At 42.5% G+C, this 72,089-nt stretch overlaps 1 long non-coding RNA gene across 1 annotated transcript; it reads left to right on the forward strand.

The window, feature by feature from the left end:
* Nucleotides 1-2,676: 2,676 nt before the first annotated feature.
* Nucleotides 2,677-39,406, forward strand: LOC141134532 (uncharacterized). Its single transcript, XR_012243190.1, has 3 exons — nucleotides 2,677-3,320; nucleotides 9,723-9,789; nucleotides 39,232-39,406. It is a non-coding gene; the product is annotated as an uncharacterized lncRNA (long non-coding RNA).
* Nucleotides 39,407-72,089: the final 32,683 nt, after the last annotated feature.

Consider the following 72,089-nt stretch of genomic DNA (forward strand, 5'->3'; position numbering starts at 1 on the left):
AAAAACAATTTTAGAAGATTCGGTCTGGGCATTTTGATTACAAATAAAAAAAGCAGGTCCACTCTTTGTTTAATATCTGTTTATTGAAGAAAAATGGTAACAAACAGAAAATATATAATGACAAAGCATAATGTCTGTAACAGTTATGAATACAGAAAAAAATATTACTCAAAGACCATCAGGGCTGGTAAATTTGTGAAAGTAAGACATAACAATGCGTGATATCCTGGGCCTGGGTAATAATGGGAAATACACTTAAAACAATCATTGAGGTAAGTAGGATAGAGGTTTTAAAAAGGGAAATGTAGAGGGGGAAGGGGAAAAAGAGATGGAAGTGAGGAAGAGGAAAAAGGATAGGAGGAGGAAGAAAGGGGATGGAATGCTGGTGTCAGGTGGCGTGAGGAAGAGACAACAGCTAAATCAAAGGTCAAAGATCACAGAGACAACATCTTAAAACTGTTGAGTTAGGATTCATCAGTAGGGAGGTCTGCTGAAGGTAGGAGCATGATATTTTTATAACGGGAGGTAGTTTTGAACTCGAACCAGTGAGCCCATATTTTGTTGTGCCATTTAATGTTGCCTTTGGCAATGAGAATGCGTTCTTTAGGTAGACAAACTTCCTCTACCTTTTGTAGCCATTGCCTCATTGAGGGAGTAATTGGCTGACCCCACAGATCTGGGATGAGAGCTTTTGCAGTATTCAAAAGATGAGTGATGAGAGGGCATTTATATAAGCCAACTGGTTCAAGGGTACCGTGTAGGAGTATTGTCCAAGGATCATAGGAAAGGGAAATGCTAGTTATTTAGTTTATGAGGTTGAGAACTTCTGACCAAAAAGTCCAGATTAATGGGCAATTCCACCAGATATGGGCATGTGAAGCAGGATTCCCACAATTCCTGGGGTATAATGCCATCTGGTTAAAAGTTTGTAGTTGTTTTCCGCCATTTTGGATGAGATAGAGGAGGTATGGGAGAGAAGCAGGGTTTTGTCCTTTTGTTTATCTGAAAGGTGAGATTGAAGATCCTTTTCCCATTTAGCAAGGTAAGGTCTACTCTTTGACTTCTAAGTGATGTGGACTTAAAAAGAGGAATTTTTGAATGTTCCTTGATCTAGCAGGTATCTATACACTTGTGACCCACTGAAATTTATTTCAGTACAGTGTCAGTTCAGCTGGATTAATTTATGAAACAGGGCTCATTATAGTCTCCATTAAATATGTCTTTTAATGTATAATATAGAATACAAGTATCACCACACAATGTATCCAACTCTGGTGTGAAGTAAGTGAAAGGCTTCAGCTCAAATCCCCACCCATCAGTCACATGCCTCTGACATATTTCACCCATGTTGGGTTTAATTGTAGAGGTTACCTGTCTGTGGGTGAGGTGAAACATACCAGAGGGCTGTGACCTATGGCTGGGCATTTAAACTAAAGCCTGTCTTTTGCTTTCTTCACACTGGAATTGAATGCAGTGTGCAGCGATACCTGTATGCTGAAAACAGATAACAGCGTTACTACCTCCCCAACTGAACATCCACAGCTGTTCAGGTATGGATTGCAGTCCGCTGAAGAACTAAAGAAAGGAAGATCGTCAGCATCACAGTCAAATGCAGCAGAACATCAACTTTATTAAGAAATCAATATATATGCAGCACAAACCGTTAACGCGTTTCCATCATATCATGAGTAAGGCTTTTATGGCGGAAACACGTTGTCTGTTTGAGCTGCATACATCGAAATCTTAATAAAGTTGATATACTGCTGCATTTGACCTTTCTTTGGTACCTGTATGCCATAAAATATCTTGGAGCAAGTACCTGAATACAGAGTATAAACCTGGGAGACTGATACTGCGAGTGGTGAGTGACGAGTTTGAGTGCTGCCAATCTGTTGTCTTTTTGTAATATTTGAAATAAATAAGCTATTGTTCAAATGTTCACCAGTGGGTAATGTATTTTTTTTTTCATTTTTGTTCCAGTCTGCAGCTACATACTGAGATTGCAAGAACATTACACAGTTTGCACACCACAGAGGCTGAACTGATAGTGTACTCTTATGAAATCACACACAAACACATGCTATTACACTGCAAGAGAATATGGAGTTGGCTACCTGGAATCTTTGAAAAATTGATGGAGTACTAAATAAATTGTGGACATAGATTGTTCAAATCTCTGATGGTTCAGCAGCGACCAGCCAAGATTTGAAGTATGGGCAGGCTAATGTACCCAAGTTGATCGAAAGATCAACTTGGGTCTAACCAGCCTGTCAGTTTTGATATGTGATTAATACTAGCAGCTATTATGTCCCGCTGGAAGAACACACTAAAAAATGAAGAGTACAAAATCTGGTGCAGTGCTGCATAGAAAACAAATCAGCTGAAGTTAGAATCTGATTGGCTACCATGCATGGCTGGACCAGATTCTGAGTACAACCATCTGTGTTAGGGATATGCCCATCAATACTGACTGTATTGATGGTGATCTTCATCTATGGTTGGCTTGAGGATCACACGAACTGCATAAATTGCATATACACAAGTAGCGTATATACTTACGTTTTTCTTTGTGAACTGTGGGTATGAAACTGTCCCAGTCTGCATACAGAGTTTTGCAAATCTCATCTCAGCCTCTGTTCTTCCGGGTATTGTTCTTACATTCAGGAACCTGGCAGTCCCATATACATATTGCTTGGCACAGACTAGTCAAATCAGCTCCTCACTGTCGATTCCACTGTTCCAACGTCTGGGGGCCATGATGATAGATGTGTACAGATGGGCACACGGACATCAGACAGGAAACAGGAAGTAAGGAGGGGAGGAGCAAGAGGGGAAAAAATCTGCACAAAAAGCAATAGCGCACATCTGAACAGAAGACGCAATTTCAGTGCGGTTTCCATTGATGTTTATGGAGAGGAAATTTGCAACGCAACGCAGTAAACATGCACAGGACCCTTTTGGTTGCCAGATCGCATTTGCATAGCAATCGCAATGCATAGATGTGAACGACCGTTATTGAATGGGGTTTTGGATGACATGTGATTATAGGCTTTTTATAACGCATCAAATGCACAACAGACTTGCATCAGTGTGAACCGAGACTTAATGGACTTGGTCTTTTGGAGTTAGTGCCAGAAGCATGCAACTTTACCTCGTCTAGCTTGCTTGCATAAAATACTGATTACAAGTCTCCATTGACATCCCCTTTGTAAACTAAGCTGAGTTCAGTGCAACCTGTGGAACACATTATAAATATATAGCACTGATTGCGGTTTGACTTGTCACTCTGAAGGTGATAATCAATTTGCTTATGGTACATGGTAAGTACTTGGTGAAGCTTCTTGTGGATTGTTGTATTATTGTAGATCACTTGTAGTATATGAATTGGATAATCCCTATTAATCCTTTTACCCGCAGCCTGCTATATAGGAACATAGTGTAGTTGTAAATGGAGTATTAAAGGTTAATCCATGTAATCAGTGTATACTATATCCGTATAAAGAGTTTGCTGAGTATGCAATACTTGCCAATAATCCATCTCAAATATGAAGAGAATCTTTGGAAGCATTTACTTTTGTGCACTAAAGTTAACCATTGAAATCTTGCCTACCTTGGTGTGTTCAAGAACGTTTAAATCTGTATGCATTTGACTAATGCAATGTACAAGGTCTTAATTTTTGTTATAAAATAAAATTAGGATATTTAATGCACTATTTTATAAAACTGAGTTTTCTGTAATCTAATTCTATTTTGTTATGCTTTTATGTTCTCCCTTAACTGTGTGTTACCCTAAAAAAAAGGGGTCCTGTTCCTTTAAAGCATGTTATACAGCACAGTGCTTGTGCTGTGTAATTTGGCCACTTGTCTCACCTGAAATACCTGGCTGATCCTGCCAGCCCCCCCCCCCCGTAAACTGACCATGACATTTATCATGGCTGCTGAGCCCTGACACAGTGGTCAGATTACATGCCTCCATCATCAGCAGCTCTCCTCTGTCCTCCTGTCCCCCCCTCCCTGCCTCCCGCCTACTGCTGAAATTACTTTTAAATTTTCATACAATCCTCTGTGTTTGGTAATGTTACAGTAGGTGCGACAGTGTGTGTGCTTTTTAAAAATTGCCGTTCTATATCTTATTTCAGAGCACTGCTCACGTGACAGCCCACCTCTCTCCTACTCTCCTTCTCTCCTCCCCACCTCCTGACTTACGTCAGCGGGGAATTTTTGGCCCCTCCCGCTGTACAGTAGCTGTCAGATCGAGAGAGGAGAAAGGTGGCCGGTCACATAAGCGCCAAGTGGCACTAGGAAATAAGGAATAGAATGGCATTTTTTTTCAAATTCTTTATTTATATAAAAGAAAAAAACATAGTCATCACAACACATAGCAGCCAAAACAGACATAGATATAAGCTATTATAACATCGTCTGAGGTTGAGTAGCTTGATAGTAGATTAGTGTGACAGTTCTAGCAGTCAGGTAAGTTTCTCCCTTCAACAGATGAGGTGGTAATCATATACATTTCGTTCGCATCATGGGAGTGGACATTTCAGTTCTGTGTAGGGGAGAGCTATATTGTAAAGACGTACAATCACCCATAAGGGTGTCAATGTGGGTAATAATGAAACAGGGGGGGAAGAGGAGAGAAAGGAGGGAAGAGAAAAACAAAAAGGAGGGGGTGTCAGGGTGATGGAACACACAGTTGCAGCAGTGCAAATGATGGGAGGACTTTAATCCTCAGAGCAATTCTCCGGGAGGGACTTCCCTTCGTCCGAATATATGAACATGTTCCAGTGTGTCCACGTCTTCGAATATCGTTCCCTTTTATTTTGGGCAGTAAGTACCAGATCTTCCAGGGAATTGACGCTCTTAACCCTATTAAGCCACATGGCAATGGAAGGAGGATTGGGGTCTTTCCAACACAAAGCAACGCAGGCTTTGGCGGCGTTAGTCAAGTGTTGGAGGATTGATTTTTTTGTATTTCCAAATTGGCATTTTTGAGCAGTGGAGCAGGAAGAAGGCAGGATCCCTTGGAATGGGGAAGTCCATAAATTGCTGGGAAATCCTCTGTACCTCTGACCAATATTGTTGGAGCCTCGAACAGGACCAGAAGATATGAAGGCGGGTTCCCCTCTCTTCCCCACACCTCCAGCAACGCTCCGAAGCTCTGGGAAAGCACTTACTCAAAGTTGACGGGGTAAGGTACCAGCGCATCAGTATTTTATAGTTGGATTCCTGTGTATGCGTGCAGATAGATGACTTCAGGGAAAGGTAGATGATGTTTTGGCATTGTGTAGCTGTGAAGGTCCTATCAAAGTCTCTTTCCCATTTGCTGAGGCTCGGCAGGATAATGTCATCCAGGAGGGAAATGATCAGAGCATACATCTTTAATAGGGTGCGGGGGAGGGGGCGAATGGCATTTTTTTTTTTTATAAAGCACACAGACTGGGGGCACCTAACATTATCAAACACAGAGGATTGTATGAAAAGAACACAGTGGCTTAACAAACACCTTAAAGTAGTAGTAAGGTCATTGTTATAAAACTCGCTGGCAGGCAGGGTTTTTTTTATAACAGAAGAGACTTCTAGGGTCTCTTCTGTCATAAACCTCCCCCCTGCCTGTCAGCAATTAATGTGATCTGAGCCGCACATGTGCAGCTCAGACCACATTTATGGCGCGCTCTGTGTGCCGCTGCGATGTGATTCCCACAGGAGTGACATCCCTCTGGCATAGCCAATCAAGCACCTGAAGATTGCAAACCCGGAAGAAAGACTGGGCGAAGATGGGAGCTGCTGGGGACAAGGGAGAGTGGTGAAAGCGTAGTGCTGTAGAGTTGCATTTGTAGGCAAGTCTGTCATAATGCACTATTATAAAATAAAAACACAGAACACCTGGAGCGCTGTGAGTCTAGGGGCCAAGTAGAGTGCTCTGATAAGGAGTAATCAGATAAGTGGATCAGACCCAGTGCAGCCAGCACAGCATGGAAAGAGATGCGACAGTCAAAGAAAAAACACAAAATGCAGCGCTCTGAAAGAATGATCAAATAAATTCCAACATAGTACTGTATGCAAAAACAATGCTATTTATTCCATAAAGATAAAAAATGGTTGAGCAGTCAAAGTTTAAAGTAAATGCTAGTGAACGTTACCAGTGACCTCAGAGTGTATAAGGGGGAAACAATCATCGGCGAGGCTTACCTGGAGATGAGTTGACCATCAATCACCATGCAAGGAAATGGAGGGGAGAAAATTCAGTTCCCAGAGGGGGAGCATACTGGCTGCTGTCAAAACCTGCCAGCTCCAGGTGGATGCCACGGCTGGATGGTGGTCAGCAGGATGGATAGAAAGGTAACCTGTGTGATGTAAATGGCCCCAGAGGGAACAACCAAGCCAAGCAGGGTCGATATTCCCAGCACGCCTATTCATCACTGCTGTACTGGCGATGAAGGGGAAAGGTGTCCTGAAGTCAGTTGTGTAAGCGTTCACTGTTGCCATGACTTACATGTTTTGCACACATGCGTTTGTCAAAGTCCCGCTTTCTGTTGCCGTGACTTACATGTTTCACGCGCATGCGCTTTGCCAAAAGACTTTGACAAAGTGCATGCATGCGAAACATCTAAGTCATGGCAACAGAACAGTGGACACTTACACTACTGACTTCAGGACACCTTTCCCCTTCATCTCTGGCACAGCAGTGACATCACAGAGATTGCCTTTCTATCCATCCTGCTGACCACCATCCAGCCGTGGTATCCACCTGGAGCTGGCAGTTTTTGCCAGCAGCCAGTACACTCCCCCTCTGGGAACTGAATTTTCTTCATTTCCTTGGATGGTGATTTATGTTCAAACCATCTCCAGGTAAGCCTCCCGGATGTTTGTTTTCCCCTTATCCACTTTTAGGTCACTGGTAATGTTCACTAACATTTATTTTAAACTTTGACTGTTCAAACATTTTTTAACTTTATGGAATAAATAGCATTGTTTATGCATACACTATTATGTTGGAATTTATTTAATCATTCTGTCAGAGCGCTGCATTTTGTGTTTTTTATAATGTACTAGTATGCAGTGCATACAAGTACATTATGGCTTAAACCTGCTGGGTACCCATTTGTTAAAAAAAATATAGACTTAAAAAATACTGTAGCCCATATTTACACAAAATATAACAATCAATGGTACTATTCACAAGCAGTCATAAACCATTATATCAATAAATAATCCCAATAATGCCAAAAAAGTTAGTAATATGCCCATCAGGATGATCTGGAGCTTGTTAACAGCATTCTCCAGTTTTCCACTCGGTATACTTTACCAGAAAGCGTGTCTCCGTTTTCTTCTGTCCTATGGCTGCTGACACTGAGAAGCAATGTATATGTTCTCACAATATCAGCATTATCTAGTTTGCAATGTGTCAGGGAACCATGTGCCCAATATTCCTGGTCCACCAATTTTATTCTTTCCATATGGTCCCTGATATCTCGTATGCATCATATGCTCACTTGCATCGATCATTATATGCTCATCTATTTCCTGGCTTTTAGTGCTGCCTAAATATGCATGGCATCTAGTTTTTAAAAAAAACCCCACTGTCCAATTACCTTCACCCCCTACTTCTTGAAGGGGGAGAGGAATTTAGATTGAATTATTGTTTTCTCCTATATTTATGTTAATCGACCTTTCGAATTGGGACATTTGGGTGTATGTCTATCTTTGTATTTTGTAACTTTGTACTCTGGATATCTGGTATTAAGCGTATATATATATATATATATATATATATATATATATATATATAAGAAGGTTGTTGGATCAATTCAAGGGACAGATTGTCATATCCACATCCCTGAAAATTTAGTTAAAAAAAAATTAGAGAGAGCATCACTCCCCCATGAGGTGATGGGACAATGGATGATAATAAAATATTAATTTATTACAAAGTATACACAATATACAAATTTAATCAATGGTAGCATTAGGCCATATAGAAAGCTGACCAAAATTTATACTCAGTCTATAACTTTAGAGATGCTTGTATGTACAGTAAGCCGACGTGTTTCATAGACTTCTTGTCTGCTTCTTCTGGGCAGCTCAACATGCATCTAGATCAATATTGAAGTTACAAAAAGATAACATTAGTATCAATTACATTGTGCTCACCAAACTCTATGACATTAATTCTGTACTGACTGCATCATCAAAATAGAGTGAACGGACCCTCATCCGGTAATTAAACAGTGATGTCAGAGTCACTGCAACAGTCTGGTGGGCATCGGATCGTAAACCCCCCTCCTATCCAGACCAATTTTCAGCTTTCAGCGCTGACGCACTTTGAATGACAATTGCGCGGTCATACAACACTGTACCCAAATGAAATTTTTATCATTTTTTCACCACAAATAGAGCTTTCTTTTGGTGGTATTTGATCACCTCTGCAGTTTTTACTTTTTGTTAAAAAAATGTAAAAAACTGAATTATATTATATAATATATATAATATTATATATTATATAAAATATTTTTTTATATTGTGTTATAAAAAATTTAAAACAGGTAATTTTTCTCCCTCATTGATGTACGCTGATGAGGCTGTCAGCGTGAGTAGAAAAAAAAAAGATTACCGATCTTTTGTTTACATCATGTGATCAGCTGTCATTGGCTGACAGCTGATCACATGGTAAGGGGCCGGGACCGGCCCCTTACTTGGATCGGTGATCACCCGAGTCTCAGTGAATCGGTGATCACAGCGCAGCTCGGCCTCCCGGGAATTCATTCGGCCATAGCGCGGATGTGAAGTGGTTAAACCAATGATTATCTAAAGGATCAAACATATATATTGTTTTAACTAAATTTTCAGGGATGTGGATATGATAATCTGTCCCTAGAATTGATTCAACAACCTTCTTATATATATATATATATATATATATATATATATATATATATATATATATATATATATATATATTCTCATTGGGGTGGAAAGCCGTTTTCTCTCTGTTGGATCACATCTAGTATGAGGATACTATATGTTTAGTATATATATCTAATTGTCATGTTTTACTTATGATTATTTTCTTTCTTGATTTATATTTTTTGGATTTATTTGTTGTTGCAAGATATTTTAGTGATTGGCAATGTCACAGTTTTAGGGCCCTAATTGGGAAACTTTCTGGATTCTATGCAGAAAACTTGTACTCCACAACAGAGGTAGGACTTGATGTATTTTTCTTTAAACTTAAAAAATGAATGGAGAAAAAAATTTAACCTTGGGTGGCATGTGCAATTTTTTTGAGAGCGGGAGTGAATCCATTGGGTCTACGAGTACAAATCTTTTGATGTGATTGATGCCACTTTTCGTGAAAAATGGAAAAGAAATTTGACACAATGTTCTGCAACAATGATGGAACTATTGAATGACAAACATAGGCTAGATTTGGCAGATCTAGACAGGGACATTGAGACATTACGTTCCAGTCAGTTTGTTCAAAATCCTGACTGCAAAAAGAAAGAACAAATGGTAAAACATTGGAAAAATACAATAAAAATGTAGTGGTGAAAAAGGACTAAAAATTCTACAAGGATAAACTTGCTTTCTCAGGGGGCTATGCATACAGATGGCAGAAAGGGTCTATTAGTATGAGGTAAACCTTTTAGACAGAACCCTAATAAAGAAACACCAATGTATAGATCCGATTCTGACCTGTTTCCTCCTCTGTTTCTTCCCAGAGATCACACCATACAGCACACAAAGGAAATACTGTAAAGGGACGTGCATGGAAAGGTGGTAATGTTGGTGGGTATGACACATAAGGTGGCACTAATAAGAAGTGTATTGTTTCACCTCAGGCACCCCCTCCAGGACCAAAACATAGGGGAAATATTGGGACACCAGTAGCTACACATGGTGAATCGGTGACGGGCACAACCCTGATGTCGATATTTGGGGATGAGAATAATGTTAATCCAAATACATATAAAGAACAAGGAGCAACCCCAAAAGCCAATCAAACAAAACAAATTACTAGCATTACTAGCTCATAATTGGCACTTCCTCGCATTGTTTCTAAATACATATCAGACCAACAGGAGATCTCGTTCTGTAAAAGATAGTTTGGTGCATAGCCACTACTCATCCCCAGAAGTGCTGGAGGGAGCAGTGGGAGGTAAGGGGACCTATAGATGTGGTGGCTGTGACCAATGCTCCTGGATTAGGGAGGGTGATGGCTGCCCACTACCTAGAGGCAGTTACCTCAAATCCAGGACATATGCTGATTGTCGCACCATAGGGGTGGTTTGGCTATGTGTATTTGTGGCGCTTTTTACATCAGAAAGACTCAATGGATCTCGATGTGGGCCTACTATATACTCCAATTTGCAAGCACGTAGGTCTTAACCATAGCTATGAGCCCTCAGTTGTTTCATTTTTTGTCCTAGAAGTAATTCCCCCTCAAGAATGGGGAGGGGACTTTGACAAAAAGATCCTACAACAGGAGGCCAAGTGGATATATAATCAGAGAGCTACTAGCCCCCCAGGAATGAATACAGCACTTTCTTTTAAACCATTCCTGTAGAGATGCATTAACATCTATTTGCTAGGATGTGTTTATACCCTTGCCGGAATTTCAGACTAAGTCACATGGGACTCTCATGTTTAAAAATCACTATTACTGTAACTTCCACAAACCTACTACTATTATTATTTTTTGTTTTGTTTTTAGTGTTTGTGATTTCGTTGTGTGAGATATATGTTTTTAATACTACTAATAATTCTGTTATTTGCTCGTTGCGACTGTTTTGCGTCATCGGGAGTGGGCTGGCCCTCGTCTGGTATGGTTAGTTAATGTGGCGTTTGAGTGCCCCTTGTGGACGAGGAGGATCCCTTCTCCTCTGCAGCCTTCTGCCTATATCATCTTGGCAGATGGGTGGCACTTTGTGCATAGCTCTCTGACTGCAGTCTATGACGCAGCTGATGGCTTGGCGCATGCGCTCTATACAGGGGCACCCGCGCCGGAAGTGACGTCGATGAGCTGTATCCGGTTCAGTCATTTCCGGCAGGATCATGTCCTATAAAAGCGGAAGTGACAGTCAGAGGCAGTGGGCAGAGGCAGTGGGACACTGACGGCGAGGCATGGATCCGAGATTGAGAAATACTTGGACGTTGTTCATCATATTATATTATATTATGCAGCATATCTCTGTAATACCAAGGTAACTAGCATTGAACCGTAACCACTCCTTATAATCACGCTTAGATAGTTATGATATTGGCCCTAACCACTCCTTATAATCACGCTTAGGCATTTAATATATTATGATGTATAATGAAATAATTTATTGTGCAAACCACAACTTGCAGGTCATTCATCAAAATTGTTATACAAATACAGAACTCTGGTTACAGACATATCTCAGAATATTCCATCTGAGTTTAGTACAATATATTTAAAATACAAAGTTAATCATGAATGTGGATGTGCAGAACAAAATATTCTTACTCTCGTGTAGAATCCATAGGTGTTGTGATGCTCTACTGAGGGACTTTGCAGCTGCTTCTGCATCATGCTTCTAGCGTCCTTTATTGGAGCTCAAAATTTCACACAAAACTATAGTATATACTGCTTGATATGACCAGCCTCCTGATGCAATAAAGAGAAAAAAACGTAACAACTCGTTTATTCATATGCTGTCAAAATAATCAATGGACTATGAGGTTGATTTACCAATGGCTCAAAGACTGTACACTTTGCAAGAGAATATGCACTTTCCAATGGAATTTAAGCTTAGCTTAGTGAATGCGGTGAAAATTCACTTTGCAAAGAATACCCAATCACGTGCAAGGAAAAGTAAAAAAAAACAAAAAAAAAACAGCATTTTTGATAGCACGTGATTGGATGTTGGAAGTCCGAACCAGACCAGAATCAGAATCATTTATTATCATTTTACAATAAAACATTATAAATCAAAATGCAGATGCAGCCTCCTCATATAAAAGACATCACATATCTCACATGGACATTATCTTCAAAAAAACAACACACACATTGCATGATAAATATATACTGCATATTTAATTGAAACCCTAAAAAGCCTCTAGCTTTCAACAAATGTACAAAGTCCAAAGAGCTTAAAGTGAATGTAAATTCTCATTTAAAAAAAAAAATAATAACAAACATAGCTACATAGTAGGTGAGGTTGAAAAAAAGACACAAATCCATCAAGTCCAACCTAAGTGTGTGATTATATGTCAGTATTACATTGTATATCCCTGTATGTTGCGGTCGTTCCGCTGCTTATCTAATAGGTTTTTTAAACTATCGATACCCCCCGCGCTTAAACCACCGCCTGTGGAAGGGAATTCCACATCCTTGCTGCTCTTATGCCGCATACACACGATCGGACATTCCGACAACAAAATCCTGTATTTATTTCCGACGGATGTTGGCTCAATCTTGTCTTGCATACACACGGTCACACAAATGTTCTTGGAAATTCCGAACGTCAAGAACGCGGTGACGTACAACACGTACGTTGAGCCGAGAAAAACGAAGTTCAATAACCAGTGTGGCTCTTCTGCTTGATTCCGAGCATGCATGGAATGTTGTGCGTCGGAATTGTGTACACACAATCGGAATTTCCGACAACGGATTTTGTTGTCGGAAAATTTGAGAACCAGCTCCCAAATTTTTGTTGTCGGAATTTTCCTACACACGGTCGGAATTTCCGACAACAACCTCCCATCGAACATTTGTTGTCGGAAATTCCGATCGTGTGTATGCAGCATTACAGTAAAGAACCCTCTACGCAGTTTAAGGTTAAACCTCTTTTCTTCCAATTTTAATGAGTGGCCACGTGTCTTATTAAACTCCCTTCCGCAAAAAAGTTGTATCCCTATTGTGGGGTCACCAGTATGATATTTGTAAATTGAAATCATATCCCCTCTCAAACGTCTCTTCTCCAGAGAGAATAAGTTCAGTGCTCGCAACCTTTCTTTATAACTAATATCCTCCAGACCCTTTGTTATACTTACCTCCTCTGTGCAGTTGGTTTTGTACAGAGCAGTCCGGATCCTCCTCTTCTCGGGTCCTTCTTTGCTGCTCCTGGCCCCTCCCTCCTATCGAGTGCCCCCTCAGCCAGCAGCTTTCTATGGGGGTACCCGAGCCGAGCTCCGTGTATCCACTCAGACATGGAGCCCTGACCCGGACCGCCCCCTCTCTCCCCTGATTGGTTGACTTTTATTGACAACGCTGCTGTGTCTCAGCCAATCAGGAGGAGTGTCCCAGATGGCTTAGACATTCGTAAACATTGCTGGAGAGAGAAGGGGCTCAGGTAAGTAATTAAGAAGTGCTGGGGTGGCTGTTACACACATGTGTTTTTTTATCGTATTGCATAGAATGCATTAGGATAAAAAAAAACCTTTTACCTTTACAACCACTTTAACCACTTCAATACAGGGCACTTTCACCCCCTTCCTACCCAGGCCAATTTTCAGCGCTGTCGCATTTTGAATGACAATTGTGCGGTCATGCAACACTGTACCCAAACAACATTTTTATCATTTTTTTCCCACAAACAGAGCTTTCTTTTGGTGGGATTTGATCACCACTGTTTTTTTTATTTTTTGCTAAACAAATAAAAAAAGACTGAAAATTTTGAAAAAAAAAGTTTTTCTTAATTTCTATTATAAAATGTTGTGAATAAGTAAGTTTTCTCCTTCACTGACAAGCACTGATGAGGCTGCACTGATGGGCACTAATATGCAGCACTAAAGGGCACTGATAGGCGGCACTGATGGGCACTGATAGATGGCAACGTGAAGGAAGATGATCAACATTAGAACCAAGCAATTAACATTTGCAGGAGAATGACTTGGTAACATTAAAGATAAAAACATAAACTATATCAACTAATATAAAAAATCATATCCATCATCTTCAATTTATATTCATTTGGCAGCCTCCATTTCTACAACAAACTTTTTAAACCCGCACTGAATAAATTTGATTAGTATAAATCAGTATAGATCAGCTCATAGTATAAAAAACACAATAAAAACAAAACAAATTATGTTGTTTGAAATGCTATAAATAGTGACTGCCTGGCACTTTACCTAAAACAATTTAACCGAATGACTAAATTCCCAGAGCACACAATCGAAATGCAAAAAATTAAAATAATCAATGTATGCTTCCTTCAAGGACTTCCTGTCTGACAATACATAGGCAAAGAAACAAATCATTAAAAAATGGTGCCATTTATTTTTAATAGCTTGATTAGATGGAAGAACATGGCCTTTAAAAATCTAAACAATTTTTAAAAAGCACAAAATGATTGACTGCTTATTCCAATTTGATGCAAACACATTTTCCTTTTACTTATTATTGCCCAGTGTGCAGCTTATTTATAAAATGAGCAGGAGCAAAGAAAAGTTAACTGGGTCACCTTACAGGCACCGTTTAGTGCATTTTTTTTGCATTCAATCCTGCAGAGCAGTATAGCACAGGTGAAATGGACAGGCTTCTATCCCCAGGTGCGCACAGTCTTACAGACCTTCTGTTATGGGGCTAGAGAAAGTAAACAATGGACTACAAGGGCAGCCAGTAACATCACTGTTTTAATGTGGGCATGATCTGTAATGTCGCGTACACACGGTCGGACTTTTCAGCTACAAAAGTCCGACAGCCTGTCCGACAGACTTTCGACGGACTTTCGACGGACTTGCGGCGGACTTTCTAACGAACAGACTTGCCTACACACGATCACACAAAAGTCCGTCGAATTCTTACGTGATGACGTACACCAGACTAAAATAAGGAAGTTGATAGCCAGTAGCCAATAGCTGCCCTAGCATGGGTTTTGTCCGTCAGACTAGCATACAGACGAGCGGATTTTTCGACCGGACTCGAGTCCGTCGGAAAGATTTGAAGCATGTTTCAAATCTAAAGTCCGTCGGATTTGAGGCTGAAAAAGTCCGTTGAAAGCCCGGAGAAGCCCACACACGATCGGATTACCAGCCAGCTTTAGTCCGTCAGCGTCCGTTGGACTTTTGTAGAAGAAAAGTCCGACCGTGTGTACGCGGCATAAGTCCTTCTGACCCAGTGGCAGAAGGCACTTGTAGTCTTTTTATTTCTAGATCCCTGTGAATGAATGACAAGGCTGTAGGGACAGAGCCATGCACAGCTGTGCTAGATTAAAAAAAACGTGACACTGCAGAGAAAACACCCCACAATTCAGGTAATTTGGTTGGGTGGTTTTAGGGTGGGGGGTTGGGAATGCAACTTTGTTTCCTGGTACAACCTAAATAAGGGTGTAACATGAAAGATGGTTGTAAAAGTGGGGTATATCTGTAAACGATCAATTAGATACTTATTATAATTTCTAAACTGTACATAACATCTTGGTTTTTTTTTTTGGTTATATGATTACTTTCTTTAGCATCTTCTGCATCATTTTTAAGAGTTATCATAAAGCGTTACACAGCAGACAGCAACATTGTCAGTCTGGGGGGAGAGTCATGTTAAATGTATGAGCAGTTTTAGATCCACTATAAAATTTAAGCCAAATGTCAGCTCACACTTTATAATCAGTTACAGCAAACAGTACTTATTTTCCTTTTGGGATAAAAGTTTTGCATTAATCAATAAAAGCAGATCATTTAAATGACCTCTGCCAGTGTTAAAGCAGCGTTCCACCCAAAAGTGTAACTTCCGCTGATTTGTCTCCTCCCCGTCCGGTGCCACATTTGGCACTTTTGGGGGGGGAGCCGATACCCGTCTTTGACAGGTATCCTGTTCCCACTTCCGGGAGTCCGGGCCGCGGCCCATGACGTTACCACTCAGCTCCCTCCTCCTCCCCCTGCCGGTGGGCCAGTAGGAGAGAGGAGCGGAGCCTCACTCATGCGCAGTAGGGTTCTCGGCGTGAAGCCGTAAGGCTGGGTTCCCTTACCCGCAATGGAGGTGGCATGCACCCGACAGCTGATTGAAACATCAGCTGCGGTGCCGACATCATTGGACTCCAGGACAGGTAAGCGTGCTATTAATAAAAGCCAGCAGTTGCAGTATGTGTAGCTGCTGGCTTTTATTGTTGTGGTCTGTCTCATCCATGTAAACTGATGCATTCTGCTGGAGAGATGGAGAGCTTGTACCTATGAAAAACAACAGACCTACTGAATGGTTCACCAGATAAGAATAGAAGAAAGGAAGCCAAAAAAGGAAACAAATGAAGCCGTCACATCTAAGAATTAGTAAGCTGCATGTTAATAAATGTTTACTTTTGGGTTTAATACTGCTTTAAAATATTATTTTACCAAAATTCTATATATTACTATGAAACACTTCCTGTCCCAACCCATGTTTGTGCTACTGTAGTGCACCCCCTAAGGAGCTGCAAGTAAAATGGGATCACCCACCCTGCACAGCCAGGCACACCAAATCTTCACAGGCATGCTTGAGTCAGAGAACAGTCTATTAATTTGTTTTTTCCTTTTTTTACAGGGTAATCATTTGGATAGGGATGGAAAGTTTTGGGATACCCATTTAACTTCAACAATAAACTTCAGGGACAACTCTTTCTTTATACAGTCACTATATACAGGTGATACTCGAAAAATTAGAATATCGTGCAAAAGTTCATTTATTTCACTAATGCAACTTAAAAGGTAAAACTAATATATGAGATAGACTCATTATATGCAAGGCAAGATAGTTCAAGCCATTATTTGTCATAATTGTGATGATTATGGCTTACAGCTCATGAAAACCCCAAATCCACAATCTTAGAAAATTATAATATTACATGCAATTAATAAAACAAGGATTGTACATAGAACAATATCGGACCTCTGAAAAGTATAAGCATGCATATGTACTCAGTACGTGGTTTGGGCCCCTTTTGCAGCAGTTACCGCCTCAATGCGGCGTGGCATGGAAGCTATCAGCCTGTGGCACTGCTGAGGTGTTATGGAAGACCAGGATGCTTCAATAGCGGCCATCAGCACTTCTGCATTGTTCGGCCTCATGTCTCTCATCTTTTTCTTGGCAATGCCCCATAGAGTCTCTATGGGGTTCAGGTCAGGCGAGTTTGCTGGCCAATCAAGCACAGTAATCCCACGGTCACTGAACCAGGTTTTAGTGCTTTTGGCAGTGTGGGCAGGTGCCAAGTCCTGCTGGAAAATGAAGTCAGCATTCCCATAGAGCTCATCTGCGGAAGGAAGCATGAAGTGCTCCAAAATCTCCTGGTAGACAACTGCGTTGACCCTGGACTTAATGAAGCACAGTGGACCAACACCAGCAGATGACTTGGCTCCCCAAAGCAACACAGACTGTGGAAACTTCACACTGGACTTCAAGCATCTTGCAGTGTGTGCCTCTCCATTCTTCCTCCATACTCTGGGTCCTTGGTTTCCAAAGAGGACCTTGGACCACTGAGCAACAGACCAGGTCTGTTTTTCTTTAGCCCAGGTAAGACGCTTCTGATGTTGTATGTTGTTTGTTGGCTCGACAAGAGAAATACGACATTTGAAGCCCATGTCCAGAATCCGTGTGTGGTAGCTCTTGATGCACTGACTCCAGCCTCAGTCCACTCCTTTTGAAAGTCCCCAACACTTTTGAATGGCCTTTTCCTGACAATCCTCTCCATCCCTGCTGCTTGTGCACCTATTTCTTCCACACTTTTCCCTTCCACATAACTTTCTATTAATGTGCTTTGATACAGCACTTTGGGAACATCCAACTTCTTTTGCAATTACCTTTTGAGGCTTTCCCTCCTTATTGAGGGTGTCAATGATGGTTTTCTGCACAACTGTCAGGTCAGCAGTCTTTCCCATAATTGTGATTCCTACTGAACCAGACTGAGACCATTTAAAGGCTCAGGAACCCTTTGCAGGTGTTATGGCTTAATTAGCTGATTAGAGTGGGACACTTTGAGCCTAGAATATTGCACATTTTCACAATATTCTAATTTTCTGAGATTGTGGATTTGGGGTTTCCATGAGCTATAAGCCATAATCATCACAATTATGACAAATCACGGCTTGAACTATCTTGCTTTGCATGTAATGAGTCTATCTCATATATATTAGTTTCACCTTTTAAGTTGCACTAGTGCAATAAATGAACTTTTGCACGATATTCTAATTTTTCGAGTATCACCTGTACAGCTCTATGTACAGCTCCACTTTTGCCTCCAGCACTCACTTGCTTGCAGAACCCAGCTGGAACACTGTGAAGATCTGACAGTCACTCAGTCAGATTAACCACTTCAGCCCAGGAAGAATTTACCCCCTTCCTGACCAGAGCGCTTTTTGCGATTTGGCACTGCATCGATTTAACTGACAATTGCGTGGTCGTGCGACGTTGCACCCAAACAAAATTGATGTCCTTTTTTTCCCACAAATAGAGCTTTCTTTTGGTGATATTTGGTCGCCTCTGCAGTTTTTATTTTTTGCGCTATAAACAAAAAAAGAGCGACAATTTTGAAAAAAACACAATATTTTGAACTTTTTGCTATAATAAATAGACCCATTTTAATTTAAAAAAAAGCTAATTTTTTTCTCAGTTTAGGCCAATATGTATTCTTCGACATATTTTTGGTAAAAAAAATTGCAATAAGCGTATATTGATTGGTTTGTGCAAAAGTTATAGCGTCTAGGCTGGCTCGCGCAGGGGAGTCAGCCTATAACTGTGGCAGCTAGTCGGGAAGCGGTTAAAGCAATGGCCCATTACAGGCAGGAACCAGAGGCCCTTTGGTTGTGTAGCAGTTTGAGTGTCCAGCTTGCATCACTCCTGTGGCTACTGATCCCAGCACCACCTCTTCAGGCACTGCCAAGCCGCCTGGCTGTAGCTGTCCTTTTCACTAGCCCTCCAGGCTAACGTTTCCCCACAGTCCTCCGGACTGACACTAACCAGCCCACCTGAATGACTCTCAGGAGATCTCCCAGCTGTGCTGACCTTCTCCTGCTGTCCTCTCTCCTTGCTGCCGTGCCTTCAGGAAGGGCTTCCTCCATGTGTGCACAGCCAGGCACACCAAATTTCCACAGCACATTTGAGTCAGGAAACAGTCCAACAAATTTGTTTTTTTTTGTTTATTAAGGGTATTCAACTTGGATAGGCATAGGGGTACTATGGGATGCCCACTTGACTTTTCAGAAAAAGCAACTCTTCAGAGACACAACTATATACAGTTCATATATACACTTCTCTTCTGTATCCAGCACAAAACTTGCTTGCAGAACACTCAGGCCCAGCTAGGACACGTTTCTGGGGATCTGACAAGGCACTCAGCCAGATCCAGTAGAAGTCCTTTACAAGCAGGGATCATGGGCCCCTTTAGTGTGTAGAAACATCCCAGTGTCCAGGTGCCCTCCTGTGGTTACTGATCCCAGCACCACCTCTTCAGGCACTGCCAGCCCACATGTCTGCAGCTGCCCCTTTCACTATCCCTCCTGGCTATTCCTCCACAGTCCTCCCAGACTGACTCTACAACCATCTCAGACTTCACTCCTCATTCCTCTTAGGCTGCCACTCAGTCCTCCCCAACTGTCTCACTCACCAGCCACCCAGCTGTCTTCTCCTTGCAGATCTCCCAAACATGCTCGCTGGCTCCTGCTGTCTTCACACCTGCCACTGGACTGGACTCCTCCTTGTGTTGTCAGAGGATCCCTCCTGCATTTGAGCTCCCAGGCCCGAGGACACCCCCCCAGACTAGGGGGCTACCCTCAAGGGCCTACCGACAGTCTGCTCAGCACTCCATCTCCAGCTTACACCTGAACTCAACTGCCCCTGCTAGCCTGACCCTGAGTATTTAAGAGGTCCCTCCCCCTGCCAGCCCATTTGGCTGGGGATTGGTTGGGGCCCTCATAGATACTGCAGGCAGCTCCTCCTAACCTCTTTCCTTTTCTTCTGGACATTTCTCCAGAGTTCCAGCAAGTAGGGGGAGGTAACAGAGGTGCTGCCTGATGAGTCATTCCAGCCTCCCTGAGTCACTCACCCTGACCCAGATTTAAAACACACAGGCTTGGCTTCCAGCCAAGCCAAGCCAAGCCAAGCAATTTACCTACACTACACAAAAAACCTATGTACAACCTAGCACTCTACACTAGAGGGTGCTACATGTGTTTTGGCATAATCCTTCCAACTCCCAAGCCCGGCCCGAAGCCACCCCCCCAGACTAGGGGGTACCCTCAGGGGCCACTGACAGCCTCCTAAGCATTTCATCTCCATCTTCCACCCAACTGCCCCTGCTGGCATGGCCCATGTCTATTTATGAGTTAAGCTCTCCCCCCTGCCAGACCAATGCTGGGGATTGACCGAGGCCTCATAAATATGTATGGCAGCCCCTCTTTACTCCCACCCTCCAGCTCTGGAAGTTTCTACAAACTTTCAGACCAGGGGAAAGTGCCAGAGAGAGCTGCCAGATGAGTCATCCAGCCCCTGAGTTACTGAACCCTGACCCAGATTTATAGCTCAGGCTTAGCCCTGAGCTAAAACAAATTTTTATCTGCACTAACAACAAACCTATCCACATTTAGTGAGGCAAGGCAATGTTATTATAATGGGAAAATTCAACTATCTAGATATCAACTGGGCAGAAGGAACTGCTCACTCATCTAAGGCCTGCCATTTCTTAAATGTCTTGCAGGACAATTTCACGGGTCATTTGGTGAATGCACTGACAAGAGATAATGCATTATTAGATCTACTGATTACAAATAACACAGACCTGATCACAGATGTGGATATATGGGGCAACTTCGGGAAAAACACCGATCAAAAGGTAACTAATTACATTCAGTATAAATCACAGGAAAAGGAAGCATGAGATTAGTACAAGAATGCTGAATATAAAAAGAGCCAACGTCTCTAAACTGCGCTCCGTACTGCAAGACATTTAATTGTATAAAATCCTAAGAACAATGAACATTGGCCATGTATTGACCAGTATATTCCAACGGGCAATAGGAGCTAAGAGTAAACCTTCATGGCTAAACTATAACGTTAAAATGATATTCGCATATAAATGAGAAACAAATGGCCTTCAAAAAGATAAGACTGAGGGGTCACTGTCAGCAGTTCAACACTACAAGGACTGCAACAAGAAGTGCAAGAATGCAATCAGGGCAGTTAAAATAGATCACGAAAGGCACATAGTAGATGAGAGTAATACAAATCCTAAGAATTTTTTTTTTATATATTAACAGTAAGAAAGCAAGTTTCCCCCATAAGGGAAGATCAGTTAAAGTTGGTTACAAAAGACACTGAGAAGGCATCTGTAATAAATGCATCTATCTCCTCAGTTTTACAAAGGGAAAGGAGGGGTATAGTATCCAAAACTGTACTGTTAACACGTCACAGAATGTACACTTGTGGCTAAGTCAGTGCCAGAAATAGACTTGAAAACCTCAACACAAATCACCAAGACCAGATTGTTACACCCAAGAGTCCTTAACCACTTCCCATCTGGCCTATAGCAGATTGACGGCTGGGTGGTGGTTCTGTTATCCTGACTGGGAGTCATATGACGTCCAGCAGGATAACATACCATCGCGCGCCGATCACTAGTACGCCGCATCTCCGATCATGGTATGGATTTTTTTTTTTTTTATATATTTTTTTTGTGTTTTTTTTTTTTTTTTTTTTTTTTACACTTTTTTTGTAACCGTAACTTTTGTAACTGTAACCGGTTCCAGGTTCGGGTCTCTCAAAATGCGATGGCATCTTGGGTGACCCTGTGTTAGTGTGCCTAATCTGTGCAATGCTGTACGCTAATACTCAACTAGTGTATGGTAGCATTCAAAACATTCACCAATGCAAAGACCAGGATTGTCAGGACAAGAGGGACAATAATAGTGGGTGTCACGCCTATATACGCGCTTGCTGCAGACACAACATCTTTTTTGGGGGGATTAGTTGGTTAGGGGTACTCGGGAGGACATAAAGAAAATGCCTCTCATGCAGCCGACTGCATTTAGTTGGGGATGTGAATGGGGGAAGTACGGGTGCTGCAGAAGTGGTGGGTTCCCAATTAGGATTGGCGAATGCAGCAGGAAGGGCACTATGGGCACGACAGGCCTGTGTTTGTCTTCTTCTTGGTGGCAGCGGGACACTACTTGTGCTTGCCACCTCACCAGCTTGAACTGCACTTATGGGACTCGCCACGTCACCAAGTGTTACTGCAGTGCTGGTTTGACTACGACCGGGGTGTACTAGGCCGCTGGTGCTTGCCAGTTCACCAAAACGCTACCAAAAAAACTGTTAGCGATCGCAGGGATCAGGCCTGACCCTGCGAACGCTGCAGTTATGCGTTTAGTGTTTTGTAAGTGACAGCGATCGATCGATACTGCACTTGGGTGGGCTGGGCTGGGCGGAGGGGCAAAACGCAGGTGCTAGCAGGTATCTGGGCTGATCCCGCTAACACTGCATTTTTGGGAACCCTAAACTGCTGGGGACGCTAGTATAGATCTGATCGGATCAGATATTGATCCGTTCAGATACTATACCACTAAGGGAGGTGTACGGTGCGTGCATGGGTGTTATCGCTACTGGCACTAACCTGACGCTGTCTGGGGCTGGTGCTTGCCAGTTCTCCAAAACGCTACCAAAAAAAACTGTTAGCGATCGCAGGGATCAGGCCTGACTCTGCGAATGCTGCAATTATGCGTTAAGTGTATTGTAAGTGACAGTGATCGATCGATACTGCACTTGGGTGGGCTGGGCTGGGCCGGGCGGAGGGGCAAAACGCAGGTGCTAGCAGGTATCTGGGCTGATCCCGCTAACACTGCATTTTTGGGAACCCTAAACTGCTGGGGACGCTAGTATAGATCTGATCGGATCAGATATTGATCCGTTCAGATACTATACCACTAAGGGAGGTGTACGGTGCGTGCGTGGGTGTTAGCGGTACTGGCGCTAACCTGACGCTGCCTGGGGCGACGCAGACCCTATCTGACCCTAAAACCTAACTTAAATCACCGCCGGGCGATTAGGGGGCTAAACCTTTATTCGGTAATAAACGGCGGGTGCCCTGACACTATAAAAAATAATCGAACTAACCAGCGTCACTCGTAACAGTTATACGGTGATCACTGGTGAAGGGGTTAACTAGGGGGCAATCAAGGGGTTAAAACCTTTATTAAGTAGTATATGGGGGTCCCTGACGCTATAAAACGCTGACGGCGAACCTATATATTTACCTCCCTAACTAGTGTAGCACTAACTCTCGGTGGAGCTGCTGGTTTAAGTGGGCTGTTACCTTCACTCTCGATACCTCTGTTTCACCGGCACCGGGTCTAGGGTTCCGTTGAGTTTACCTCTGGACGATATAAGCACCAACACCCGAGTATGCTTTCAATGCTTTATTGAACCAAGTAATGAAGGAAGCAGCAGGAAAGAGGCAGGAGGAAAACTGCAGGGAAGCTCAAATACCCCTCCCCAGGTCTCTCTAGAACATCCTTTAAGGTTGAATACTGTAATTGAATGCAATCCCCTTTTGCGGGACACGATCTATGCTCGCCTGGATAGGCCTCTCTCACTTGGCTAGCAGCCAGTACGTAGCACGAACAAAAGTCTCTGCCACAGACTTGCTTGAAATAAACCCGTACGATCCTCTGCCACAGGATGTATTGGTTCACGATTAATGTCAGACACAGTACTTGGACCTCTAAGCCAACCCGGCAGTACCATGTAATAAGACTACTTCAGGATACGTCCTCCAAACGAGTCACCAGGCCCCTCTCCAGACCAGCACTCTGCATGATCCTTCCATGACGGGTCCTCCCCTGGGATCTTCTCGGTTGTCCAGCTTCTTCACTCTGGATAGACAGCTCGGGACCATTCCTCGGCTGCTGTGGTAGGCCCCAGACAGGCTTCTGGGCCCACCCACATGCCGCAGTGACGCGGGCCTCAGGAACGGAGGACCACGAGGTGGTACTCTAACACATACCTGTCGGCCAGGAAGGCCAGCAGGTGGCTGAAAACGAACCCCTAAACATGGCGTCTGTCCCATAAATACCCTCACCCAGAATGCAACTCGGAGGACCACCTCCACCGAGTTGTCTCCGGGACAGAGTAGCACTCATCCGCTTTAACACGTTGCTTTTCCAACACCCGCCGATGGTGACAACGACACCCACTGGCACATTGTGGAACCACACGCAACGTCAGCCAAGCTGGAACAGTGGCGAATCTAACTTCCTATAACAAGCAATTCACTAAATTTACCTATCAGACGGTAGATCACAAATCTACCAGCGCTACACTAGCGTCACCAGTGACACTAATACGGCGATCATAAAAATGATCGCTTAGTGACACTGGCGACAGGGGGTGATCAAGGGGTTAAAACTTTATTAGGGGGGGTTAGGGGGGTACCCTAGACCTAAAGGGGGCTAACACTAACTGCCCTACCACACTAACTGTCACAAACTGACACCAATGCAGTAATCAGAAAAAAAGAAAAACTGCTTGGTGTCAGTGTGACGGGGGGGGTGATTGGGGGTGATCAGGGGGTTATGGGGGGTGTAAAGTATGCCTGGCGTGTTCTACTGTGTGTGTGTGTGTGTGTGTGTGTTGTGCACTCACTTGGATGTCTTCTCTCCTCGGCGCCGGAATGGAAAATACCGAGCCGAGGAGAGATGACATCACTTCCTCTGCTGCTGTTTACTATAGAGGAGCAGAGGAAGGATTTCATTGGCTGGGAGCAATCGCGAGGGGGGGGGCACGAATGGATGGCCTCCCCCTCACCTCTCATCGCTCCTGGACAGAAGCCGACCGCCTCAGGCATGGGGGGGTCCGATCGGACCCCCCACCCACGGGAGGCAGATCACGTACAGGTACGTGATTTTGCCTGCCCGTGCCATTCTGCTGCAGTATATCTGCGTGAGGCGGTCGGCAAGTGGTTAAGAAGTACTCTACATGTGGACACTTCACTTTCCCTCCTAAGTGTATTAACACCTTTAATATTTGACCCTCATCACAAAGGTCAGATAGCATGGACCTTCAAACTAAAAAACAGGTATTCAGGCTCCACATTAAACACCATTAGCAGGAATGGATATCTCTCCAGACTGGACTCCTAGCTTGTAATTACAGGATTAGTGGGTGGAAAGCGTCAAGCTGAGTCTCTCACATAAATGAGACTAAAAGAAAACAGAATAGAGAATATAGTGCTCACCGTTGCATTTATTTATAAAAACAATCACAGATATATTGCATTCACATTCTTCAATAGTCACTGGGCTCAAATACAAAATGGCAAATTGCTGAGAAAGCTCATTTGCAATTCTAGTCACAAGACACCAGCTGACCGACATAATATTCCTGCACGCAGCCACAGCATTCGACCAAGATCACAAAGCTCCTACCTACTGGTTTTGTTGCAATGATGTCATCAGGGACACAATTTGTGCTTAAAGAAGACAAACTTCCTTTTCCTCGGTTTTGTGTGTGTGAAAATAGTATGATTCACATAGAATGCATTATGGTAAAAATTGTCCTGCCTTTAGAACCACCTTAAATATACTGTAAATGTGGAACAACACATTTACTGACTGCTTTTTGACAGTAGAGACTAAAGTTTGCCAATACAGCTTTGATTTTAAAGGAGTTGTAAAGGCAGAAGGTTTTCCATTCTATGCATTAAGATAAAAAACCTTCTGTGTATAGCAGCCTCCCCAGCACCCCCTAATTACTTACGTGAACCCCACCTCTCCAGCGATGTCCACGAGTGTCTTAGCTGTCCCAGAGACACCTCCTGATTGGCTGAGACACAGCAGTGGTACCATTGGCTCCCGTGGCTGTCAATCAAAATCAGTCAGCCAATCAGGGGAGAGAGGGACGGGCAAGGTCGGGGCTCCGTGTCTGAATGGATACACGGAGCTCTGACTCGGCTCGGGTGTCCCCTGTAGCAGGCTGCTGGCTGGGGGTCACTCGATAGGAGGAGGAGCCAGGAACAGCAAAGAGGGACCCAAGAAGAGGAGGATTCGGGCTGCTCTGTACAAAACCAACTGCACAGAGGAGGTAAATATAACATGTTTGTTATTTTTAGAGAAAAAAAACGAGCCTTTACAATCACTTTAACAGTAGCACACCATTTACATTATTAAAGCAAATTCAAATAATCAGCAAAAATGTATTGTGAAAGTGAAACTTCATAGACAATTACAATTATTGTAGCAAAATATTTCAGTGTATAATGACATGAAAATGGAGCCATAATGTATGCTGTATCAAGAGGAATATGCTGTATCCCAATGAGTAAGATGTTATTTTCTGGCTGTGGCTTATAGCGATACATAAAGTGGCCAGATGCTTTGTCACTAGTGCCTGCACATACCTGCAGCAGACACCAAAACCCTCTTGTCATGGGAAAATCTGGGGCCATTCTAGCAAGCAAAGCTTCTTCGTTTTCTCATCGTGCTGAAGAGTGGCCACACATTTCCGCCTACTGCATATTCCTATTGGCCAGTGAGTCTGCCCATTACTGTATATTGATGACACAATAGGGGTGTGTGACAACAGGCTTAGTGGTAAGTTCCAGAACTACCAAAAGTGTTGGAGTTTTTCTTGTCAGAATGGTGCACTATTTTTGCCATGACAGGAGGCTGCTTCAGGTATCAACAGGCAAATCCAGGTGTCTACAATTAATGCCTGCAGTGATTCCCCATGACAGAGTTGCTTTAAGGAAGCCTCTAGTAAAGTATGGAAGCTATCATGCTGATCCAATGGTTCAAGCAACTCTGAAACTTGAAAAAAAAGTTCTAAAAAAAACACTCTGTAAAAAAACATGCTTAATAATTACCAATCTCATAGTAAAGTTACTTTAGCCTCTTTAAGGGCTACAAACTTCAACAGACTTTTAGGATGTACTTCAGGGCATATTGGATGCCTGATCCCGTTGTGCACTTTAATTCCTGCCACTTACTCCTACATCTCTACAGTGGCCTGATATAAAGGTTATCATGTGGAACCACAGCACACAGCATGATGCACAGACAATTATTAAAAATCTCAAATTGTCGAATACTGAAGATTTTAATGGAGACTTTTTAAGAGAGAAAAGTGAGGCATACGCTGGAGCTGCATTTTAGCAAATTCTAAAACATCAAATTGGAACAATTATGCAAAATAAAAATAGTGACTTTACTCTCCTGATTGCATGTTCACTCTAGGCCAGTGTCTCAAAGCATTGAAGCCAGCCAACTACTATTTTTAGAAGCAGGACAAAAATAATGGCCTCTTTATTTCCCTTAGTCAATGTCATTTTAAGTGCCCAAAATCCTGTTCAAACTCTTTAAAGCTTAAGTTTAGTAAAAGCAATAAACAAAAAACAAACAAAAAAAAAAGCACAGGGGACATTTCTTACTATTAATCTGGTGAGCTCCTTGTGCTTCTGGCTCCTGCATTCCTTCAAACCTTTCTCCTCCAGTGGCCCACTACTGCATCAGAAGATTTATGCCCCGTACACACGGTCGGACTTTGTTCGGACATTCCGACAACAAAATCCTAGGATTTTTTCCGACGGATGTTGGCTCAAACTTGTCTTGCATACACACGGTCACACAAAGTTGTTGGAAAATCTGATCGTTCTAAACGCGGTGACGTAAAACACGTATGTCGGGACTATAAACGGGGCAGTGGCCAATAGCTTTCATCTCTTTATTTATTCTGAGCATGCGTGGCACTTTGTCCGTCGGATTTGTGTACACACGATCGGAATTTCCGACAACAGATTTTGTTGTCGGAAAATTTTATATCCTGCTCTCAAACTTTGTGTGTAGGAAAATCCGATGGAAAATGTGTGATGGAGCCTACACACGGTCGGAATTTCCGACAACAAGGTCCTAACACACATTTTCCGTCGGAAAATCCGACCGTGTGTACGGGGCATTACAGTTAATAGAACTGAGGAAACTGTGACAGGTATTCTCCAAGAGTTCTATGCCTGCCCTTTCAGCTCCTCTATTCATAGAAGTTGTTCTATTGCTTTTATGAATATAACAGCATTTATGAATGGAGAACAGACCAATGGTTGAAATTTCTGCCCCCTCCTTTTTTAGATCTGTTTCATTCACAAAGCTACAGTATAACATCTGGCAGAGGTGGGTGGAAAGGGCATACATAGTCGGGAACTCTTGATGATAGCCTCCCATAGTTACCTCAAATCTATTATTGCCATCTACACAAAAAGATTGTAATGGCAGGGATAGGGGTTATTGGTGTATGAAGATTTCAAGGAATCCAGGAGCCAGCAGCACAAGGAACACATAAGATTAATAATAAGCTATGTCCTTTGTGCTATTTTTTTTTACCTAAAATTGGGCTTTAAATCAAATTGTATTCATTCAATGGTTCGTTCATATTAACAGGGCCAGTTCTTGACAGCTGTATTGGGAGGAGGCCAGCTGAAACTGACATTTAAACTTGGTTACACCATATGGCCATATAGTGCTAAGTAGAGATTGGTGAACGGTTCGGCCCAAGCATAAATTCGGGCTGAACTTTCGTTGTTCAGCGAACAGCTGAACAAACGGGTTGTTCGACCATTTGTTCGGCCCCCCGAACCGACCATAATGCATTGCGGTGCTGAGCAGTGCATTGCAAGCCCTGATTGGCTGAAGCAGTGAAATCAGCCAATCAGGGAACAGAGCACTGTCAGAGTCATGATTGGACACTGTCATCATGATTTTATCCAATCATGGCTCATTCTCGCCCCACGGTATAAAAGTATTCTTTAAATGGCAGCCATTTTCGGTGTGATTTCGGCGTGTTGAGAGATAGAATAGGGCTCTGTTCAGTGCTTTTAGTTAGGTAGTGTGCTGTACTGTACTATTTTGCTTCAATTGTCAGTGTAGAACATTAGTTTAGTCTAGGGATAGTGTGAGTGTAGTGAGGAGGACCATCATTCAGCTTTGCATAGTGTGCAGCTAGAGTAGGGACAGCTCAGATAGTTTCACTGTAGTGTAGTGAGACCGTGTCATTCATACATACATTAGTGTAGAGTAGGGACATCTCAGATAGTTTCAGTGTAGTGTAGTGAGACCGTGTCAATAATCTTGACATTAGTGTAAAGCCAGAGTAGGGACAGTTCACATCAGTGTAGTGACGGTTAAACACCGTCTATTAGATTGTGTTACTGCCAGTCTAACGCCATTTACTTCTGTGTGCGTTACTGCCAGTTTAACACCATTTATGTCTGTGCGCAATACTGCCAATTTAACGCCATTTACTTCTCTGTGCGTAACTGCCAGTTTAATGACATATGGTTTTGTGTGTGTTACTACCAGTTTAACTACAATATAGTTTTGTATCTGTTACTGCCAGTTTAACACCATATATTTCTGTGAGTGTTACTGCCAGTTTAACGCTATTTACTTCTGTGTGCGTTACTGCCAGTTTAACACCATTTACTTCTGTGTGCGTAACTGCCAGTTTAACGACACATAGTTTTGTGTGCGTTACTGCCAGTTTAACACCATTTACTTCTGTGTGCGTAACTGCCATTTTAACTACATATAGTTTTGTGTGCGTTACTGCCAGTTTAACGCCATTTACTTCTGTGTGCATTACTGCCAGTTTAACGCCATATATTTTTGTGTGCGTTACTGCCAGTTTAATGCCATATACTTTTGTGCATTACTGCCAGTTTAACGCCATATAGTTCTGTGTATGTTCCTGCCAGTTTAACACCATATAGTTTTGTGTGTGTTACTGCCAGTTTAACACCATTTACTTCTGTGTGCATTACTGCCAGTTTAATGCCATTTACTTCTGTGTGCATTACTGCCAATTTAACGCCATTTACTTCTGTGTGCATTACTGCCAGTTTAATGCCATTTACTTCTGTGTGCATTACTGCCAGCTTAATGCCATAGAGTTTTGTGTGCATTACTGCCAGTTTAACACCATATAGTTCTGTGTGCGTTACTGCCAGTTTAACGCCATATAGTTCTGTGAGCATTGCTGCCAGTTTAATGCCATATAGTTTTGTGCGTTACTGACAGTTTAACGCTATATAGTTCTGTGTGCGTTACTGCCAGTTTAACGCCATTTACTTCTGTGTGCGTTACTGCCAGTTTAACACCATTTACTTCTGTGTGCGTTACTGCCAGTTTAACGCCATATAAATTTCTGTGCATTACTGCCAGTTTAACGCCATTTACTTCTGTGTGCGTTACTGCCAGTTTAACGCCATATAGTTTGGTATGCATTACTGCCAGTTTAACGCCATTTACTTCTGTGTGCATTACTGCCAGTTTAACGCCATTTAGTTTTGTGTGTGTTACTTCCAGTTTAACGTCATATAGTTCTGTGTGCGTTACTGCCAGTTTAACGCCATTTATTTATGTGTGTGTTATTGTCAGTTCAAAGCTATATAGTTTTGTCCGTTACTGCAAGTTTAACGCCATTTACTTCTGTGTGTGTTACTGCCAGTTTAACGCCACATAAATTTGTGTGCGTTACTGCCAGTTTAACGCCACATAGTTCTGTGTGCATTACTGCAAGTTTAACGCCATTTACTTCTATGTGCGTTACTGCCCGTTTAATGCCATATAGTTTTGTGTGCGTTACTGCCAGTTTAACGTCATATAGTTCTGTGTGCGTTACTGCCAGTTTAACGCCATTTATTTATGTGTGTGTTATTGCCAGTTCAAAGCCATATAGTTTTGTCCGTTACTGCAAGTTTAACGCCATTTACTTCTGTGTGTGTTACTGCCAGTTTAACGCCACATAAATTTGTGTGCGTTAATGCCAGTTTAACGCCATATAGTTCTGTGTGCGTTACTGCAAGTTTAATGCCATTTACTTCTATGTGCGTTACTGCCCGTTTAATGCTATATAGTTCTGTGTGCGTTACTGCCAGTTTAACGCCATATATATTTTTGTGTGTTACTGCCAGTTTAACACCATTTACTTCTGTGTGCGTTACTGTCATTTTAATGACATATCATTTTGTGTGCATTACAGCCAGTTTAACGTCATATAGTTTTGTGCATTACTGCCAGTTTAATACATTTACTTCTGTGTGCCTTACTGCAAGTTTAACGCCATATAGTTTTGTGCTTTACTGCAAATTTAATGCCATTTACTTCTATGTGCGTTACTGACGGTTTAACACTACATAGTTTTGTGTGCGTTACTGCCAGTTTAATGCCATTTACTTCTGTGTGCGTTACTGCCAGTTTAAGGGCATATAGTTTTGTGTGCGTTACTGCCAGTTTAACGTCATATAGTTCTGTGTGCGTTACTGCCAGTTTAACGCCATTTATTTATGTGTGTGTTATTGCCAGTTCAAAGCCATATAGTTTTGTCCGTTACTGCAAGTTTAACGCCATTTACTTCTGTGTGTGTTACTGCCAGTTTAACGCCACATAAATTTGTGTGCGTTAATGCCAGTTTAACGCCATATAGTTCTGTGTGCGTTACTGCAAGTTTAACGCCATTTACTTCTATGTGCGTTACTGCCCGTTTAATGCTATATAGTTCTGTGTGCGTTACTGCCAGTTTAACGCCATATATATTTTTGTGTGTTACTGCCAGTTTAACACCATTTACTTCTGTGTGCGTTACTGTCATTTTAATGACATATCATTTTGTGTGCATTACAGCCAGTTTAACGTCATATAGTTTTGTGCATTACTGCCAGTTTAACACATTTACTTCTGTGTGCGTTACTGCAAGTTTAACGCCATATAGTTTTGTGCTTTACTGCAAGTTTAATGCCATTTACTTCTATGTGCGTTACTGACGGTTTAACACTACATAGTTTTGTGTGCGTTACTGCCAGTTTAATGCCATTTACTTCTGTGTGCGTTACTGCCAGTTTAAGGGCATATAGTTTTGTGTGCGTTACTGCCAGTTTAACGCCATATAGTTCTGTGTGCGTTACTGCCAGTTTAACACCATATAGTTCTGTGTGCGTTACTGCTAGTTTAACACCTTTTATTTCTGTGTGCATTACTGCCAGTTTAACACCATTTACTTCTGTGTGTGTTACTGCCAGTTTAACGCCATATAAATTTGTGTGTGTTACTGCCAGTTTAACACCATTTACTTCTATGTGCATTACTGCCAGTTTAACACCATATAGTTCTGTGTGCGTTACTGCCGGTTTAACGCCATTTACTTCTGTGTGTGTTACTGCCAGTTTAACGCCATATAGTGTTGTGCGTTACTGCTAGTTTAACACCATTTACTTCTATGTGTGTTACTGCCAGTTTAATGCCATAGAGTTTTTTGTGCGTTACTGCCAGTTTAACACCATATAGTTCTGTGTGCGTTACTGCCAGTTTAACACCATATAGTTCTGTGTGCGTTTCTGCTAGTTTAACGCCTTTTATTTCTGTGTGCGTTACTGCCAATTTTACACCATTTTTCTTCTGTGTGAGTTACTGCCAGTTTAACACCATAAACATTTGTGTGTGTTACTGCCAGTTTAACGTCATATAGTTCTGTGTGTGCTACTGCCAGTTTATTGCCATATAGTTCTGTGTGCGTTACTGCAAGTTTAACGCCATATATTTTTTGTGTGCTACTGCCAGTTTAATGCCATATATTTTTTTGTGCGTTACTGCCAGTTTAACTGCCATTTTAATGCCACATAGTTATGTGTGCATTACTGCCAGTTTAACACCATGTAGTTCTGTGTGCATTACTGCCAGTTTAACACCATATAATTTTGTGTGTGTTACTGCCAGTTTAACGCCATTTACTTCTGTGTACGTTACTGTCGGTTTAACATCATATAGTTCTGTGTGCGTTACTGCCAGTTTAACGGCATTTATTTATGTGTGTGTTATTGTTAGGGATGAGCCGAACACCCCCCTGTTCGGTTCGCACCAGAACATGCGAACAGGCAAAAAATTCGTGCGAACACGCGAACACCATTAAAGTCTATGGTACACGAACAGGAATAATCAAAAGTGCTAATTTTAAAGGCTTATATGCAAGTTATTGTCAAAAAAAGTGTTTGGGGACCTGAGTCCTGCCCCAGGGGACATGGATCAATGCAAAAAAAAGTTTTAAAAACGGCCGTTTTTTCGGGAGCAATGATTTTAATAATGCTTAAAGTGAAACAATAAAAGTGTAATATCCCTTTAAATTTCGTACCTGGGGGGTGTCTATAGTATGCCTGTAAAGGGGCGCATGTTTCCCGTGTTTAGAACAGTCTGACAGCAAAATGACATTTCAAAGGAAAAAAAGTCATTTAAAACTACTCGCGGCTATTAATGCATTGCCGGTCCGACAATACACATAGAAGTTCATTGATAAAAACGGCATGGGAATTCCCCACAGGGGAACCCCGAACCAAAATGTAAAAAAAAATGACGTGGGGGTCCCCCTAAATTCAATACCAGGCCCTTCAGGTCTGGTATGGATATTAAGGGGAACCCCGGCCAAAATTTTTTAAAAAAATGATGTGGGGGATCCCCCTAAATTCCATACCAGGCCCTTTAGGTCTGGTATGGATATTAAGGGGAACCCCGCACCAAAATAAAAAAAAAAAAACGGTGTGGGGTCCCCCCAAAAATCCATTCCAGACCCTTATCCAAGCACGCAACCTGGCAGGCCACAGCAAAAGAGGGGGGGATGAGAGAGCACCCCCCTTCCTGAACCGTACCAGGCCACATGCCCTCAACATTGGGAGGGTGCTTTGGGGTAGCCCCCCAAAACACCTTGTCCCCATGTTGATGAGGACAAGGTCCTCATTCCCACAACCCTGGCCGGTGGTTGTGGGGGTCTGTGTGCGGGGGTTTATCGGAATCTGGAAGCCCTCTTTAACAAGGGGGCCCCCAGATCCCGGCCCTCCCCCCTGTGTGAAATGGTAAGGGCCTACCATTTCACTAAAAAACTGTCAAAAATGTTAAAAATGACAAGAGACAGTTTTTGACAATTCCTTTATTTAAATGCTTCTTCTTTCTTCTTCCTTCATCTTCTTCTTCTTCTGGTTCTTCTGGTTCTTGTGGTTCTTCCTCCGGTGTTCTCATCCAGCATCTCCTCCGCGGCGTCTTCTTCCCTTCTTCTCCTCGGGCCGCTCCGCATCCATGGCATGGAGGGAGGCTCCCACTCTTCTCTTCATCTCTTCATCTTCTTCTCTTCATCTTCTTTTCGGGCCGCTCCGCATCCATGATGGCATGGAGGGAGGCTCCCGCTCTTCTCTTCATCTTCTTCTCTTCATCTTCTTGTCTTCATCTTCTTGTCTTCATCTTCTTTTCGGGCCGCTCCGCATCCATGCTGGCATGGAGGGAGGCTCCCCCTGTGTGACACTTCTCTTCTGACAGTTTTTAAATAGTGGGGGGCGGGGCCAGCCGGTGACCCCGCCCCCCTCTGACGCACGGTGACTTCTTCCCTGTGGTGTCATGGGGAATGCCACAGGGAAGTTGAAGAGAAGAAGATGAAGAGAAGAAGATGAAGAGAAGAGCGGGAGCCTCCCTCCATGCCATGGATGCGGAGCGGCCCGAGGAGAAGAAGGGAAGAAGACGCCGCGGAGGAGATGCTTGACGAGAACACCAGAGGAAGAACCAGAAGAAGAAGAAGATATGAGATGAAGGAAGATAGAAGAAAGAAGAAAGAAGAAGCATTTAAATAAAGGAATTGTCAAAACCTGTCTCTTGTCATTTTTAACATTTTTGACAGTTTTTTAGTGAAATGGTAGGGGTACTTTTGTACCCCCTTACCATTTCACACAGGGGGGAGGGCCGGGATCTGGGGGTCCCCTTGATAAAGGGGGCTTCCAGATTCCGATAAGCCCCCTGCCCGCAGACCCCCACAAACACTGGCCAGGGTTGTGGGAATGAGGCCCTTGTCCTCATCAACATGGGGACAAGGTGTTTTGGGGGGCTACCCCAAAGCACCCTCTCAATGTTGAGGGCATGTGGCCTAGTACGGTTCAGGAGGGGGGGGCACTCTCTCGTCCCCCCTCTTTTCCTGCGGCCTGCCAGGTTGCGTGCTCGGATAAGGGTCTGGTATGGATTTTTGGGGGGACCCCATGCTGTTTTTTTTATTTTGGCGAGGGGTTCCCCTTAATATCCATACCAGCTGGTATGGAATTTAGGGGAACCCCCACGTCATTTTTTAAAAAATTTTGGCCGGGGTTCCCCTTAATATCCGTACCAGACCTGAAGGTCCTGGTATGAAATTTAGGGGACCCCCACGTCATTTTTTAAAAAAATTTTGGCCGGGGTTCCCCTTAATATCCATACCAAAACTGAAGGGCCTGGTATGGAATGTAGGGGGACCCACCACGTCTTTTTTTTTTAAATTTTGTTTCGGGGTTCCCCTGTGGGGAATTTTCATGCCGTTTTTATCAATGAACGTCTATGTGTATTGTCGGACCGGCAATGCATTAATAGCCGCGAGTAGTTTTAAATGACTTTTTTTCCTTTGAAATGTCATTTTGCTGTCAGACTGTTCTAAACACGGGAAACATGCGCCCCTTACAGGCATACTATAGACACCCCCAGGTACGAAATTTTAAGGGATATTACACTTTTATTGTTTCACTTTAAGCATTATTAAAATCATTGCTCCTGAAAAAACGGTAGTTTTTTTGCATTGATCCATGTCCCCTGGGGCAGGACCCAGGTCCCCAAACACTTTTTATGACAATACCATGCATATAAGCCTTTAAAATTAGCACTTTTGATTTCTCCCATAGACTTTTAAGGGGTGTTCCACGGCATTCAAATTTGCTGCAAACACCCCAAATTGTTCGCTGTTCGGCGAACTTGCGAATAGCCCATGTTCGAGTCGAACATGAGTTTGACTCGAACTCGAAGCTCATCCCTAGTCATTGCCAGTTTAAAGCCATATAGTTTTGTCTGTTACTGCAAGTTTAACGCCATTTACTTCTATGTGCGTTACTGCCAGTTTAACGCCATTTAGTTTTGTGCGTTACTGCAAGTTTAACACCATATAGTTTTGTGCGTTACTGCAAGTTTAACACCATATAGTTTTGTGCGTTACTGCAAGTTTAACGCTATTTACTTCTACGTGCGTTACTGCCAGTTTAACGCCATATAGTTCTGTGTGCATTACTGCCAGTTTAACGTCATATTTTTTGTGCGTTACTGCCAGTTTAATGCCATATAGTTCTTTGTGCGTTACTGCCAGTTTAACGCCATATAGTTCTGTGTGTTACTACAAGTTTAACACCATTTATTTCTATGTGCGTTACTGCCAGTTTAACGCCATTACTTCTGTATGCGTTACTGCCAGTTTAACACCATTTATTTCTATGTGCGTTACTGCCAGTTTAACACCATTTACTTCTGTATGCGTTACTGCCAATTTAACGCCATATAGTTCTGTGTGCGTTACTGTCAGTTTAACGCCATATAGTTCTGTGTGTTACTGCAAGTTTAACACCATTTATTTCTATGTGCGTTACTGCCAGTTTGACGCCATATAGTTCTGTGTGCGTTACTGCCAGTTTATCGCCATATAGTTCTGTGTGCATTACTGCCAGTTTAACGGCATATAGTTCTGTGTGCTTACTGTTAGTTTAACGCCATATAGTTCTGTGTGCGTTACTGCCAGTTTAACGCCATTTACTTCTGTGTGAGTTACTGCCAGTTTAACGCCATATAAATTTGTGTGCGTTACTGCCAGTTTAACGCCATATAGTTCTGTGTGCATTACTGCTAGTTTAATGCCATATAGTTCTGTGTGCGTTACTGCAAGTTTAACGCCATTTACTTCTATGTGCATTACTGCCAGTTTAACGCCATATAGTTCTGTGTGCGTTACTGCCAATTTAACATCATATAGTTCTGTGTGCGTTACTGCCATTTTAACACCATTTACTTCTATGTGTGTTACTGCCAGTTTAATGTCATATAGTTTTGTGCGTTACTGCAAGTTTAACATCATATAATTTTGTGCGTTACTGCAAGTTTAACTCCATTTATTTCTATGTGCGGTACTGCCAGTTTAATGCCATTTACTTCTGTATGCATTACTGCCAGTTTAACACCATATAGTTCTGTGTGCATTACTGCCAGTTTAACGCCATTTACTTCTGTGTGCGTAAATGCCAGTTTAATGGCATTTACTTCTGTGTGTGTTACTGTCAGTTTAACGCCATATAGTTCTGTGTGCGTTACTGCCAGTTTAACGCCATATAGTTCTGTATGCGTTACTACCAGTTTAACGCCATATAGTTCTGTGTGCATTACTGCAAGTTTAACGCCATTTACTTCTATGTGCGTTACTGCCAGTTTAACGCCATATAGTTCTGTGTGCGTTACTGCCAATTTAACACCATATAGTTCTGTGTGAGTTACTGTCATTTTAACACCATTTACTTCTATGTGTGTTACTGCCAGTTTAACGTCATATAGTTTTGTGCGTTACTGCAAGTTTAACACCATATAGTTTTGTGCGTTACTGCAAGTTTAACTCCATATAGTTTTGTGTGCGTTATTGCCAGTTTAACGCCATATAGTTCTTTGTGCATTACATCCAGTTCAACGCCATTTACTTCTGTGTGTGTTACTGCCAGTTTAACGCCATAAAGTTTTGTGCGTTACAATAAGTAAATGGCCTTAAACTTGCAGTATCTATAAACATGTACATCAATATTTTGATCCAGTGTCAGTTTTCTTGCATCTATTATTTATTATATTGTTAAACATCCAAAACCTATATATCTTCACACATTTAACATCTGCCCGTTGTTTTATCCTATTGTTACTTCTGTATCCAAATCTTTATGACCGCACATCTGCTTGTGCGGATATATATGTTGATCCAAACTACTATACGCCAACAGGTGTGTAAAAATACATAAAACATATATGTTTATTAAATTATGAAATGTTAATAAGTGATAGGTTTATTTAACCATGGAAAGATATATACGGGTACGGTTATGGTTTTGAATTTAGAGAGAATTACATAATCTTTTTTGTTCTAATGTTAACATCCTATGCCTACCATGTTGTACATTCTTATATTTGCTAAAAGCCTATGCCTATACAGTGTATAATCCTATGTGTTCTGTTTCCTATTATTAATTGGTTTTGCTGTTTTTTCGTTAACATCCAGTTTGCCATCTGTAAGCTAATTCACTTCTATTCTTTCATGTCCATTAGGTTGGACTGACTATCGCTCCATCCGTGTCCACTATTTTTGATTACCCCCTTTGTTCCCCTTTAGCCTTCCCCAGGCTGCGGAATGATTGCCCAGCACGGTAAGCCGCCCAGACTCACAATCTGGGCAGCGTCTTTGGAGGCTGTCTGGATGTTTACCATCACCGCCCACAGCCTCCATCTTGTCATTCCGGCGGACATGCGCAGTCCGCCGGTGAGGCATATCGTTTTGGTGGGCCGGGTGTGCGTGACGCCGCTCTAATGTGCTGACGTTCGCGCATGTGCAGTAGGGGCCGCGCTGTGCTTATTCAGCTCAGGGGGCAGTGTTTAGGGTCTCCCTGGCAACGAGCTCCACTCTCAGCTGAGCGCAATTTGTCGTGCCAGCTGACTGGAGTTCCTCACTCTTAAATACCAGACCTTCCCACTCCCAGTTCAAGCTCTGGATAGCTGGATGCTGGGATGTGTGGCTGGTCGGTCTAAACCCCTTTCTAACAACGTAACTTTTCACCATATTTTAGCCTGTACTTTATGTCTCATTATTCTACCTATGTAACTATCAGTCAGTCCCTTATCTAAACCGATATTTAAAAAACAAAATTGCCCCCCCTCTTTTTTCAAAAGAAAGTCTACTAGATTTAGTTCTTTTAAATAACATTTTTGTTTCACATGACATCTCCACACACTATAACAGACTGACCAGGTAGTATACATATACAAGCTCTAACATTTACTACTCTTCAACACACCACTCCCTTACTTATATAGGCTGGCTAAGTGTCCAAATAGTATTATATTATTCTTATATTTGTATCCCTAAGCTTAAAGGATAACTGAACCGATATTATTTTACAATTACATTTATACTATATCGAGCATCCCAGTCTTTGAACATATTACCCAGCATTACAGAATTACATTTTAAACCCCCCTTTTTTTTGACTACTCGTGACAGCATATGAATATACATTTTTTGTATATTTTTTATTTTCAGCTACCAGTTTTATTTCCCTTTCCTCTTCTTTTGTCATACCATCAAACTCACCAATTCACGATTATCAATAGGTATTTATATACTTTTTGATTTATTCAAATACTTTAATCTATATATCCAGTAGACTCACTCTGGATTTATGGTATACTTCTTCTTACTCTCAGGGACACCATTTGCCTCAGTATATCACTCTGGCCGTCACGCAGCCACAGAACGCGGGGGGAACCTCCTCCTAGTGAGGACAATACCACTTGGTATACAGTTACAGACTGCTCTGATGCCCACGATGTCGAAAGGACAGCAATCCCACCAGCATTGATATCCAATGCTATCTTGACTCCAGGCTTTTAATGCAATTTAACGAAACATATTAACAACTGTCTCACCATTCAATACTATGTAAGTAATTTGATTATATAAATCTTGAGTGGATATTTCTATGTCTTCGCATGTCATGGTAACCCACTTATCATCGTATATTCTAATTATCCTAGATGAATCTCTCTTCTCTCTTTTTGTGCACTCCTGAAGAAGGACTAAACACTATATATCCCGAAATGCGTTGGGTGTGAGAAGAGTTCCATCATATACTTACCTTTTGGTGATAACAACAAACTATGTAGATATGTCAATGTTTTGTTAATATATACACTTTTTAACAATTTTGTCTTTAAATAAAATTCGTTTACTATTAATTGTTACATACTCTGTCATACTCTTTCATTACATTCAATTTTAAGTGCCTTAAAAGTCCACCTAGGGGAACCTCTCTGTATCTTGTCTATTGGATGCGGCACTATTAAAATAACCTAGGTTAGACTCTCGCCCCCCTTTCTCCATTTACTTCTATGTGCATTACTGCCAGTTTAACGCCATTTACTTCTGTGTGCGTTACTGCCAGTTTAACGCCATATAGTTCTGTATACGTTACTGCCAGTTTAACGCCATATAGTTCTGTGTGCGTTACTGCCAGTTTAACGCCATTTACTTCTGTGTGTGTTACTGCCAGCTTAAGACCATTTACTTCTGTGTGAGCTACTGCCAGTTTAATGCCATATAAATTTGTGTGCGTTACTGCCAGTTTAACGCCATTTACTTCTGTGCACGTTACTGCCAGTTTAACATTTAACGCCATATAGTTCTGTGTGCGTTACTGCAAGTTTAACGCCATTTACTTCTATCTGCGTTACTGCCAGTTTAACGCCATATAGTTCTGTGTGTATTACTGCCAGTTTAACGCCATATTTTTTGTGCGTTACTGCCAGTTTAATGTCATATTTTTTGTGCGTTACTGCCAATTTAACGCTATATAGTTCTGTGTGTGTTACTGCCAGTTTAACGCCATATAGTTTTGTGTGCGTTACTGCCAGTTTAACGTCTTATAGTTTTGTGCGTTCCTGCCAGTTTAACACCATATAGTTTTATATGCGTTACTGCCAGTTTAACGCCATATAGTTTTGTGTGCGTTACTGCCAGTTTAACGTCTTATAGTTTTGTGCGTTCCTGCCAGTTTAACGCCATATAGTTTTATATGCGTTACTGCCAGTTTAACGCCATATAGTTTTGTGCGTTACTGCAAGTTTAACGACATATAGTTCTGTGCGTCACTGTATGTTTGCCACATTTTATTGCAGTATATTATAGTGTATTCATGGAATGTGTCTGTGTAGTGTGAGTACTCAAATTAAAGTGCACCAAACACCACTTTACATTGAATAAAGTGCATCTACATACAGATTTCCACTTGTTCTTTACATTTGCTTATAAGCACCGCCCCCTCCCTCCCAATAATGTCTAGGAGGACAACAAGGACAGGCAGACGTTCCCTTGACACTGTAAGGGGGCCAGCAACAAATGTGTCCACAGGCAAAGGTGGACGTGGTGGTTAGACCTCAGGCAGGGCATCATTTCCTCTGTTTAGTGAGTTTGCCCATGCTATCCAGCCACAGCATGCAGATGAGGTGGTGGACTGGCTTACAAAACCTTCCTCATCTTCCTCATCCTCTGTCACGCAAGCAGAGACAAGTGTGCAGTCCCCTGCAGTTGCCAGAGTGGATAAACCTGCCTCCTTGTCCACATCTATTCCTGCCATAGCCCCAACATCAGCCATAGAGGAGTCAGCTGAGTTATTTGACCACAGCGTCAGCCACTTGCTCCTTGATGATGCCCAGCTATTGCTGTATTCAGATGTTGATTCTAAAATTGAGGATGACAGGAACATGAGCCTAGAGAGAGGGGAGAACACTCGTAGACAAATTGGCATTCATGTTCCCCCAGCCACAGCATATTGCCGAGTTGTCTCCAGTGGTAATGATGATGATGAAGATGGAGGAAATGGAGATGATGATGATGATGATGAAGTCACTGATGTGACTTGGGTGCCAGATAGAGCAGGGGAGGAAACTGAAGGTGAGGCGGCACAACCCCAAGGAGGCCGACATCAAGAGAGTAGAGAGTAGCCACCCTATTCCATCACATTCTGCAGCTGTTATCTCCCGGCCCACTCCCCAAAGCTCAGCTGTCTGGGCCTTTTTCAGCAAATCTGCAGGAGATCACACTTTTGCTATCTGCAAACTGTGTCTCAGGCACATCAAATGTGGCAAAAACACCAGCGATTTGGGTACCACATGCTTAACAAGGCATTTAACGTCCAACCACTCAGCCCGTTGGCAAGAGCGCCTAAAAGCCACACAAAAGGGGCACAAATCTGTCCCTCATCCTTACCCACTTCAGTCTGCCCCTGCTAAACCGAGTCATTACTTCTCAGCAGCCTCCACTGACAGGGATGATGGTATAGCACAGGGTGTCCTAGCAGCACATCTGCCAGCAGCACATCTGCCAGCAGCACACCATCAGCTATAGACTGTAGCCAGTATACAGTCAGGTCCATAAATATTGGGACATCGACACAATTCTAATCTTTTTGGCTCTATACACCACCACAATGGATTTGAAATGAAACGAACAAGATGTGCTTTAACTGCAGACTTGCAGCTTTAATTTGAGGGTATTTACATCCAAATCAGGTGAACGATGTAAGAATTACAACAGTTTGTATATGTGCCTCCCACTTTTTAAGGGACCAGAAGTAATGGGACAATTGGCTGCTCAGCTGTCCCATGACCAGGTGTGTGTTATTCCCTCATTATCCCATTTACAAGGAACAGATAAAAGGTCCAGACTTAATTTCAAGTGTGCTATTTTCATTTAGAACCTGTTGCTGTCAACTTTTAATATGAGATCCAAAGAGCTGTCACTATCAGTAGCAAGCCATGATTAGGCTGAAAAAACAAAACAAACCCATCAGAGAAATAACAAAAACATTAGGTGTGGCCAAATCAACTGTTTGGAACATCCTTAAAAAGAAAGAATGCACCTGTGAGCTCAGCAACACCAAAAGACCCAGAAGAACCACGGAAAACAACTGTGGTGGATGACTGAAGAATTCTTTCCCTGGTGAAGAAAACACCCTTCACAACAGTTGGCCAGATCAAGAACACTCTCCAGGAGGTAGGTATATGTGTGTCAAAGTCAACAATCAAGAGAAGACTTCACCAGAGTGAATACAGAGGGTTCACCACAAGATGTAAACCATTGGTGAGCCACAAAAACAGGAAGGCCAGATTAGAGTTTGCCAAACAACATCTAAAAAAGCTTTAAAAGATCTGGAACCACATCCTATGGACAGATGAGACCAAGATCAACTTGTACCAGAGTGATGGGAAGAGAAGAGTATGGAGAAGTAAAGGAACTGCTCATGATCCAAAGCATACCACCTCATCAGTGAAGCATGGTGGTGGTAGTGTCATGGCGTGGGCATGTATGGCTGCCAATGGAACTGGTTCTCTTGTATTTATTGATGATGTGACTGCTGACAAAAGCAGCAGGATGACAACGCTTCACAGTGCAGATGGACAATGACCTGAAACATACTGCGAAAGCAACCAAAGATTTTTTTAAGGGAAAGAAGTGGAATGTTATGCAATGAGAGAGGGGTAGAGAAGGAAGCGTCACCTGAGTGTAGTATTAACAAATGATGTTTAATGACACCAAGTAAAAACACACTTACAGGATAAAAACATATAAAAGGCTCATCTGTATAGGTATGTGGTCCTCGGTGTTCCTTCTGATCTTGTGGTGGTGACGCTGCAGGGATGCTGGGCTGCAGAAGGTGGATTACCAGCTGGGAGCTCCTTCTGTGGCCATCAGGAAGAGACTAGGGGCCGGCGTGGAGAGCACGTGGAGCGTGCATGATGTCACAGGTCGTCCGTCTGCTTCCGGGTTCGGCATCCAGGGGAGGGATCGTCCAGGGAGGAAGCCTAGCAGGGAGGTTGTGAGAAGTCAATCACCTGACCTGAATCCGATTGAGCATGCATTTCACTTGCTGAAGACAAAACTGAAGGGAAAATGCCCCAAGAACAAGCAGGAACTGAAGACAGTTGCAGTAGAGGCTTGGCAGAGCATCACCAGGGATGAAACCCAGCGTCTGGTGATGTCTATGCGTTCCAGACTTCAGGCTGTAATTGACTGCAAAGGATTTGCAACCAAGTATTAAAAAGTGAAAGTTTGATGGATGATTTTTAATCTACCCCATTACTTTTGGTCCCTTAAAAAGTAGGAGGCACATATACAAACTGTTGTAATTCCTACACCGTTCACCTGATTTGGATGTAAATACCCTCAAATTAAAGCAGAAAGTCTGCAGTTAAAGCACATCTTGTTTGTTTCATTTCAAAGCCATTGTGGTGGTGTATAGAGCCAAAAGGATTAGAATTGTGTCGATGTCCCAATATTTATGGACCTGACTGTATTTCTCTGCCCCATCTGCTGCAGCGAAAAAAAAAATACAGTCCCTGCCACCCACATGTCCAGCATCTAAATGCAAGCTTGTTAAAGCTGTTGGCTCTCCAACTTCTGCCTTTCAGCCTGGTGGATTCTGTCCCCATCTGTGAAATTGCACAATGTGCTGTACCACAATGGCAGGTTCCCAGTCACTATTACTTTTCAAGTAAGGCCGTTCCATTTCTCTACCATCACCTGTAAGGGAATGTTCTGGCATTGTTGGGCAAGGCAGTCAGCCATAAAATCCACCTTACTGCTGACACATGGTCCAGCAAGCATGGGCAGGGATGATATATTTAGTTCACAGCACACTGGGTAACGCTACTTGTAACTTGAAAGGATGCGGGACAGGGCTTGGTGCTGCAGCTTGTTGTGCCCCCATGTCTTCATACAACTGGTGATTTGGGATGAGTCGAACACCCCCCTGTACGGTTCGCACCAGAACATGCGAACAGGCAAAAAACTGTCAAAAAACTGTCAAAAATGTTAAAAATGACATACTATAGACACCCCCCCAGGTACAAAATTTAAAGGGATATTACACTTTTATTGTTTCACTTTAAGCATTATTAAAATCACTGCTCCCGAAAAACTTTTTTTGCATTGATCCATGTCCCCTGGGGCAGGACACAGGTCCCCAAACACTTTTTATGACAATACCATGAATAAAAGCCTTTAAAATTAGCACTTTTGATTTCTCCCATAGACTTTTAAAGGGTGTTCCACGGCATTCGAATTTGCCGCGAACACCCCAAATTGTTCGCTGTTCGGCGAACTTGCGAACAGCTGATGTTCGAGTCGAACATGAGTTCAACTCGAACTAGAATCTCATCCCTACTGGTGATGTTGTGACCAGACCTGGGAGCTCTACCCCCTCCTCCTCCTCCGCAACCTCCATGCCCTCCTCTATAGAATTGTCCTATGAACATCAGGTACCCCCTAAGCGTTCAAAGTGCTATTCCATGAGACAGGCTAAAAGGTGTCATGCAGTGCTTCAGTTGGTGTGTTTAGGAGATAGGAACCACACCAGAGCAGAGATTCTTGCAGCTCTGCAGGGACAGGCCCAGAAGAGGTTCACACCACGCCAGCTGGAGCCAGGAATGGTGGTGTACGATAATGGCTCAAAACTCCTGTCCACTGCAGCTGCTATACATGCAGCAGAGGGCCGTCAACGAGTACCTGTGCGAATATAGCACGATGACAGGCTCAGGCCACCTTGGCTTTTTTTCTCCATGCCAATGGCTGATCATTAAGGATGCATGCACTGTATTGTCACCATTTGAGGAGGCCACAAGGATGGTGAGCCGTGACAGTGCATGCATCAGTGACACAATCCCTGTTGTGTTCCTGCTGGAGCAGACTCTGCGTGGCATTATGGACAGGGCACTGGAGGCAGAGCAGCAGGAGGAAGAGGACTTCCTTTACTCTCAAGGCCCCCTTTATCCAGACAGCATCATTCCTATGTCACAGAACACACAGGAGGAGAGAGGGGAGTAGGATGAGGAGGAGGATTACTGTCAGTTTAACGCCATATAGAGTTGTGCGTTACTGCAAGTTTAACTTTCATAGGCTTTGAAGAAAAGGAAGACATGCATCAATCTGTAAGTGATGGCTTTCCAACCCCAGGACCCTTGGGAGTAGTACAAGGCTGGGAGGAGGAAGTTCCAGATGCTGTCATCCTGAGTGCCCCGAGGAGTCTGCTTCTCAAGCCTTTGCAAATTTGAGGTGCATGGGCAACCTCGTGCTTCAAAGCCTGCGAAAGGACCCAAGAATACATGGCATAAAGGAGAAGGATGATTACCCTCCTTGACCATCGTTATAAGGGGAAGGTCTCAGAACTCATCCCGTCCCCACAGAGAGTGCAGAAGATAAAATCTCTTGAGGACACGTTAAACAGGATTTTATTGAACATTTTTCCTGACTCCAGTAGGTGACAGCGTTGTGGAAAACGTAGTTTTGAGTCTTCTGTTGGTCAAGAGAGGGGCGTTGGAGAAGGTGTCCACCTAAGTGAGGCATTTCGGAATTTTTTTAGTCCTCGCCGCCCAGGGCTGTCAGCTTCCACATCTCATCGGCAGCGTCTGCATCACATTGTGGACGATTACCTCGGAGCCAAAACAGAGATGGATAGCTTTCCAGCTGACGATCCACTGACTTACTGGGTCACGAGAATAGACCACTGGCCAGAACTTGCCCAGTATGCTATTGAGTTGTTGGGCTGCCCTGCATCCAGCGTGCTTTCAGGATGGGCCTTCAGTGCTGCAGGAGGTTTCGTTACTGATCATAGAATGTGTCTGTCCACAGACTCCATGGACCGTTTGACTTTTATAACAATGAATCAGTCCTGAATTACCAGCTATGATGCCCCTGATGCCGGTGTCACTGATTAAGTCTTTTTGGGATGTGGAATCTCTGCAGGACTTTGAGGCTGCCTAGCTTTGAGGATGTTCAATCATTTCATCTGGAAGAATGTTTTTGGTATAGGTTTCATGGGCACAGTTAACACCCAAAGACCAATTTTTCAGCACCTGTTTGATAGGTGCATATCATTGCAATTTTTTTTCCTTCATCAAGAGGACCTCTATAGGGTTATGGTGGGAAGGCGCCCCCAACACCCAAGGAGTAATTTTTCTGCACCTGTTTGACAGGTGCATATCATTGCAATATTTTACAGTAAGGCCAATTCTTGCTTTTATCAAGGGTACCTCTATACGGTTACGGTGGGAAGGTGCCACCGACACCCAAAGACCAATTTTTCTGCACCTGTTTGACAGGTGCATATCACTGCAATTTTTTACAGCATGGCCAATTCTTGCTTTCATCAAGAGCACCTCTATAGGGTTACGGTGGGAAGGCACCACCGACACCCAAAGAGTAATTTTTCTGCACCTGTTTGACAGGTGCATATCATTGAAATTTTTTACAGCAAGGCAAAATCTTGCTTTCATCAAGAGTACCTCTCTAGGTTTATGGTGGGAAGGCGCCACTGACACCCAAAGACCAATTTTTCAGCAATTGCAATGATATGCACCTGTATGACAGGTGCATATCATTGCAATTTTTTTTGCCTTCATCAAGAGCACCTCTATAGGGTTACGGTGGGAAGGCGCCACCGACACCCAAAGACCAATTTTTATGCACCCGTTACTTCTATCCAAAGTCAAAGTGACACCAGAATGTATCCAAACAATTTCTAATCTTGTTCCCAGTGCACTACATTGTGGCCTCATCATACACACTGGCTCCCCAGTTGTTGCTGACCAAAATAAAGGCAGCTTTCAGGGAAAATGTCATTTTTTTGGGCTTTATAAATGCAATTATTGCTGCAGCAGATTCTAGACATGATACAGATCTACGACTTTACAGGTAGACTAAGGGGACCCCCCCCCAGGAACTATATTGGAAGGAATTTTTCATTTTTATGCTCTCACTTTAAAAATAAAAAATGACTGCTCATTTAAAAATGACGTTTTTCACAAACTTTTTTTTTATTGATACATGTCCCCCAGGGCAGAACCCGGACCCCTATAACCATTGAATGTCCAATTACTTGCGTATAAGCCCTCAAACTGGGCACTTTTGATTTTTGACTTTCGGGTCCCATTGACTTTAATGGGGTTCGTTATTCAGGTCCAATCTTTCACGAAAGTTCTGGTGCGAACCGAACAGGGGTCCATTCGGCCCATCCCTAGTGCTTAGCCCACTACTGCATCAAAGTACCCCATTATCAGTGGGTCCTACACTATTCATAGAATGAAAGGTCTTGCATCTCAACCATGGGAGATTTAAATGTAATGTATCTATGTGTGCGCTGTAATCTATTTTGTTCTGTTTGCAGTCTTATAGCACAATTATGTGCTACTTTGTGATGGTCTATCACGTAAAATCCCAATAAAATACATTTACGTTTTTGGATGTAACATGATAAAAAAAAAAAAAAATATATATATATATATATATATATATATATATATATATATATATATATATATATATATATATATATATATATATATATATATATATATATGTGTATTCATATATATATATAATAAACCAGTATACCTCCTCTCTTTCTTGGAGTGTCAGTGGGATTAGTGCTCAAGTCAAGCTTCAAATGGTATTAGTGCAGAGTCTGTCATTTCAAATTTCGATGCTCACTCTCACTATGAAGCTGTCTGCTCCTCAACAAGTCAGTTTCAGCTGGCCAAACAACAGACTTGGGGGGCATACCCTAGAAATGTGTTTACATTCAAGATGGTGCTGCTATAAGAATGCAAACAGAACAAAATAGATTACAGCGCACACATACAAAAATGACATTTAAATCCTTCAAAGCTATTTAAAACACCTGAACATATTCAAAAACATGGGGATTTGGTTACACCATATGGCCATACAGTTTAGTACTAAGCCCACTAAAAGTACCCCATTATCTATGGGTCCTACATAAGGATGAACTCCGGCGTGTTTGCGCAGCCCACGTGCAGAGCCCACCAGGAAGTCGACAATGTCTCACTGCCTGTGATTAGCGTAGTGCAGTGCCGACTTCCTGGTGGGCTCTGCACGTGGGCTATGCGTACACGCCAGAGCTCATCTATATATATATTTTATCATGTTACATCCAAAAACGTAAATGTATTTTATTGGGATTTTATGTGATAGACCATCACACAGTAGCACATAATTGTGCTAGGAAAGTGGAAGAAAAATGATAACTGGTTTTCAAAATTTTTTACAAAGAAATATCTGAAAAGAGTCAATACTTTGTAGAACCCCCTTTCGCTGCAATTACAGTTGCAAGTCTTTTTGGGGATATCTCTACCAGCTTTGCACATCTAGAGAGTGACATATTTTCCCATTCTACTTTGCAAAATAGCTCAAGCTCAGTCAGAGCGGATGGAGAATATCTGTGAACAGCAATTTTCAAGTCTTGCCACAACTTCTCAATTGGATTTAGGTCTGTACTTTGACTGGGTTATTCTAACACATGAATATGCTTTGATCTAAACCATTCCTTTGTAGCCCTGGCTGTATGTTTAGGGTCATTGTCCTGCTGGAAGGTGAACCCTCGCCCCAGTCTGAAGTCTTTTGCAGACTCTAACAGGTTTTCTTCTAAGATTGCCCTTTATTTGAATCCATCCATATTTCCATCATCCTGACCAGCTTCCCTGTCCCTGCTGAAGAAAAGCAGCAACACAACATGATGCTGCCACCACCATGTTTCACGATGGGGTGGTGTGTTCAGGGTGATGTGCAGTGTTATGCCATGTACACATGATCGGATATTGATCGGACATTCCGACAACTAAATCCATGGGTTTTTTCCCACGGATGTTGGCTCGAACTTGTTTTGCATATACACGGTCACACAAAGTTGTTAGAAAATCCGATCGTTCTGAACACGGTGATGAAAAACACGTACGTCGGGACTATAAATGGGGCAGTAGCCAATAGCTTTTGTCTCTTAATTTGTTCCGAGCATGCATGGCACTTTGTGCGTCGGAATTGTCCACACACGGTCAGAATTTACGCGAACGGCTTTTGTTGTCGGAAAATTTTATACTGCTCTCAAACTTTGTGTGTCGGAAATTCCGATGGAAAAAGTCCGATGGAGCCCACACGGTTGGAATTTCCTACAACAAGCTCTGATCGCACATATTCTGTCGGAAAGTCTGACCATGTGTACAGGGCATAAGTTTTCCATCACACATAGCGTTTTGCTTTTAGGCCAAAAAGTTCAATTTTGTTCTCATCTGACCAGAGTACCTCATGTTTGCTGTGTCACCCACATGGCTTTCTCGCAAATTGCAAACAGGACTCCTTATGGCTTTCTTTCAACAATGACTTTCTTCTTGCCACTCTTTCATAAAGGCCAGATTTGTGAAGTGCATGGCTAATAGTTGTCCTGTGGACAGATCCTTACACCTGAGCTGTGGATCTCTGCAGCTCCTCCAGAGTTACCATGGACCTCTTGGCTGCTTCTCTAATTAATGCTCTCCTTGCCCGGCCTGTCAGTTTAGGTAGACACACATGTCTTGGTAGGTGTGCAGTTGTGTCATACGCTTTCCATTTTTGGATGATGGTTTGAACAGTGCTCTGTGAGATGTTCAAAGCTTGGGATATTTTTTTATAACCTAACTCTGTTTTAAACTTCTCCACAACTTTATGTCTGACCTGTCTGGTGTGTTCCTTGGCCTTCATGATGTTGTTTGTTCACTATGGTCCTCTAACAAACCTATGAGGGCTTCACAGAACAGCTGTATTTATAATGATATTACATTACACACAGGTAAACTCTATTTACTAATTGGGTGACTTCTGAAGGCAATTGGTTCCACTAGATTTTGGTTAGGAGTATCAGAGTAAAGGGGCTGAATACAAATGCACGCAACACTTTTCAGATATTTATAAGTAAAAAAAAATTGAAAGCCGTTGATCGTTTTCCTTCTACTTCACAATTATGTGCCACTTTGTGTTGGCCTATCACATAAAATCCCAATAAAATACATATACGTTTTTGGTTGTAACATGACAAAATGTGGAAAATTGCAAGCGGTATGAATATTTTTTCAAGGCACTGTAATATATAAGAAATTGGTGCAGATAACTATTTCCTGACACTGAAGGGGAAGCTGAGGTCTGTGGTAGTGGATTAGGGGGTCTATTATACTTTGCGCACTCTGCTGGAAGAGGAAGTAAATATATGTATACTGAAATTATATCGGGGCATAGGATTGTGCACTGATACCAAAAACTTCTCCAGTTAAATCATGATTTAACCCAAGAACAAAAAATAATATATTGCAGCTCACCAGTTGTTAGATGTGGTGGCTGCATTCGTTTTAATTTTTGAGACTAAAAACATTTTAAGCAAGTACAGAAAGTACCTGTTAATCTTGCCCAAAATGTGTTTCTCTCGTCACTTCCTGTGGGATGAAAACAAATGCAACCACGCTATCTAAGCAGTGGTAACCTGCAATACATTATTTTATTGAGTTTAGATATGCTTTAGCATTTTAATAAAGATTTATCTTCTGAACGTGGTTTGCCACATTGATACAGTATATTGTGATTTATAATTTAACATCAAGTGAATATGCCAAGCAGGCATATTGACTAGGCTCAGAGGCGTGGCTTGAAGCTTGTGGGCCCCCGATGCAAAAATGTATCTGGGGCCCCCCACTACCACCCAAGATATGGTAGCTGTATGTGCCAAGATATGGTAGCTGTATGGTGGCTGTCTCTCTTCTGCTGCCGGCTGCTCATGCACACACAGTTGGGGCAAGCAGGCCACACTCTGAGCTGCCAGGTGAAAGTGATGGGCTTGAATGTAATAGAGGAAACCCAGAGGGCCTGGCCATGGTGGCCCATGCACAGTTGAGCAGGGCTGAACAGGGTGGGGAGGTAAGGGCTGTTCTGGGCTAAGTGTGGGAGCTGAACTCATCCTGTGTAGGTGAAACTGGAAACTGGGCAGGCCCCTGCCTGGCTGGCCTGGGCCCTCTAAGTTTACTGAGTTTACTGAATTACCCACAGGGTGATGGGACAAGCACCTTTCACCAGCGATACAGTGTAAAACAGCGGTAGGCAACCTTTGCAAGCTGGAGATCTACCTGAACAACATGAAAGAGATCAAAGATTTCCAGGGTTTGGTACCCTTTTTTAAAGAAATTAATTAGTAAGGAAAATTAGGAAAATTAGTAAGGCAATTTTTAAAAATATATAATAAAACAAATGTCACTGTAAAAATATAAACTTAGCCTACCTTAAAACTGGACAGTGTCAGTCAGTAGAGCAGTGGACAGTATCAGCAGGACAGTAGACAGTGTCAGAAGGGCAGTGGCAGAAGGGCAAAGGATGGTGTCAGTAGAGCAGTGGATGGTGTCAGTAGAGCAGTGGATGGTGTCAGTAGGGCAGAGGATGGTGTCAGTAGGGCAGAGGATGGTGTCAGTAGAGCAGTAGACAATGTCAGTAGGGCAGGGGTGTCAGATGGTGTCAGTAGAGCAGTGGACAGTGTCAGTAGGGCAGAAGACGGTGTCAGTAGAGTAGTGGATGGTATTAGTAGGTGTAACGAGCCCCTGCTCGCTCGATTCCACTCTCCCGACACTCCTCTTTGGCTATAGAATCAGACTGCAGACCGCAACATCTGATGGTTCAGTCATCCGATGCTCCGGGACTCGAACTACAGCTATGTGCCGTTCTAATCCAGTTGTGATAGCTCAGAACAAACACCAGGCAGGCTGTATGTAAGTTCAAACAGGAATCTCTTTTATTGACGGGAATACAGGCTCTTTTATACAGTAAAAGAGGGTGTGCATACCTCCTGCTCATATTACTCTAACAATACATCTGCAACCTAATTAACCTAATTAACATGAGCGTTGTCAGTAGTTTTTATTTTTATTGTTTTACTTTTCTAATTTTTTCTAATTTTTAAAAAATGATTTATTTTACTTTTTTTTTTAGCAGCTCTGTTGGGAGCTTTGGTGAAAATATCAGGGGTCTAAACAGACCTCCAATGTCTCACTTTTGAGACAGAGAAAGGAGATTGAGGATACATCCTTCAATCTCTATCTCTGCAGCATCAGCTGCACAGAATGAATAAACTGGAATAGCTCTGTACAGAGCTTTCTGTTCATTTACAAACTGAATCGTAGTAAACACAGTTTACTATGCTTCAATTATGAATGAAAACAGTGAGTGATCCGTACCAATCAGGGGAGCACACAGGGGGGCTTGGGCAGCAAAAGGAAGGGGAACCTGGACAGGAAGGGTGGCATTTACTGGAACTGATCCTCTTTCCTCCAGCAGCAGCAGCTGAATGCCGGAGGGAGGGAGAGGAGGAGAAGCCTCTGCTTCAGCTGTGGCAGGGGAAAAGGGGATTGGTTACAGTAAATTTTGCCCCTGCTCCAGTCCAGGTTCTGTAAAACCTCATGACAAGGAGGCCACATGGGCCCCTGAAGCATGGGCGTGGTCACAGTTGTGGCCCCTGAAGCTATGCTCATGGCTAGGCTTGATTGATAGACTTTTTGTGTAGTTAGAGAGCCTAATATACTTTGTCTATTTTGTTACTCGGAAGTAGCCACAACAGGTGCATACGGCACCAAATTTTTGGTGCTCACAAGTTAAAGTGATCTTCTGAAATGATTTGCAATAATGCTTTGAATGTGGGAGTAAATATCTGGAAATTAAAATTGTATACTCTGTAAAGTTCATGCTATTTAATTCATTTTTAACATTCCCGGACCCATCCAGGCTTTATTTTATTGAGAAATCATCTTGAAAAACACCTCCCTAGCATTTCTAGCTATGGCCATCTTGAGTAAAGGGCATGTAACATTTACATCCTGGAATCCATCTGCCCTTATCTCAAGCATGCAGGTGTTCTGTCAAATTAGCCAACTCGTCATAAACTCAAACAGCGTCACTTCCGGTTTCTTTAAACCATCAGTAATTGCAAATTTTGATGAATTGCTGTTTGGACACAACACCGGCAACCAAATACAGTCTGGTACAGAAAGATTTAGCTGTTTAGCTGTTAGACAGCACAGCGGCTAACGTGGACAAAGCTGTTGCCGCCTCAGAGGCGGCCATTTTGTGGGCTAGTATCGGTGAGTAACAATCTCCGCTCATAATATCGTGCACCGGACTCTATTCGGTTGCTGGTGTTGTGTCCAAACAGCAATTCGTCAAAATCTCCAATTACTGATGGTTTAAAGAAACCGAAGTTAAGTAGTTGGAGTTTCTGACGAGTTGGATATTTTGGCAGACAAGATATTTGGGGGGCACACCCTAAAAGTTGCACTAAAGATGGTGCAGCCATAAAACCACACAACAGAACAAAATATTACAGGGCACACATGCAAAAAAGACATTTACCTCCAGTAAGGCTTATTTAAAACACCTAGACATTTTCAAAAAACATTATCAAAAAATATGGGGATTTGGTCACACCATATTGCTATATGGTGCTTAAGCCCACTTACTGTGAAAATGTCTAGGTGTTTTAAATAAGCCTTGCTGGAGTTAAATGTCTTTTTTGTATGTGTGCGCTGTAATATTTTGTTCTGTTGTATGGTCTTATGGCTGCACCATCTTTAACCAGTTGCCGACGGGCAGGCAAAAGGACTTACAGGTACGTCCTTGCCTGCCCGTTGGTGGGGGGTCCGATCGGACCCCCCCCGGTGTCTGCGGCGGTCAGCAAATCCTCCCCGGTGATCGTGGGGAGGGGGAGGCAATCCATTCGTGCCCCCCCCGCGATCGCTCCTGGCCAATGGGATCATTTCCCTGTCTCTGTATTGTACACAGAGGCAAAGGAAATGATGTCATCTCTCCTTGGCTAGGTATTTTCCGTTCCGGCGCCGAGGAGAGAAGACTGGAATGTGAGTTACACAAACACACACATACAGTAGAACACGCCAGGCATACATTACACCCCTGATTCCCCCCCCCCGATTACCCCCCGATTACCCCCCCCGATCACCGCTCCCCCCCGTCACACTGACACCAAGCAGTTTTTTTTTTTTCTCTGATTACGGCATGGTGTCAGTTTGTAACAGTTAGTGTGGTGGGACAGTTACTGTTAGCCCCCTTTAGGTCTAGGATACCCCCCTAACCCCCCCAATAAAGTTTTAACCCCTTGATCACCCCCCGTTGCCAGTGTCGCTAAGCGATCATTTTTCTGATCGCTGTATTAGTGTCGCTGGTGACGCTAGTTAGGGAGGTAAATATTTAGGTTCGCCGTCAGCGTTTTATAGCGACAGGGACCCCCATATATGTCCTAATAAATGTTTTAACCCCTTGATTGCCCCCTAGTTAACCCTTTCACCACTGATCACCGTATAACTGTTACGGGTGATGTTGGTTAGTTCGTTTATTTTTTATAGTGTAAGGGCACCCGCCGTTTATTACCGAATAAAGGTTTAGCCCCCTGATCGCCCAGTGGTGATATGCGTCGCCTCAGGCAGCGTCAGATTAGCACCAGTACCGCTAACACCCACGCACGCAGCATACACCTCCCTTAGTGGTATAGTATCTGAATGGATCAATATCTGATCCGATCAGATCTGTACTAGCGTCCCCAGCAGTTTAGGGTTCCCCAAAATGCAGTGTTAGCGGGATCAGCCCAGATACCTGCTAGCACCTGCGTTTTGCCCCTCCGCCCGGCCCAGCCCACCCAAGTGCAGTATCGATCGATCACTGTCACAAGACACTAAATGCATAACTGCAGCGTTCGCAGAGTCATTCCTGATCCCTGCGATCGCTAACAGTTTTTTTGGTAGCGTTTTGGTGAACTGGCAAGCACCAGCCCCAGGCAGCGTCACATTAGCGCCAGTACCGCTAACACCCACGCACGCACCGTACACCTCCCTTAGTGCTATAGTATCTGAACGGATCAATATCTGATCCGATCAGATCTATACTAGCGTCCCCAGCAGTTTAGGGTTCCCAAAAACACAGTGTTAGCGGGATCAGCCCAGATACCTGCTAGCACCTGCGTTTTGCCCCTCTGCCCAGCCCACCCAAGTGCAGTATCGATCGATCACTGTCACTTACAAAACACTAAACGCATAACTGCAGCGTTCGCAGGGTCAGGCCTGATCCCTGCGATCGCTAACAGTTTTTTTGGTAGCGTTTTGGTGAACTGGCAAGCACCAGCGGCCTAGTACACCCCGGTCGTAGTCAAACCAGCACTGCAGTAACACTTGGTGACATGGCGAGTCCCATAAGTGCAGTTCAAGCTGGTGAGGTGGCAAGCACAAGTAGTGTCCCGCTGCCACCAAGAAGAAGACAAACAGGCCCATCGTGCCCATAATGCCCTTCCTGCTGCATTCACCAATCCTAATTGGGAACCCACCACTTCTGCAGCGCCCGTACTTCCCCCATTCACATCCCCAACCAAATGCAGTCGGCTGCATGAGAAGCATTTTCTTTATGTCCTCCCGAGTACCCCTACCCAACGAACCCCCCAAAAAAGATGTTGTGTCTGCAGCAAGCACCGATATAGGCGTGACACCCGCTATTATTGTCCCTCCTGTCCTGACAATCCTGGTCTTTGCATTGGTGAATGTTTTGAACGCTACCATACACTAGTTGAGTATTAGCGTAGGGTACAGCATTGCACAGACTAGGCACACTTTCACAGGGTCTCCCAAGATGCCATCGCATTTTGAGAGACCCGAACCTGGAACCGGTTACAGTTATAAAAGTTAGTTACAAAAAAAAGTGTTAAAAAAAAAAAATATATAAAAAAAAAAAAAAAATAGTTGTCGTTTTATTGTTCTCTCTCTCTCTCTATTCTCTCTCTATTGTTCTGCTCTTTTTTACTGTATTCTATTCTGCAATGTTTTATTGTTATTATGTTTTATCATGTTTGCTTTTCAGGTATGCAATTTTTTATACTTTACTGTTTACTGTGTTTTATTGTTAACCATTTTTATGTCTTCAGGTACGCCATTCACGACTTTGAGTGGTTATACCAGAATGATGCCTGCAGATTTAGGTATCATCTTAGTATCATTCTTTTCAGCCAGCGGTCGTCTTTCATGCAAAAGCAATCCTAGCGGCTAATTAGCCTCTAGACTGCTTTTACAAGCAGTGGGAAGGAATGCCCCCCCCCCACCGTCTTCCGTGTTTTTCTCTGGCTCTCCTGTCTCAACCAGCTGACCATAGAGCTGATCAGAGATCAGAGTGGCTCCAAACATCTCTATGGCCTAAGAAACCGGAAGCTACGAGCATTTCACCGACGCAGTTTAACGAAAGCAGGATAACTAAAGCTGCATGAACAACAGGAACTCTGCTCCACTCTGCAAGACGACAAGCAAACCACCTTTGGAATTTATTTTATATATATTCTCTATCCACTAACATGCTCCTTATTCTCTTCCTTCTCACATTGGTGTCTTCTATCCTCAAATTATCTTTAATCTACCCCTCCTCTCTTCCCTGCAGCATGCACATATCACCCTCACTCCTACCCTCTCCCTACTATGGCACCCATCATCTCCTGCAGTTGCTGCACCCACATGCTGAGATAAACACCAGGGCCACTAGACACGTGCGCTCATGCACATCCCACTCCCACCTTGCCTTCCTCACCCTCCTCCTTCTCCTAGTTTCAGGTGACATTTCTCCTAATCCTGGTCCACCATTTTCCAAATGCAAGCCACATATCCAATACCCCTCCCCCTCTGGCAACCACCGCAATCCACTCAGTTTAATTTCTATCCCCCTGCTTCCTCAAAGCACCCCACCAATCTCATGTGCCCTTTGGAACGCCCGCTCCATCTGTAACAAGCTAACATCTGTACATGACCTCTTCATCTCTCATGGCTTGAACATACTCGCCATAACAGAAACCTGGCTTCAAAATTTTGCCTCAGCTTCTCCTGCTGCCCTCTCCCATGGTGGTCTCCATTGGACTCACTCCTCCAGACCCAACAGACAGAAAGGAGGTGGAGTTGGCTTCCTTCTGTCCCCACAAAGCACCTTCCAAGTCCTTCCTGTCCCTCCCTCTCTATCCCTCTCTTCTTTCGATGCACTGTATTCGTCTGTTTTCTCCCATTTCTCTGAGGATTGCAGCAATTTATAGGCCTCCAGGACCGGTATCGCGCTTTCTTGATGACTTTGCTGCCTGGCTACCCTACTTTCTCTCCTCTGAAATACCCACCATTATTATTGGTGACTTTAACATTCCTGTCAATGTTAACAGCCCAACTACAGCTAAAATTCTCAACTTAACCTCATCTTTTGACCTAACCCAATGGACACATACTTCCACTCACTCCAATGGTAATACCCTTGACCTTGTATTCTCCCATCTCTGCAACCCTGGCAACCTCACCAACACCCCCTTTCCTCTATCTGATCACAACCTCATTACTTTCACTGTATCCTTGCCTCCAACCACCCATCCCTCCAAGCAGCAAACAATTACTTGTAGAAACCTTCGCCACTTTAACCCTTCTCTTCTCTATTCTGCTACTGACCACCTATATGACATAATCTCTCCCCTGTCCTATTCTGACCTGGCCACTTCTGTCTACAACAGTTCACTCTCATCATCACTAGATGCACTTGCTCCTCTAACCACACGCAGAATTAAGCCCCGACCGTTACAACCCTGGCAAACTGACAACACTAGAAATCTCAAGAGACATTGCCGTGCTCTTGAACGACTGTGGTGTAAAACCAAATGCCTGCAAGACTTCACCCTATATAAATCTGCCCTTCTAAAATACAATTCATGCCTCCATGCTGCCAAACAAGCCTACTTTGTCTCTCTTATTAATTCCTTGTCATCCAGTCCCCGTCGGCTCTTCTCAACCTTTAACTCTCTGCTTCGTCCACCACCCCCTCTACCCACTAACTCACTCACTGCCCAAGCGATTGCCAATCACTTCAAAGACAAGATCGATGCAATTCGTGAGGTCATCTCCACTGTGCGTACGTCTTCCCCACCCATCATACCTTGCCCAGCAGCACATTCAACACTCTCCTCTTTTGAATTGGCTACTACGGAAGAGGTTACAAAAATTTTCTCGGATGCCCACCTAACCAATTGTCCCTTGGATCCTGTTCCCTCACAACTACTACAGTCACCCTCTTCTTCTATCCTATGCTCCCTCACCCACATCTTCAATCTCTCCCTTTCTAGTGGCATTTTCCCCTCCCCTCTAAAACATGCGCAGATCACTCCCATTCTTAAAAAGCCCTCTCTGGACCCTATCGACCTGAACAACTTAAGACCCATCTCATTACTCCCATTCACCTCTAAACTTCTAGAACGCTTAGTCTACAACCGTCTTAGCTCCTATCTCAATGAAAATAACCTTCTTGACCCCTTACAGTCTGGCTTTCGCTCGCAGCACTCCACGGAAACTACCTTACTAAAAATCACTAACGATTTACTAACTGCTAAAACCAACAGCCAGTACTCCATACTCCTACTACTTGACCTATCTGCGGCCTTTGATACTGTTGACCACCCGCTCCTTCTCAATAAACTACATTCCCTTGGCCTCCGAGATTCTGCTCTATCCTGGTTCTCTGGCTATTTATCACAGCGCTCCTTCAGTGTCACCTACAACTCTGTCTCCTCCTCTCCATTGCCCCTTTCTGTGGGGGTCCCCCAAGGCTCGGTTTTTGGACCCCTTCTCTTCTCTATCTACACCTCCTCCCTTGGTCACTTAATAACTGCCCACGGCTTCCAATACCACTTATATGCTGATGACACCCAAATCTATCTGTCTACTCCTCACCTCACTCCTTCAGTCTCCTCTCGCATTACTAACTTACTAACTGACATATCAGCATGGATGTCGCACCACTTCCTTAAACTAAATCTCTCTAAAACTGAGCTATTAATATTCCCCCCCCGCCCGTGCCCCCCTCCATGACTTTTCCATCAAAATCAACAATGCAACCATCAGTCCCTCCCCTCACGCCAGGGTACTAGGTGTAATCCTAGACTCTGACTTGTCATTTCAGCCTCAAATCCAATCGTTGTCAAAAGTTTGTAGAATTCACCTCCGTAACATCTCTAAAATTCACCCTTTTTTAACAAATGAAACCACCAAGCTCCTCATTCACTCTCTTGTTATCTCTGACTATTGCAACTCCCTTCTCATTGGCCTACCGCTCCATAGGCTATCCCCTCTTCAGTCTATCATGAATGCTGCTGCCAGACTTATCCACCTTACCAACCGCTCAGTGTCTGCCAACCCTCTACTTCAATCCCTACACTGGCTCCCAATCACCCAGCGAATTAAATTCAAAATTCTAACCACAACATACAAAGCCATTCACAACTCTGCCCCAAGCTACATCACTAATCTTGCCTCCAAATATCACCCAAATCGACCTCTCCGCTCTTCTCAAGACCTCCTGCTTTCAAGCTCTCTCATCTCCTCCTCCCATGCTCGTCTCCAGGATTTCTCCAGAGCCTCTCCCATCCTCTGGAACTCGCTACCGCCATCTATCCGGCTATCCCCTACTCTTGCTACCTTCAGGCAATCCCTGAAAACTCATCTCTTCAGGAAAGCCTATCACGTCTCCAACTAATCTACCACTTCCACCAGCTCATTCCCCACAGTTACAACCTTTTGTACCACCTGCCCCACCCTATTAGATTGTAAGCTCTTCTGAGCAGGGCCCTCTTAATCCTATTGTATTTTATTGTATTATAACTGTATTGTCTCCCTTTTATATTGTAAAGCGCTGCGTAAACTGTTGGCGCTATATAAATCCTGAATAATAATAATAATAATAATTTCATGACTTAGATTTCGCCGGATGTAAACAGCGCCATTGGGAAATTGGGAAAGCATTTTATCACACCGATCTTGGTGTGGTCAGATGCTTTGAGGGCAGAGGAGAGATCTAAGGTCTAGTAGACCCCATTTTTTTCAAAAAAGAGTACCTGTCACTACCTATTGCTATCATAGGGGATATTTACATTCCCTGAGATAACAATAAAAATGATTAAAAAAAAAATGAAAGGAACAGTTTAAAAATAAGATAAAAAAGCAAAAAAATAATAAAGAAAAAAAAAAAAAAAAAAAAAAAGCACCCCTGTCCCCCCCTGCTCTCGCGCTAAGGTGAACGCAAGCGTAGGTTTGGCGTCAAATATAAACAGCAATTGCACCATGCATGTGAGGTATCACCACGAAGGTCAGATCGAGGGCAATAATTTTAGCAGTAGACCTCCTCTGTAAATCTAAAGTGGTAACCTGTAAAGGCTTTCAAAGGCTTTTAAAAATGTATTTATTTTGTTTCCACTGCACGTTTGTGCGCAATTTTAAAGCATGTCATGTTTGGTATCCATGTACGCGGCCTAAGATCATCTTTTTTATTTCATCAAACATTTGGGCAATATAGTGTGTTTTAGTGCATTAAAATTTTAAAAAGTGTGTTTTTTCCCCAAAAAATGCGTTTGAAATATCGCTGCGCAAATACTGTGTGGAAAAAAAAAATGAAACACCCACCATTTTAATCTGTAGGGCATTTGCTTTAAAAAAATATATAATGTTTGGGGGTTCAAAGTAATTTTCTTGCAAAAAAAATAATTTTTTCATGTAAACAAAAAGTGTCAGAAAGGGCTTTGTCTTCAAGTGGTTAGAAGAGTGGGTGATGTGTGACATAAGCTTCTAAATGTTGTACATAAAATGCCAGGACAGTTCAAAACCCCCCCAAATGACCCCATTTTGGAAAGTAGACACCCCAAGCTATTTGCTGAGAGGCATGTCGAGTCCATGGAATATTTTATATTGTGACACAAGTTGCGGGAAAGAGACAATTTTTTTTTTTTTTTTTTGCACAAAGTTGTCACTAAATGATATATTGCTCAAACATGCCATGGGAATATGTGAAATTACACCCCAAAATACATTCTGTTGCTTTTCCTGAGTACGGGGATACCACATGTGTGAGACTTTTTGGGAGCCTAGCCGCGTACGGGACCCCGAAAACTAAGCACCGCCTTCAGGCTTTCTAAGGGCGTGAATTTTTGATTTCACTCTTCACTGCCTATCACAGTTTCGGAGGCCATGGAATGCCCAGGTGGCACAACCCCCCCCCCCCCCCAAATGACCCTATTTTGGAAAGTAGACACCCCAAGCTATTTGCTGAGAGATATAGTGAGTATTTTGCAAACCTCACTTTTTGTCACAAAGTTTTGAAAATTGAAAAAAGAAAAAAAAAAAGTTTTTTCTTGTCTTTCCTTATTTTCAAAAACAAATGAGAGCTGCAAAATACTCACAATGCCTCTCAGCAAATAGCTTGGGGTGTCTACTTTCCAAAATGGGGTCATTTGGGGGGGGGGGGGGTTGTGCCACCTGGGCATTCCATGGCCTCCGAAACTGTGATAGGCAGGGAAGAGTGAAATCAAAAACTTACACCCTTAGAAATCCTGAAGGCAGAGATTGGTTTTCGGGGCCCCGTACGCGGCTAGGCTCCCAAAAAGTCCCACACATGTGGTATCCCCATACTCAGGAGAAGCAGCTAAATGTATTTTGGGGTGCAATTCCACATATGCCCATGGCCTGTGTGAGCAATATATCATTTAGTGGCAACTTTGTGCAAAAAACCCAAAAAAACAAAAAAAATGTGTCACTTTCCCGCAACTTGTGTCAAAGTATAAAATATTCCATGGACTCAACATGCCTCTCAGCAAATAGCTTGGGGTGTCTACTTTCCAAAATGGGGTCATTTGGGGGGGGGGGTGTTTGTGCCATCTGGGCATTTTATGGCCTTCAAAACTGTGATAGGTAGTGAGGAGTGAAATCAAAAATGTACGCCCTTAGAAGTCCTAAAGGCGGTGATTGGATTTCGGGGCCCCGTACGCGGCTAGGCTCCCAAAAAGTCCCACACATGTGGTATCCCCGTACTCAGGAGAAGCAGCTGAATGTATTTTGGGGTGCAATTCCACATATGCCCATGGCCTGTGTGAGCAATATATCATTTAGTGACAACTTTTTGTAATTTTTTTTTGTCATTATTCAATCACTTGGGACAAAAAAAATGAATATTCAATGAGCTCAACATGCCTCTCAGCAATTTCCTTGGGGTGTCTACTTTCCAAAATGGGGTCATTTGGGGGGGTTTTGTACTGCCCTGCCATTTTAGCACCTCAAGAAATGACATAGGCAGTCATAAACTAAAAGCTGTGTAAATTCCAGAAAATGTACCCTAGCTTGTAGACGCTATAACTTTTGCGCAAACCAATAAATATACACTTATTGACATTTTTTTTACCAAAGACATGTGGCCGAATACATTTTGGCCTAAATGTATGACTAAAATTGAGTTTATTGGATTTTTTGTTATAACAAAAATAGAAAATATCATTTTTTTTCAAAATTTTCGGTCTTTTTCCGTTTATAGCGCAAAAAATAAAAACGGCAGAGGTGATCAAATACCATCAAAAGAAAGATCTATTTGTGGGAAGAAAAGGACGCAAATTTCGTTTGGGTACAGCATTGCATGACCGCGCAATTAGCAGTTAAAGCGACGCAGTGCCAAATTGTAAAAAGTGCTCTGGTCAGGAAGGGGGTAAATCCTTCCGGGGCTGAAGTGGTTAATGCATCTTTTAGGGTGTGCCCCCCAAGTATCTTGTTTGTCTATTGTATGGATTCTGACCAACTAACCTATGGATAGTGTAGGACCCACTAATCATGGGGTACTTTGTCGCAGTAAGTGGGCTTAAGCACCATATAGCAATATGGTGTGACCAAATCCCCATATTTTTTGATAATGTTTTTTGAAAATGTCTAGGTGTTTTAAATAAGCCTTGCTGGAGGTAAATGTCTTTTTTGCATGTGTGCGCTGTAATATTTTGTTCGGCTATTTTGACAGAACACCGGCAGGAGGCCGTGAAAGTCATTGCTCCCCTCCTCCAAATGAAAGAAAAAATGCCAATTAAGACTCCTGGGAAATATGACATCATTTGGCCTAGGCCAGAAACCAGGCAGGAACTGAAGAAAAAAAAAAGTTTACAAGTAAACATATTATACCTTCCTATCTATTTACTATGGCTAGCAGCATAAGAATTAAAAATAGTTAATGTTGATTAAGAGAGTTTAGTTCCTCTTTAAAAAGAGACATAACTTTAATGGGATACAAGAAAGGTAAATTAAGAGGCATTTTGTTTCCTTTGAAAGTGCTATAATGCTGCTAACAAGAAGATTCATGTGTCTGCAGACACAGCTAATTATGATGCTGCTTTTAACATTCCATCACTTCTGCCTGTGGCTTGTTGTTGCACATCATGCAAAATAAACGAAAGAAGTGAGGAAAATATACAATTATTAGGCATCTAATCCTTCGGAATCAATCCCATCTCTAATCCACAGAAAGAGAACATAATATCATTAATTAAAACCAATCAACATTAAAGAGAAGTATGTTTGTTTTTTTTTTTTTTTTTATTCATACCTAGGTGGATGCAGCATCAGACCCTGCCGTCTCTGCTCTGAGAACCGAGCCACCGAACATTGCCAATGGCTCGGTTTTCACAGATCCCTGAGAGGAAAGCTGCTGACTGTCAGTCAGCATCTCTCCTCTCTGCTTCTCCATGCTCATTGCAGCGCTGAGCAGTGAAGGGGTGGGGAGCGGCCATCTCAGCGGCTCGCTGAGACTGCCATCAATCAAGGCAGCTGGCGGATCCAGACTTGGAAGTCGGGATGACGCGCTGCCTCGACTGATTGCAGTGACATCAGCGGAGATCCGACTTCAGACCACTCTCTGCTGAAAACGGGTCACAGGAGTGCAAAACGAATTGCTCTCCTGTGACCCAAAGGAGAAGCCCAGCCTAAAAAGCTCAGGCTAGACTTTCCTTTAAGTGGATACAGCCAAAACGTTATAAATGGCTTGCAGAATAATATAACTGTAAAACATTGAGATAAACTGAAGTTCTATATACATATAGATACATCAGCTAGCTAAATAGTGTGCACCGTGGTGATCCCATGTTTGTATTTTGTATAATGTCCATTCATTCAGACATTATAACCATTGACAGTGATCAGAAATTTGCATTATCCTTCTGACAGAGATCAGAAATTTGCATTATCCTTTCATAGCCTTCATCACTTTATTGTAATAACTAAATGCATGAGTAAAACAACAAAAATGGCTCATGCACTGATGTAGTGCAATAGTACTGGGACAGAATGAAGGAAATGCAGACAAATAAACCATGCCATTAACTGAAATGGCACTGGTTATGATGTATTTTATATGTATTTGTTTCATGTATCCAACTGCATCTATTAGTTTTCTATTGTGCAGTTCAGCTCTATTGATAAATACAACACCACAGTTATTTGACAAGCATGCCCTTCAAGTAATGAATTAACACAATGTCTCTGTTTAATAATAAAAACAACAGCATCAATACAGAAATAAGTATAAAAGGTGCAGCGCTTAATTTTTAAAAAAAAATATAAGTCCATAGTAAAAGTTCATTGGAGATATCCAGAAAGGTTTCTGACCATAAAGTGCAGCTAATCAGCGCATAAGTGTGGGGACCACCAGCAACACCCAATCACACGTTCTCTTACCCCTCTCTCCAGACCCTCATTACAAAGGTCAAACACCCAGTGGGCAGTAATGAAATGGAATCATCAGAAGCAGTGATATTCCCAGGTAATCCAAAAGTCTCCTCTCAAACTCGATCAGTCACATGGAGGGACAAGAGAGACACTCCTCATAGTGCAAAGATCTCAATCCAATTTAATAAGCAATATAAAATAATACTCACATGGTAGATGTGTAAACACACATTGAGGGTTATTTACGAAACACAAATCCATTTTGCACTACAAGTGCAAAATGCACTTGAAATTGCACTGAAATTGCACTTGGAAGTGCAGTCGCTGTAAATCAGAGATGTAGATCTGAAATGAGGGGAAACTCTGCTGATTTTATCATCCAATCATGTGCAAGTTAAAATGCTGTTTTTTATTTTCCTTGCATGTCCCCTTCGGATCTACAGCGACTGCACTTTCAGTACAATTTCAAGTGCACTTTGCACTTGTAGTTTGCACTTGTAGTGCAAAGTGGATTTGCCTTTCGTAAATAACCCCCATTGTCTCTGTTACAAAACAGCCAGTGTTTCAAACCAACAAGATGGCCACCGCGTCCCGGCATGCAGAAGCATCATACATCTCTAACTCATCCCTGTGCCTTTCGTTATCAGATGACCTCGTCAGGGGTGTGGTTAGATGGATGCTCAAGCTTTATATATAGATGGGACACATATGCAAAGTGGCGGCTTAGTAATTGCCTTCCACACATCGGAACCAGAAGCCAACCCCTCTACAGGGAAGCTTCAATAACAACTATAGGTGCGTGCTGGAATAACACACTAAAATCCCCCCTCAGTTCCTGGAAGCTGGGAAAAAAGTATCAATATTATCCCTCAAACTGGATTACCAGTGAGAGAGAATACATTTAATATTTATAAAATTTGATACATAAAAATCATACAATATAAAGTAAATACATAGTATAAAATATAAAATTAATTCATATCGATACGCATACCAATATAATACTTCCATGCCAGGAGACAACGCCATCTTGTGGTTATAAAGAATATTACACTGTTAAATCAATTAAATAACAAAGACATACAATAATACACAGATCAACCCCAATAAATCACATAAATCCCACAAAAATCACAAAGATAAATATATATACAAAATAATACATTTTTATGCATTATTGATAAAAGCATTCACATCCTATTCAATATTCATACCAAATGGAGTGTAAGTCTTGGCCTTATAGATCCACTGAGTTTCTAATTTAGACACTTGTCTAATCATATTACTGCATCTCCAATTACTGGTAAATCTATCTATGCTGAAAAATACCATTCCCTCTGGATTTCGGTTGTGATGCGTGGCATAGTGTTTAGAGGGAAGCCCTTTTTTATGTTTGCTACATGTTCATTTAGTCTAGTTTGAAGCATGCGAATAGTACGGCCAATGTACTCAAGGCCGCATGGTCAGCGGATAAGATATACCACGTTCTTAGATGTACAAGTTATGAAAGGCTTAATAGAAAGCTATGTATGGGTAGAACTACACTCAAAAGAGTCCACCCTCCTCCTGCAAACTTGGCCCCCATGGCCACACCCATATTCTGCAAATTATAAGAGCCCCAAAACAAAAAATAATTGTGACTCATTGCAAAATCCAAAAGTGATAATATAAAATTCCTCTGGAATAACCGCCCTATGCCCATGCAGATGAGATATAACGGTATACAAAGATGATACCTCAGCCGTAGCAAGTAAACAACTGTGCCTCCATTCAACAGTTTTTAATATATTAATTACCTGCGTAGATTCTCTTAAAAAAAATGTTTTAACTACAAGTGGCTGCAAAAAATGGTCGATATACTTACCCATCCTGGAAGTCACTGAATCAATGGCACTTATGATCGGCCCTCCAGGGGGGTGTACTGGATCTTTATGTATCTTCGGAAGGTAATAGATCACTGGTATTCGGGCCACAGGGATCAAGAAGGACTTCTCCTTCTTGGAAAGAATATTCTTCTGGTGGCCATCCTCAACCAAAGTCAGTTCTTTTTTTGTACTTAAGGGTGGGATTGCCAGTAAGAGGGACATAAGTGTTCTGATCAGACAACAGCCGTAACATCTCTGATTTATAGGCTACAGAGTCAAGGATCACAATTCCCCCACCCTTATTGGCAGGGTGTACCACTATATCATTCCGTTGCTTTAAAAGATCCAATCCCTTTTTAAACATGTGGTCACTCCTAGTTTTCCTGAATTGTAAGCGATCCAAATCTTTGGTCACAGATCCCTGAATACTGAAATTAAGGGAGCTATGTTACCAAGCGGATTAAATAGTGAGGCACTGGATAATGCAGTATTCCTAATTTCCGTGGAGGCCATCCTATTGGAATGAAAGGGATTTGTAATCATGCATTGCTTAATGTTTCTTTTACAGATAAACGTTTGGACATCTATGAATGTTTCAAACTTATTCAGAGGTTGTGGGGGAGTATATTTTAGGCAATGATTTAGCACATATTTCTCCTCATTAGTAATAGTGACTGTGCTCAAATTAAAAAGGCCCGGGTCCTTCAAACCCGCCTTCTTTTTTGAGTGGACCCGCCGCCCCACTCTGGAGCCTTAGTTTTTTATTTACATTGGGAAATCCCCTGGGAAAAATTCCCATTGTTGTTATGCTGGCCATTTTGAGCATTTCCCCTACCCAAGTACTCTGATCCAGAGGGGTAACTAGGTTGTTGCCAATAGTCATTATTGCCATTATAGGGCATGGCTGGAGAAAAATCCCTATTCTGCCTTCGTTGGGCTTCCCAGTCAGATGGATATTCAGTGATATACCTATCCACACCATTGCAATCATCCCTAGTTAGGTGATCAAACCTATTATAAGTAATGGTTGGATTGCCTTTGTAAAAAGAGGGACGTCTACCTCTCCCCCTACCCCTACCATGGCAGTGAGGAGCACCCCTTTTCTGAGGGTAAATTGGCCTAGGATAATCCTGATAGGGGACCGCCAATGGTCTGGGGTGCTGGGTTGTAGATGGGGACAGGTATAGGCCTATATCCCAGAATTGAACTTCCCCCCATTCTGTTCCGAATTGGTCACACCAGCTGTCCCATCCTTAGTTTGCCATTTGAAAACCTTGGTATTATTAAATATAGTCACCCAGATCCCTGAGATACTTTTTCCTTTTCTTAGTCTTTTGCTCTGCCTCCTCTTTTCAAGGTGTTTCCTTAGGACTTCAGACCTTTTCAGACCTTTTATTGTAATCTTCATTACCCTTAAAAGGATTAAGTTTTTCTTTGAGTATACTAAATTCCTCATCTACTTTTTCTAAGTAAGCATAAAATTCAAAAGACCCAGGCCATGTTTATTAAAATACTGAAGCCACTCAATTACAACAGGAATATTACTCTGAGGGGCTACCTCCCACCTCAAGCTTCTAGGAACCATATATTCTCTGAGAATAAAACTCAAACAAGGCAACATCCCAGTTAGTATCTAGGTCTGTGACCACATTTTTTTAAAAGAGGAACATACCCCCCATATCATTCTGTGATTCACTGTTTAGGCTGAATATGCCACTAGTGTTAATTGAATTGAATGTGTAGCCCTAATTCAACGATATCCATGATGAAGGAACAAACCAGCTGCAGCACCAGACTAGTTCAGCACAGATAATAAAAACACATTACTGCTGCGCTTGGTAAAAAGAATATTGCATAGATAACCTAAATCAAGCTGCTGGTGAAATATTGATGAATGTCAATACAGACAGTAATAAGGAAAAAAGCTGCAGGGTTTAATTATTAAAAAAACATATACGTCCATAGTAAAAGTTCATTGGAGATATCCGGAAAGGTTTCTAACAATAAAGTGCAACTTTATACAGAAACCTCTTTTGTATTAAATAATAGGGAAGAGCTTCGGGTTTGGGTTGAGGTTGGGTACAAGGACATTCTTAGTTTGAAAACCTGATAAACTAAAGCAGCCATTTGCCACCAGAGCAACCAGCTACCAAGCTTGGGTCAGGTGGCTTAGAATAGCCAATAATGGGGGCCTTTATTCGCCAGACCTTCACTATAAAAAGACACAGTTTCTGGCTGTCATATCAAACATGTTCTTAGCTAGGATAGGGACTGCTGCTGATAAGTAGATGTAAACCCTTCAGTAATGTTCTTTAGTGAGAAAAGAGCTATATATCATGGAATTTTGGGATGGGGAGAGGGAAGGATATTTACATCTTAAGACTGCTGATATTTGTCCTGCAGCCTCTCCATATGACTGTCTGCAGTAATAACTGGCTGACTGTGTGTTTTAAAAGGTTATAATTTTAGATATTAATGATATTACTGATTAATAACTAGCTCTTCTACTTTTTTCCTTCTAAATGCTTTTTTCTAACTTAAGCTGAGTGTGATTAGAGCACAGCAGACAGTTGTTCTTGACAAATGTAAAGAAAAGATCTACAATGACATTTTTCTGAAGTCCCATACCTTGGAGATTAAACAGATCCCTTTTCTCATTGTGACAGGTTAGTGTTGATAACAGTCTGTCCAAGACTTTTTTTTTTTTTTTTTTTTGCCTCTTGAAAAAAAAGTGCAAGACTCGTGTGCACCTAAACCAACACAGATTACATCACTCTTATTCACCGCAGCCCTTGCCCCATGGATGATATAAAAGTTAGGACTAAACCAGTTAGGTCTATCATCCCTGATTAAACTGTCCTATACTGTAGGTGATTCTGCAAGAAGGATTACAATTTTTAGGCAAAGTCAGCTTTGCATTCTCATAAAACTTTTCATCTTTATAGGGCAAGGGAGTAATGTCTGCTTTGGAAATCAGGGCTTGGCCACTATGCAATTGTCGCAACAAAGAGAGCTATATAAAAAAACCTTTTTGCTTTGGCATCCACATCAGTCCTGTTTATATGTGGAATTCCATTTGGTTTGAGTGGACTATCTTTTTATTGATGCAGAGCCTTAGCAAGATCATTCCATCTTTACACACATCTGTGGCAGCAGAAAAAGGCTATAAAGCATTTCACCTAACACCTTGCTGTTCCTGCCCTCTGTGTTTGGTTAACCACTTCAGCCCCGGAAGAATTTACCCCCTTCCTGACCAGAGCACTTTTTGCGATTCGGCACTGTGTCGCTTTAACTGACAATTGCGCTGTCGTGCGATGTGGCTCCCAAACAAAATTTACATCCTTTATTCCCTACAAATAGAGCTTTCTTTTGGTGGTATTTTATCGCCTCTGCTTTTATTTTTTGCGCTATAAACAAAAAAATATCGACAATATTGAAAAAACGCATTATTTTTTACTTTTTGCTATAATAAATATCCCCAAAAATATTTAAAAAAAACATTTTTTTTCCTCAGTTTAGGCCGATACGTATTCTTCTACATATTTTTGGTAAAAAAAATTGCAATAAGCGGTTATTGATTGGTTTGCACAAAAGTTATAGCGTTTACAAAATAGGGGATAGTTTTATGGCATTTTTAATTTTTTTTTACTAGTAATGGTGGCGATCAACGATTTTTATCATGACTGCAACATTATGGCGGACACATCAGACCTTTTTGACACATTATTGGGACCATTGTCATTTATACAGCAATCATTGCTATACAAATGCACTGATTCCTGTGTAAATTCCTGTGTAAATGACACTGGCAGTGAAGGGGTTAACCACTAGGGGCTAGGGAGGGGTTAAGTATGTCCTGGGGAGTGTTACTAACTGTGGGGGGGTGTGGGTACGTGTGACATGTCACTGATCTCTGCTCCCGATCACAGGGAGAAGAAATCAGTGACACTGTCACTAGGCAGAACTGGGAGATGCTTGTTTACATTAGCATCTCCCCATTCGTCCTCTCCATGTGGCGATCGCGATCGCGGGTATCCCCGCGGCAATCGAGTCCGCAGGGACCTGCGACCCGACTTTTAACTTTGGATAGTAAAACTTTTTTTTTTTTCTGCCAGTAAATACCTTATACAGCCCACTTTCTCTTTCTTGTCTGAAAAAAAAGCCTAGGCTTATGACATCATGCACAGCTCTCTTTCTCACTCTCGTGAGAGTTTGCCAGGAAGGGAGGGGGGTGAGTCATAAGAGGGCCAATGAGAGCTGCAGAGCTGGAGGTGTGCCTCTTTGTGTCTGTGTAAATCCAGAAGTGAACAGGCAGCAGCTTCAGCTACCCATAGTTAAAATGATTGCAGCCAGACTTAGTGGAGGGAGATTTCTGCAACATATTTGGCAATTACAGAATCACAGTATATATAAAATAATATGCAAATTGTTTGGAGGGAAGTTTCAGAATGGCAAAGATGTTTTATTACAAATTATGTGAGCAGACTGCAGTTCTTCTTTAAGCAATACTAAAGGAAAAAATGCTAATCTATTAAAAAATAATGTAAAGCAAATAAAAAATATTGGATGGTAGAGAAAAGCGTTGGTCCCTCAGCACTATCAAAGCTCAGGTTTCTGCCCTTTCTACCGTGTTTAAATAAGACCTAACCTGTGTCACAGGTCAGCATGAAGCAGAACTGGTGGCTCTCTTAGCAGGTCGTCTTCCCTTTCTACAGCATGTTTTTCTCAAGAACTGGTGTGATCCAGGCCTAAGTGCTTTAATTGTCTTTCTTGACCACCAATAAATCATCCCCATGGATTTTCATTGATCCACTGTACAATATTTTTTAAAATTCATTGCTAGATATTTTATTTTTAATTTATTTTATTTTACCATTTTTAAAATTATTTTATTTTTAAGTGGTTCTAAAGTCTAAACATTTTTTACCTTAATGCATTCCCGGCATTAAGGTAAAAATGTTCCAGTACTTGTATTGTCCACTCACCCCCCTTATAATTACCTGAGTCCTCACTCAATCCAACGCTGCGCTTGTCTGTAGCATCTCTTTCCAATATTACAGGCTTTGCTGAGGCAGTGGCAGCCATTGGCTTTCACTGCTCACTGCTATGAGTCAAATTTTGTGACGGAGTGGGAGGTGGAGCGGAGCCGTTTTGTCTGTGTCTATGGATGCAGGCAGTGCGGCTCGGGATCGAGCCCGCAGGTGTGTCACCTTCGAAGCATCTTCCTGTGGTGACACACTGAAAAGACAAGGAGTCCAGAGCGCTGGC

This window comes from Aquarana catesbeiana, linkage group LG03 (genome assembly GCF_042186555.1).
Source record: "Aquarana catesbeiana isolate 2022-GZ linkage group LG03, ASM4218655v1, whole genome shotgun sequence".
Classification (NCBI taxonomy): Eukaryota; Metazoa; Chordata; class Amphibia; order Anura; family Ranidae; genus Aquarana; species Aquarana catesbeiana.